This window comes from Triticum dicoccoides, chromosome 3B (assembly GCF_002162155.2).
Source record: "Triticum dicoccoides isolate Atlit2015 ecotype Zavitan chromosome 3B, WEW_v2.0, whole genome shotgun sequence".
NCBI classification, from domain to species: Eukaryota; Viridiplantae; Streptophyta; class Magnoliopsida; order Poales; family Poaceae; genus Triticum; species Triticum dicoccoides.
The window spans coordinates 588,049,325-588,121,005 of NC_041385.1; the positions used below are offsets into that span (position 1 = coordinate 588,049,325).

The 71,681-nt window shown below is 45.8% G+C and overlaps 2 protein-coding genes and 1 pseudogene across 2 annotated transcripts; 2 read left to right on the forward strand and 1 right to left on the reverse strand.

The window, feature by feature from the left end:
- Positions 1-9,334: 9,334 nt before the first annotated feature.
- LOC119277254 (probable serine/threonine-protein kinase PBL23) lies at positions 9,335-11,346 on the forward strand. The gene is made up of 5 exons (XM_037558511.1): positions 9,335-9,634; positions 9,727-9,908; positions 10,004-10,193; positions 10,273-10,664; positions 10,751-11,346. Exons 1-5 carry the CDS (start codon positions 9,370-9,372, stop codon positions 11,054-11,056), a joined length of 1,335 nt encoding a protein of 444 aa, XP_037414408.1. The 5' UTR covers positions 9,335-9,369; the 3' UTR covers positions 11,057-11,346.
- Positions 11,347-31,011: 19,665 nt separating this feature from the next.
- Positions 31,012-34,470, forward strand: LOC119277255 (pentatricopeptide repeat-containing protein At1g61870, mitochondrial-like). Its single transcript, XM_037558512.1, has 2 exons — positions 31,012-32,253; positions 34,186-34,470. Exon 1 carries the CDS (start codon positions 31,066-31,068, stop codon positions 32,236-32,238), a length of 1,173 nt encoding a protein of 390 aa, XP_037414409.1. The 5' UTR covers positions 31,012-31,065; the 3' UTR covers positions 32,239-32,253; positions 34,186-34,470.
- A 2,553-nt stretch (positions 34,471-37,023) lies between these two features.
- LOC119277256 lies at positions 37,024-38,875 on the reverse strand (annotated as a pseudogene).
- Positions 38,876-71,681: the final 32,806 nt, after the last annotated feature.

Consider the following 71,681-nt stretch of genomic DNA (forward strand, 5'->3'; position numbering starts at 1 on the left):
CGAGATATAAAAGGAATTAAGGAGACTCAAAAGCTCAAGATTGGGGATGCACAAGGAACCCCAAGATAATATTCAAGAAGTCTCAAGCATCCAAGCTTGGGGATGCCCCGGTAGGCGTCCCACCTTTCTTCTTCAACAATTATCGGTTAGTATCGGTTGAGCCTAAGTTTTTGCTTCTTCACATGAGTTGTGCTATACTTGCAATGCCATTTTATTTTATTTTGCTTGATGTTTGAATAAAGTACTTAAGATCTGAAATTCTTAAATGAGAGAGAGTATTCACATAGCTACATAATTATTTAACTACTCATTGATCTTCACTTATATCTTTTTGGAGTAGTTTGTCATTTACTCGTGTGCTTCACTTATATCCTATGAGTAAATGGTTGAATGAGTTGAATATCATAAATCTGAAATTATATATGTTTCATATGCTTATCCCATGGGAAGTAATGACTTCACATATAAGAAGTAGAGGTGGTAAATTTATTGAAAGTTAGCAAACATTGTATTGGTCACTTGAACAATTCATGAAAGAATATTGAAGGAAGAGAGATTTCACATATAAATATATTATCTTAGACATCTTCTATGATTATGAGCCCCATTAATTATTTTCAAACCTCAGCAAATTAGTTGAAATTGGACAAGGAAGACAACATAATGAGTTATGCCTGGGTATATTTGTATAGAAGTTATATTGTTATAGATCCTCCAACATGCGGTGCTTGCTATTTAGAATCCTTTGCTAGCCAAAATATCTGTACTAAGCTGGAATACTGCTTGTGCATCCAAAATCCTTGAACCAAGTTTCTGCCATGAGTGTCCACCATATCTACCTGTATGTAGTATTTACCTGTCGTTCCAAGTAAATTTGCTTGTGCCAAACTCTAAACCTTCAAATAATAATCTGTTTTGTATGCCCGAATCGCTCATGTAGCGAATAGGGGATGTCAGCATCTTTCATGCTAGGTGGGTTATTCTCACGATGAGTGGACTCCGCTCATCATTCACGAGAAAATGGCTGGTAACTGGGATGTCCAGTCTTATGATCAAAAGATCAAAAACAAAATCGCAAATAATTTAAACAAAACTCCCCCAGGATTGTTGATAGTTGGACGGCACCCGTTGTTTCGGACAAGCCGTGGAGTGTGATTGTTGGTGGAGGGGGAGTAAAATCTTTACCATTCTGTTTGGGAACCGCCTATAATGTATCTAGTATGGAAGATATGGGGAACTCTTGTTCGTTATGTTCACAATGAAAGCATACCTCCCAAAATTATTTCATCTCTGTTTTAAAGCTTAGAGCTCTGGCACCAATGCAAATCCCTGCTCCCCTCTGCGAAGGGCCTATCTTTTACTTTTATGCAAGAGTCAGTAGTATTCCTTCTCATTCCAACCTACTTTTTAGTTGGCAAGCATCATGTGATGGGGAAAGATCTAAGAATATATGGCCATTCAAATATATTTGATCATGAATTATTATTGTTGACAATTATCTATATGATAAACAAGTTGGGAGGCGAAACATTAAGCCCTTATCTTTCTCTGTGTTCGATGGATGCTACTTGTTCTAAAAATATGCTTTGAGTGGTAGCAATCATGGAAGACTATATGATAGTTGAGTATGTGGGATTTGCTAAATCAAAGCTCTTACATAGACCCTTCCTGAAAATAATATGAATTGCAATTGTTTGATGACTGAGAACATAGTTTGTTAGTTTTCAAGAAAGTTTATGGTCTATGCTTTAACATGTGAATAGCTTGTTACTTGATCGTGAGAAGTTTTATGGGATGAGCTATTGTTATGACATATAATGATGCTAGAAAAGGTGATTGAAATTATCATTGATCAAACTTGTGCACCTGCTAGCATTCACACTTCATAAATTATTTCTTTTATCATTTACCTACTCGAGGACGAGCAGGAATTAAGCATGGGGATGCTGTTACGTCTCCAACGTATCTATACTTTATGAAGTATTCACGCTATTATATTATCCATCTTGGATGTTTAATGGGCTTTATTATACACTTTTATATTATTTTTGTACTAACCTATTAACCGGAGGCCCAGTGCAAATTGTTGTTTTTTTGCCGATTTCAGTGTTCCGCAGAAAAGGAATATCAAACGGAGTCCAAATGGAATGAAACCTTTGGGAGAATTGTTTTTGGAACAAACATGATCCAGAGGACTTGGAGTAGACGTCATGAAAGAAGTGACGAGGACACAAGGCAGGGAGGCGCGCCTGCCCCCCTGGGCGCGCCCCCACCCTCGTTGGCCCCTCGCAGCTCCACCGACCTACTTCTTCCTCCTATATATACCCATATACTCCGAAAACATCCAGGAGCACAATAGATCGGGAGTTCCGCCGCCGCAAGCCTCTGTAGCCACCAAAAACCAATCAGGACCCTGTTCCGGCACCCTGCCGGAGGGGGAATCCCTCACCGGTGGTCGTCTTCATCATCTCGGCGCTCTCCATGACGAGAAGGGAGTAGTTCACCCTCGGGGATGACGGTGTGTACCAGTAGCTATGTGTTTGATCTCTCTCTCTCGTGTTCTTGATTCGGCATGATCTTGATGTATCGCGAGATTTGCTATTGTAGTTGGATCTTATCATGTTTCTCCCCCTCTACTCTCTTGTAATGGATTGAGTTTTCCCTTTGAAGTTATCTTATTGGATTGAGTCTTTAAGGATTTGAGAACACTTGATGTATGTCTTGCATGTGCTTATCTGTGGTGACAATGGGATATTCACGTGATCTACTTGATGTATGTTTTGGTGATCAACTTGCGGGTTCGGTGACCTCGTGAACTTGTGCATAGGGGTTGGCACACGTTTTCGTCTTGACTCTCCGGTAGAAAATTTGGGGAACTCTTTGAAGTACTTTGTGTTGGTTGAATAGATGAATCTGAGATTGTGTGATGCATATCGTATAATCATGCCCACGGATACTTGAGGTGACATTGGAGTATCTAGGTGACATTAGGCTTTTGGTTGATTTGTGTCTTAAGGTGTTATTCTAGTACGAACTCCATGATAGATCGAACGAAAAGAATAGTTTCGTGTTATTTTATTATGAACTCTTGAATAGATCGATCAGAAAGGATAAATTTGAGGTGGTTTCGTACCCTACAATAATCTCTTCGTTTGTTCTCCGCTATTAGTGACTTTGGAGTGACTCTTTGTTGCATGTTGGGGGATTGTTATATGATCTAATTATGTTATTATTGTTGAGAGAACTTGCACTAGTGAAAGTATGAACCCTAGGCCTTGTTTCCTAGCATTGCAATACCGTTTACGCTCACTTTCACCACTTGTTACCTTGCTGTTTTTATATTTTCAGATTACAAAAACCTATATCTACCATCCATATTGTACTTGTATCACCATCTCTTTGCCGAACTAGTGCACCTATACAATTTACCATTGTATTGGGTGTTTTGGAGACACAAGAGACTCTTTGTTATTTGGTTGCAGGGTTGTTTGAGAGAGACCATCTTCATCCTACGCCTCCCACGGATTGATAAACCTTAGTTCATCCACTTGAGGGAAATTTGCTACTGTTCTACAAACCTCTGCACTTGGAGGCCCAACAACGTCTACAAGAAGAAGGTTGCATAGTAGACATCAGGAGGGTTGCCACACCCTTCCCCTGGCACAGTCCTCTCCCTCCCCAACACCTCCTTCATAGTAGTAGTGCTTGGCGAAGCCCTGCCAGAGAACTGCAAGCTCCACCACCACGTTGTCGTGCTGCCGGAGCTCTCCCTCAACTTCTCTCCCCTTGCTCAATCAAGAAGGAGGAGACATCCCTAGGCTGTATGTGTGTTGAACGCGGAGGCGCCGTCCGTTCGGCGTTAGATCGGATCTTCCACGATTTGAATCGCCGCGAGTACGACTCCATCATTCGCATTCTAGTAACGCTTCCGCTTAGCGATCTTCAAAGGTATGAGGATGCACATCCTCTCTCTCTCTCTCTTTGCTAGAATCTCCTAGATTGATCCTGTTGATGCGTAGGAAAATTTTGAATTATTGCTACATTCCCCAACACAATCATAGTCCTTTCGATAAGTAAGAGTGTCGAACCCAACGAGGAGCAGAAGGAAATGACAAGCGGTTTTCAGCAAGGTAATGTCTGCAAGCACTAAAATTATAAGTAACGAGTAGTTTAATAGCAAGATAATTTGTAACGAGCACTAACAATAATGGTAACAAAAGTGCAGCAAGGTAGCCCAACCTTTTGAGGAAAGGCCAAAACGGTCTCTTACGATAAGCAAAATGTTCTTGAGGGCACACGGGAATTCCATCTAGTCACTTTCATCATGTTGGTTTGATTTGTGTTCGCTACTTTGATAATTTGATATGTGGGTGGACCGGTGCTTAGGTGCTGTTCTTACTTGAATAAACCTCTTACTTATGATTAACCCCTTCGCAAGCATCCACAACTACGAGAAAAGTATTAAGAATAAATTCTGACCATAGCATTAAACTTTTGGATCCAAATCAGTCCCTTACAGAATAGCGCATAAACTAGGGTTTAAGCTTCTGTCACTCCCGCAACCCACCATCTAATAACTACTTCACAGTGCATTCCCTTAGGCCCAAATATGGTGAAGTGTCATGTAGTCGACGTTCACATGACACCACTAAGGGAATCACAACCATCAAAATATCGAACACATATAAAGTTCACATGATTACTTGCAACAAGATTTATCCCGTGACCTCAAGAACAAAAGTAACTACTCACAAATGATAATCATGCTCAAGATCAAAGAGGTATTAAATAACATAATGGATCTAAACATATAATTTTCCACCAAATAAACCATATAGTAATCAACTACAAGATGTAGTCAACACTACTAGTCACCCACAAGCACCAATCTATAGTTCTGGTACAAAGATTGAACATAAGAGATGAACTAGGGTTTGAGAGGAGATGGTGTTGTTGAAGATGTTGATGGAGCTTGCCCTCCCCAAGATGGGAAAGTTGTTAGTGATGATGATGACGACGATTTCCCCCTCCGGGAGGGAAGTTCCCCCGGCAGAATCGCTCCACCGGAGGGAAAAAGTGCTCCTGCCCAAGTTCCACCTCAAGACGACGACGCTTCATCCCGAAAGTCATCTCCTTATTTTTTTTCTAGGTCAAAATGACTTAAATACCAGAAGAGGGGCACCGGAGGTGGGCTGGGCTGAGCACAACCCACCAGGGCGCACCTGGGGGGGGGGGGCAGGCGCGCCGTGGTGTCTTGTGCTCACCAGGTGGCCCCCCTCCGGTAGTTATTTGCTCCATTATTTCTTATTTATTCCATAAAAATTCCTCTGAAGTTTCAGCTCATTTGGAGTTGTGCAGAATGGGTGGCCTGACGTAGCTTTTACAGGTCAGATTTCCAGCTGCCGAAATTCTCCCTCTTTGTGTGAACCTTGCATATTATGAGAGAAAAGGCATTAGAATTACTTCAAAAAGCATTATTATGCATAGAAACAATATAAATAACAGTAGGTAAACATGATGCAAAATGAACGTATCAATGACATCCATGCCTTCTTGATCCAGCAAGACAGCGAGGTAGTGGATGAGTTCCGGCAGCACAAGAGCGTGGTGATGGTGATGGTGAAGTTATCTCTGGAGGGATTTTCCTAAGCATGACGAAATTATGACCGGGGTGTAAACGGTGGAGGGAGGAGCTGCATACGGCTATGATAATATTGTTCTTGTGCTAGGCGCCCGCTCCCACGTATATATAGGTGCGGGGTGGAGGGAGCAGCCAGGAGACGCCCCCAAGTGGCAGCCCCCTTCCTTATTTGGAGTGCGGGAGGAAGGAAGGAAGGAAGGAGGTGGAAGGAGGGGCCACCCCTGCCCTTTCCTTCCCCTAGGGCCGGCCAGCCAAGGGAAAAGGCACACCAGCCCCCTTGTGGGCTGGTATGTCCCCCCTTTGGCCCATAAGGCCCATACACTTGTTGGGGAACGTAGCATGCAATTTCAAAATTTTCCTACGCTCACGCAAGATCTATCTAGGAGATGCATAGCAATGAGGGGGAGAGAGTGTGTCTACGTACCCTTGTAGACCGTAAGCGTAAGCGTTTGACAACGTGGTTGATGTAGTCGAACTTATTCTAGCTCCGACCGTTCAAGCGCCAAACGTATGGCACCTCCGAGTTTTGCACACGTTCAGCTCGGTGATGTCCCTCGCCTTCTTGATCTAGCAAGGTGTCGAGGTAGTAGATGAGTTCCATCAGCACGATGGCGTGGTAATGGTGATGGTGAAGTGATCTGCGTAGGGATTCGCCTAAGCACCGCGAGAATATGACCGGGGGTGTAAACCGTGGAGGAGGGCACCACACACGACTAACAATTGATCTTGTGTGTTCTAGGCGCCCCTCTCCCCACATATATATAGGTGGGAGGGGAGGAGTGGCAGTCAGGGGGCGCCCCAAGTAGGACGAATCCTACTTGGTGCCTTCCCCAATTCGGCCTCCCCCTTCCATAATTGCTGGAGAAGAAAAGGGAAGGGGGAAGAGAGAAGGAAGGGGGGCCGAACCCCCTCTTTTCCTTCTCCCACTCGGCCTCCTTCCATAGGGGGGCGTGCCACCCCCTGTGGGCTGGTGTGCTCCCCTCTCATGGCCCATATAGCCCATATCTTCCCTCTGGGGGTTCCGGTAACCCCGCCGGTACTTTGATATGTACCCGGTACCCTCCGGAACACTTCCGGTGTCCGAATACTATCGTCCTACATATCAATATTTACCGCTCAAACATTTCGAGACTCCTCGTCATCTCCGTGATCTTATCCGGGACTCCGAACAACATTCAATCACCAAATCACATAACTCATATAATACAATGTCGTCATCGAACGTTAAGCGTGCGGACCCTACGGGTTCGAGAACTATGTAGACATGACCGAGACACCTCTCTAGTCAATAACCAATAGCGGAACCTGGATGCTCATATTGGCTCCCACATATTCTATGAAGATCTTTATCGGTCGAACCGTTATGACAACATACGTTATTCCCTTTGTCATCGGTATGTTACTTGCCCGAGATTCGATCATCCGTATCTTCATACCTAGTTCAATCTCATTACCGGCAAGTATCTTTACTCATTCTGTAATACATCATCCTGCAACTAACTCATTAGTCACTTTGCTTGCAAGGCTTCTTATGATGTGTATTACCGAGAGGGCCCAGAGATACCTCTCCGATACTCGGAGTGACAAATCCTATTCTCGATCTATGCCAACCCAACAAACACCTTCGGAGATACCTATCGAGCATCTTTATAATCACCCAGTTACGTTGTGACGTTTGATAGCACACAAGGCATTCCTCTGGTATCCGGGAGTTGCATAATCTCATAGTCGAAGGAATATGTATTTAACACGAAGAAAGCAATAGCAATAAAACTGAACTATCATAATGCTAAGCTAACGATTGGGTCTTGTCCATCACATCATTGTGCTAATGATGTGATCCCGTTTATCAAATGACAACACATGTCTATGGTTAGGAAACTTAACCATCTTTGATCAACGAGCTAGTCTAGTTGAGCCTTACTAGGGACACGGTATTTTGTCTATGTATCCACACATGTATCAAGTTTCCGGTTAATACAATTAGCATGAATAATAAACTTTTATAATGACATAAGGAAATATAAAATAACAACTTTATTATTGCCTCTAGGGCATATTTCCTTCAACACTTCTCGGGGGTGCCCGGAACCCCTTCTGATGATCCGATGAGTACGTGGTGCACTCCAAAACTATTTCGGTGTCCGAATACCATCATCCCATATATCAATCTTACCTCTCGGCCATTTTGAGACTCCTCGTCATGTCCGTGATCCCATCCGGGACTCCGAACAACATTTGGTCACCAAATCATATAAGTCATATAACACTATATCGTTAAAGAACGTTAAGCGTGCGGACCCTACGGGTTCGAGAACTATGTAGACATGACCGAGACACCTCTCCGGTCAATAACCAATAGCGGAACCTGGATGCCCATATTGGCTCCTACATATTCTACGAAGATCTTTATTGGTCAAACCGTTATGACAACATACATAATTCCCTTTGTCCATCGGTATGTTACTTGCCTGAGATTCGATCGTGGTGTCTCTATACCTAGTTTAATCTCGTTACCAGCAAGTCTCTTTACTCATTCCGTAATACATCACTTCGTAACTAACTCCTTAGTCATTTGCTTTCAAGCTTATGAAGTGTATTACCGAGAGGGCCCATAGATACCTCTCCGATACTCGGAGTGACAAATCCTAATCTCAATCTATGCCAACTCAACAAACACCTTCAGAGATACCTATAGAGCATCTTTATGATCACCCAGTTACGTTGTGACGTTTGATTGCACACAAGGCATTCCTCCGGTATTCGGGAGTTGCATAACCTCATAGTCGAAGAAATATGTATTTGACATGAAGAAAGCAATAGCAATAAATTGAACGATCATTATGCTAAGCTAACGGATGGATCTTGTCCATCACATCATTCTCCTAATGATGTGATCCGGTTATCAAATGACAACTTATGTCTATAGTTAGGAAACCTTAACCATCTTTTTTGATCAACGAGCTAGTCTAGTAGAGGCTGACTAGGGACACGGTATTCGTTTATGTATCCACACATGTATTTAAGTTTTCGGTCAATACAATTCTAGCATGTATAATAAACCTTTATCATTATTAAAGAAATATAATAATAACCATTTTATTATTGCCTCTAGGGCATATTTCCATCAATAAGAGGCCGGATATTCTTGTGAGGGGATTCAAGAGTATAGTCTCCTAAGAATATAACAAGTGTGGATAAGATCACAAGACAAGGAGTGCCAAATTGTTCAAAAAAAGAATCAACTTCGTGCCCAATTTAATTGGAACACCGGAAGGTTTTCTCACCAAAAAAGTTATACAAATTTCCATGTAATTGCCGGGATTAGGTATTAGGCAAATGGAAATGCAACATGGAGTGAAAAATTATCAAAAGAATGGAGAACATTTGTTGGCCCTAGAATTTCCTTATTTTTTGAGGGGTCCCTAGAATGTCCAGGGTGTCAACTTGGTCGTCCCAGACTGGGCCTCAGCGGCAGGTCACCATGCGTCCGCTCCCTATTCCCGGTGCGAAAGTTGACGCCGTGGCGTGGCAGGAACCGGAACCAAGAGCGCACACTTTACCAAATTTGGGTCCTCGCCTCCCTGAGGACCAAATAAGCTTTAGCATTCCCGTCCACAGATCCTTGTGTGCATGGCTGTTCAAGTATATATCCCTGACGAATTCGTCCAACCGGACCCCGCAGATCGGTACGAGGGTGTCCTCGGCCACTCTCGCGTCGATCTGCGATGGGGCTGTTGTCGTCCGCCGTGAGGAAATGTAACAGCAAGATGCTCCTCGGCGGCGGCTCTTCATCTCCGTGTGGTGTGCGCGGCAAGGAACAACCATTGACGCCCGGCAAGCACAAGCGATCGAGGAAGAAGCGCTTCTGGAGGAAGAAGAAGTCCAGCAAGAAGTTCAGCTGCGTCCCCTGCGTCAGCCTCACCGAGCTCACCAGGCGCGCAGAGTGCGAGGCCATCGCCGACCTCGTCAACAACATCTCGGCCAAGTCAGGTAACCAAAATGACACTAGGATTTTACATGAGGCTGCCGATTGGTTTGATGCCGATATTTGACGAACTGCAACATGCGCGTGCGTGCTGCAGACGTTACCAGTCACGTGTACGCGGCCGAGGAGATCCTGCGGATCACCAACCAGAACATCCCCAGCAGGGTGCTCACCTTCCGTGAGTTGTCCGCGGCGACCAACAACTTCAGCCCCAACAACCTTGTGGGCGAGGGCGGCTTCGGGATGGTGTACAAGGGGCACTTCAAGGACACCAACGAGGTGACTACTGCAACAAGCCGATCAATAATCTGCAGCAGATTGCATGATCATTCCCTTCTCATGTAACGTGGATGAGTCTCATCTTTGTAACGTAGGATATCGCCGTGAAGCGGCTGGACAAGGAAGGGTTCCAGGGGAACCGCGAGTTCCTCGTGGAGGTGCTGATGCTGAGCCTCCTGAGCCACCCCAACCTCGTCAATCTGCTCGGCTACAGCACCGACCTCGACCAGCGGATCCTCGTCTACGAGTACATGCCCAACGGCTCGCTGGAGGATCATCTCCTAGGTAAGCTGTTGCATGCGTTCGAGTTCGATTCCTTCCTTGTCGTCGGCTTGGCTGATCGATGGATCTGTCGTACATGCAGATCTCCCGGAGAACGCCAAGGCGCTCCCCTGGCAGACGCGGATGAGGATCGCGGTGGGCGCGGCCAAGGGCATCGAGTACCTGCACGAGGTGGCCAACCCGCCGGTCATCTACCGGGACCTCAAGGCCTCCAACATCCTCCTGGACAAGGACTTCAACTCCAAGCTCTCCGACTTCGGGCTCGCCAAGCTCGGCCCCCTCGGCGACGAGAGCCACGTCAGCACCAGGGTGATGGGCACCTACGGCTACTGCGCTCCCGAGTACGCCATGACCGGCAAGCTCACCAAGATGTCCGACATCTACAGCTTCGGCGTCGTGCTGCTCGAGCTCATCACCGGCAGGCGGGCCATCGACCCCACCAAGCCCACGGAGGAGCAGGTTCTCATCCAATGGGTAAGCAACTAAGCATATACTCACTCCAATCGAACGTTTAATCCAATGCAAATTACTAACAAGATCGTGACCACTTCTATATGCAGGCGGCACCTCTGATCAGGGACAGGAAAATGTTCGTGAGGCTGGCTGATCCGTTGCTGGGGAAGGACTTCCCGGTGAAGGGGCTGTACCAGGCGCTCGCCATCGCATCCATGTGCATGCAGGAGGATCCCAGCAAGAGGCCCAAGATCGGCGACGTCGTGGACGCGCTCACCTTCCTCGCCGAACAGAAATACTATCCTCAACGAGACCGGGAAGCTGCTCAGGCGAAGGGCGGGGACTGCAGCACTCCTCCCAAAAAGGACATGGTTTCTGAGATCAAAGCCGATGATGACATGAAGCAGAGATGAGCCAGACAACCATAGGATATAATATTATAAGAGATGCATAAGGGAGGAGATGCAGCAGAACTATATCTCTGCCCCCTCACATTTCTTGTGTACCGTACACCACATTGGCAGGATGTAAGAGCAGCAACGAATCATCTTGACTTGATGATGCTGATTTGTTAGTCAAGGCCTCAAATTCCAGCAGCAAAAGCCAAGAGCTGAGCCGTCTATTCCTGAGCTGTTCCAAGGACTGCCACGTTCAATATTAGCTTCTAGATCAACATATATGCAACCGCCATCCTTTTCCATCATTCTGGTCTTCATGTAATCTAAAATCTATGTGAGAAGGATTTGCGGAATTGATAACCCTAGTAGAACACTCAAAAAATAAAAGGTATTTGAAGTTGCAAATAATTATTGGATGTGATGAACCGTGATTGAATAACGGAAAGACTTCCAATTCTAGTCTCTCGGCCGAATAATATAGAGAGCATTGGTCTCATAAAAGTCAAGCTTCACAAACCTTGACTAAGTTTATGGAGAAAATTATCCGATCTACAATACACATTATATATCATACCATATATTTCATTATAAATCTAATAATAGTATTTGATTTAGTAATCTATAGATACAATTTTCTCTAAAACATCCGTCAAAGTTTACATATGTTGACTTAAAAAGTTATGATACACACTATTTTGGGACAGAATAGTAAGTAATGTTCATTTTTGTTGGGTGGGGATAATGTATTGCTAATATTGTCTTTTCTTTCCTATTTTAAAGCGACTGAAATTTACATACTCCCTCACTTCCAAAATAACCGTGAAACTTATTTTTAAAAGGAGGAAGTATTTCATAAGAGCGAGAATTTAGTGCAACTCTGAAGACCACGCCAGCTCATGACAGCTGGCTCATCACTATCAAATTTGCCGCTTGCATCTGACGCGCCTCCGCTAGCTATCATCACCGTCAAGATCACATCAATCACATTAGAACTCGTGGTGCCCACTTCCATTAGTTATATTTACAAGTTCTCAAAATTCAAAAAAAATCATTCATATATTTAAATCCAAGCTCAAGCACAACTTTATAAACATACAAGATAAACCCTTTTGTAGATACATACAGTAGCTAGTCAAATTTGGCCGTGAATTTGGTCAAGTCGTTATTTCTAATTTCTCTTGCTACATTTCAAGTTTGGATTTTTAATTTTGTAACATTGCAAATACATATTAAGTATTTAACCTAATGATTTTTTTTCCAAAATTTATTAACATTGGAGCATCTCCAGTAATAGTCCTCACAACCCCATTAGAACTATATTCTGCGAAATAACCCTCCAAAGAGCTATTTGAGGGCTCCTCTACTTTGACAACCCACAAAATATACCCTCATCTGCAGTAATATCTACATTCTTTAACAACACAGTGAGATGTAGGATCACCAATAGTTTTCCTTTCTTTATTTCTCCATTTATTTCTCTATCTAGTCTGCCAGTGCTTGCGACAAGGCCTCGCCTCTACCTTCTTGCCGCTTCACAGTGGAGCCCATGATAGACAAACCTCGGGATGGACAACAAAAGTCATGGAACACCTCTGGACGGGTGGAGGGGAGTGGAGAAGGGTTATGGATGGAAGGGGGATGGGAAAGGGAGGTTCACAACGAAAAGACATATGATACAACGAGATCATAGTGCGAAGCCACTACGTGAGAGGTGGATGCGTGTAGTGTGATCTAGATGGACCTAAAGGGGTGGATAAGACCCTACAAAATCTAACTTTTTTCTTACCAAATTCAGTCTTTGCGAAATATAATGGTGTGATAGCCTACATGAAGCTTGCAAGGTAATGGTTCAAAGTAATGCACTAAGTGAACGAGCTTTGGTAAGAGATAACCGAAGACACAAAAAGACAAAGATGTATCTAGATATTCACTTCCTTGGAGGAAACCTAATAACCGTTGGAGAGGCGGGAAACCACACAAAGGCTTCCTACACCACAGTGCCTCGCATTATTCTCCTTGAGATATAATCACAAAGGTGATTCTCAACCACTTGTGCCAGACCTTGAGGCGGCCTCCAAATCTTTACACATAACGAGCTAAATCACAACTTGATTCCTTGTCGGTGACTCCTACCTCCTAGGATTCTCCAATCTCCAAGAGTAACAAGATTGAAGGAGGAAAGCTCGAAACTTGCTCAAATCAAGAAATCGGTTGGTCACGAGAGAGATAAAGGTTGAATCTTGGCTAGGGTGCTCCTCTCTCAAATACCTTAAAAATCTCTCAAGGAATCAAACATTTTAGGGTGGGAGAGTGTGGGTAGCGTTCTTCTCAGATCTAGAATGTTTGGAATGGAGTGGTCAACCTACTTCCCAAAGGGTAGGTGACTTATATAGTGGGAGAATAATTAGCATTTTTAGACAAAATTACACAAATGGACAGTCTCGCCTGGAAGTGCCAGAATAATCCAGCTGCAATGCCTGGCCAGGCAATCCGTCCAGTAGGCAGCCACAAAACAAACATCGGGGGCAGACAATTATGCACTATGAATCCATGAGGCTAAGTACACCTGAATAGTCCAACACTTGTCATGATGGGAATACCCCGAGGCCGAGGACACCTGAATAGTCCTACACATGTACGGCTATTAAATCACCCCAAGTGAGGACAAAGATACAAACCAAGGTTGTCCAACCAAAATTGGCATGCAAAGTGGGGTCGACTGAAATTTACCACTTGACTACCTTTGACTTAGGGTTTGTTGTGGCTTTCTGGCTTTAGCCTATTCGGCGAATATGTGTGAATTCAAATGATGGTTGACTTAAGAATGAGAAAGAAAAGCTTCACTTTACTCTTCTTAAAAGCACTTGTCATGAGTCTTTTTCATTTTGGAGGTCGGTTGTCGACACCACTTGCATAAGGGACTAAAACATGTGTATTCACTCGATGAACGTATGCTAATTGTGAGTTGTGTTGGGATTTCCTCGAAGAGAAGAGGGTGATGTAGTATAGGAGAGATAAGTATTTCCCTCGTTTCATGTAACCAAGGTTATCAATCCAGTAGGAGAACCAAGGAACGACTATTAAACCGTACATGCACACAAACAACAAATACTTGTAACCCAACGTGTAGAGGGGTTGTCAATCCCTCAATGGTTATGAGCAAGATAAAACGGTATCGTTTTTGATAGATAGATTGAACAAAAATACAAAATAAAATAAATAAAAGAAAATTGCAGCGAGGTATTTTGGTTTTAATATATGATGAAAGATAGACCCAGCGGTCATAGTTTTCACTAGAGACTTCTCTTAAGAAATAGCGTACGGTGGGTACAAATTTCTGTTGGGCAATTGATAGAAAAACAAACAATTATGACGATATCCAAGGCAATGATCATATATCGGCATCACGTCCGAGACAAGTAGACCAAAAAGATTCTGCATCTACTACTATTACTCCACACATCTACCGCTATCCAGCATGCATCTAGCGTATTAAGTTCATGGAAAAACGGAATAACGCCTTAAGTAAGATGACACATGATGTAGACAATATAAACTCACGTATAAAGTAATCCCATATTTTTACCCTTAATAGCAACGATACATACATGTCATGTCTCTTTCTGTCACTGGGATTGAGCACTGCAAGATCGAACCCATTACAAAGCACTTCTTCTCATGGCAAGATAAATCAATCTAGTTGGCCAAATCAAACCAATAAATCAGAGATGAAAAATCCAACGAATCTGAATATGCCATCCGTTCATCTGTCACATGACCCTAGCATGTCGAACATGGAATCGTCCCCTCTCTTTCGCCAGTCTGGAAAATGCCAAACACAGGGAAAACCCCTCCGGATGTTTTCCCTCTCCTCCTGTAACGTGTAGTGTCGCCTTAGAACACTCCTAGCACTGCATATCGTCATGTCATGCTTAGTATTACACTTGTTTGCTTTATATTCATTGTTTCCTCCCCCTCTTTTTCTCTGGTAGACCCCAAGACCGACACTGACGCCACCGAGTACGACTACACCTCTGATGTCCAGCCACTTGCCGCAGAGCTTCCAAGCAAGCGAACCCCCCTTGATCATTCCGATATCACCCAATCCCTTCTCTCTCATGCTTGCATTAGATTTTTCTATTGTACTTGATTGCTCCTATTTTGATGCATAGCCTGCTTTTGTAACCTGCTCATTGTACTTTACCTACTTATCCTAAACAGCTTAGTATAGGTTGGTTAGTGATCCATCAGTGGCCCCTCACCTTATTCCTGTTGCCCCCGCTGGATTACCAGGTGACATGATCAACGTGATCGACGTCCAGGGACCAACACAGCTCATCACACCCCCGTTCGTTGTACAACTCTGCAGAGCTACTATCGAGTGTCGAGGGTGATACCTCATAACACACTCTTGATGATAACCCTGTAGTGTACTTAATCTGTCGTGCTCATCAAGGGTGATTCCTCCTTCACCATTCCCGATATGAATCTGTCGTGCAACATCGCAAGTGTGAACCTCGAGGGTGATTCCTCCTAAGTTCACCTTGATGATTACATCTAGTGGATTCCATCAAGGGTGATCCCTCAGATTCCCTTTTGGTGTTATGGACACACAATTACTTTGACTTTACCACGGGACCATTATGACATTGGTTCGGCCCCGAGGGGTACCCGCGAGTGATGTGAAGCCGGGTTGACCTGGAGGGTACCCACGAGATAATTACGAGGCACGACCGGGTAGGCAGACCACCCTGGAGTGGGCTGGTCCTGGCCCTTGCCGCAAGTCCTCGAGACGGGGCAACAGGAGTACTGATCGTCACCGCACGCTCCCAAGTCATTAACAAGATTGGGTATTTGATCTGAGTTGGTCGTTGACCTATACGCACTAACCTTCACGCGAGACAAGTTTATGGGAAACCGGCATCGTATGTATCAGCCGAAGCTCTTCAGACGTCAGCGGTTTAGTGGCGTGCGCCCGGGTGGCCTGCATAAGCACCTGCCTTGTTTAAGGAGGTTGCCAGGACTAACACCGGTCGCGTTGGTAATGCACAGGATTGCAAAGGGCGATTGGCCCATGACCCCTTCGCATTTAGGATGTAGACCGATGTGCTGGCCTCTCTTTTGAGCCTAGGTTGGGCTAGGACGTGTTGATCTTCCGAAGTTGGGCATGACCTAGGAAAGTGTGTCCGACTAGAGATGATTGAGCATGTTGGGAAATATGGTGCACCCCTGTAGGCAAGTTAATATATTCGAATAGCCGTGTCCACGGTAAAAGGACGACTTGGAGTTGTATCCCGATCTATACAACTAGAACTGGATACTGAGATGTGAGATGGATATGATGGCTCCGGGATTACTTTCTCGCAGGGAGTCGAGGGAGGATTTCTAGGCGTTAATGCTACAACATGCTTTTTAATTATAAAATGCTATTCTATACTCTTATAAATGCTGCAAGATGCTTAAAGATGCTAGTCTTCGACAAACTAGGCCTTTCCCTCTATTTCTAGCATTCTGCAGTATAGTACACAAGTACAACCCCTTCCCTTTGATACTGATGCATACTAGCATAGATCTGATGTCAGTCTTGCGCGTACTTCAAATGAGTACTCATGGTTGTTTGCTACCTTTCCCCCCTTTTCCATTCTTCCCAGTTGCTGCGACCAGATGACGGAGCCCAGGAGCCAACTGATCCCGCTGACGGCTACTACTACGTACCCCGAGGGTGCCTACTACTACGTGGAGACCGCCGACGGCCAGGAGTAGTTAGGAAGCTCCCAGACATGAGGCCTTGCCTTTTCGATTGTTGTTGTTTGTGATAGCCTTCTTAGGCAACTTGTTTAACTTATGTTTGTACTCAGATATTGTTGCTTCCGCTGACTCGTTTGTATTCGAGCCCTCGAGGGCCCTGGCTTGTAATATGAAGCTTGTACTCCCTCCATTTTTATATATAAGTGAAAGAACATGCGGCGCCCCCATGTTTGGTTTTGGCAATTGATGACAATCTCTATGGACTAATGGTTGCCTTGAGTTATATTTGAAGGGATGTCCATAGGCTTTTCTTGGAGTCCATGTGTTGGTTTCAAGGAGTTTATGATTTGACCAAGGTGCTATTAAGGAATTATCCAAAGATTGGTCATGTGAGTGTTGAGCTTATTGCAAGCATGTCTTGAAGAAGAAGATTATGTGATCATTCATGTTTACCTTCAAGACATCATCCAAATGAAGAGAGTTGGAAAGATTCAAGGTTAATCTAGACTAAGTACAAAGAGTGATTCAAGTTGATCAACACACAAAGCGCACAAGTTGTACCGAGAGGGACCAAGTGTTCCCATGGTATGGTAAGCATTGTCCATTACGCTTTGTGTACTAACCCACGGTCTACGTGAGAGTTCTTTGTGGGGTTAGGTATGATTCCATGGTCTTGCGTCAAGAGGAAGATCCCATACAACCCATGGAGGATGACATCAAGTGGTGATCGTCATCAAGTTTGCTGTGTGCAAGTTCAAGTGGAGCAACACGAAGAGTGGCTCACCCATAATGAAGTATGGGGGAGCAATCAAGTTTGAATCTTTCCATCCATTGTGGTGTCAATGGAATTGTGAAGATGTGCCGAAGAGTCGCTCACCCATAGTGGACTATGGGGGAGCAATCATCTAGTCTTCATCGAGCCAACGCAATCAAGAAAGGTGGTCCAACTTGAGGGAGTCAAGATCGTCTTCATCTAGCTCAAGTGGACCATGTGCAAGGCAAAGGTTTGACCTTGATAGGTTTTCTATTTTACTGGTCTCGTGGTGGTAGTTGGGAGACCGGGTTATAGGATCGTTTGCCGTACTATCAAGGGGGGCTCTCAAGTTGGTAGCTTGATTTTATCATTAGTAGAGAGCTCAAACCATTGCATCCTTGCATCATGTTTCTTTAGAGCTTATGGTCATCTTGATGACAAACTTGAGTTCATCGAAAACGGAGTTCGCATGCGTCTTCTATCATGTTTTCGGTGTTGGAGGTTTTACCGGTCTTATCCAAGGAAGGGTTCTCACCATTTTATTATGGGCCTTTTCTCATTTGCTTCTTATTGATATTTCTATCAAGATTGTGTTAGCCCTTGTTGCTAGCTTTCCAACAAACTTGGTTTCATCGAATAAAGTTGTGGCTGTTTTGATATTGCCTGTTTTACATAGAGAGGTTGTACCGCCCCGTAGAGAGGTTGTACCAGTTGACCGGTACAACTGGTGTTTGGAGCGGTTGTACCGCTCCAGAATTGGTCCGGAGGTTGTACTGGCCATGTACCGCTCTACCACCGGACTAGTTTCTGTTTTGGAGCGGTTCTTGGGCGGTTGTTGACCGGTTTAACCGGTCTAACCGGTACTACCGGTTTCCCAGGCTGTTGTACCGCTTAGAGCTTTTCCCAAGTTGGTTTTTCCTCTGCTTTGGCCGGTTGTACCGGTTCGTGCACCGGTTGTACCGGTCCTACAGGTTTCTGCACATAACGGGCAGATTCGTGGGGACCTATTTAAGGGGGTCTTCTTCCCCAATGGTTCCCCATCTCTTTAGCTCGTTTTTGCCCCCATTGTTGACCTTCTTCGAGCTTGCTAACTCTCAATCCCTCCATGGATTCTTGCTAGTTTTTGAGGGAAAAGAGAGAGGAGATCTAGATCCACATTTCCACCAATCACTTTCTCCTCTATGTGAGGGGAACCCCTTGGATCTAGTTCTTGGAGTTCTTGGTGTTCTCCTTCTTGTTCTTCCTCTCATTTTCCTCCCTAGCATTAGTTGCTTCGGTGGGATTTGAGAGAGAAGGACTTGGGCACTCCGTGTGCCCTTGCCATTGCATTTGGTGCATCGATTTGAGTTCTCCACGGTGATACGTGGAAGTTACAAGTTGAGAAGCTTATTACTCTTGGGTGCTTGGTGCCCTTGAGCTTGTTCCTCTTGGGTGCTTGGGCGTCCTAGACGGTTGGTGGTGTTCGGAGCTCAATCATTGTGGTGTAAAGCTCCGGGCAAGCGTCGGGGTCTCCAATTAGGTTGTGGAGATCGCCCCGAGCAATTTGACGGGTTCCGGTGACCGCCCCCAAGGGTTGCCAAAGTGTACGGGTTCGGTGACCGCCCCCAAGGGTTGCCATTTGTACGGGTTCGGTGACCGCCCTCAAGGGTCCCTTAGTGGAATCACGGCATCTTGCATTGTGCAAGGGCGTGAGGAGATTACGGTGGCCCTAGTGGCTTCTTGGGGAGCATTGTGCCTCCACACCGCTCCAAACGGAGATTAGCATCCGCAAGAGTGTGAACTTCGGGATACATCATCATCTCCGCGTGCCTCGGTTATCTCTTACCCGAGCCCTTTACTTATGCACTTTACTTTGTGATAGCCATATTGTTCTTTGTCATATATCTTTCTATCGCATAGTTACTTATCTTGCTTAGCATAAGTTGTTGGTGCACATAGGTGAGCCTAGTTGTTTTAGGTTTTGTGCTTGACAAATTAACCGCTAGGTTTATTCCGCATTTGTTCAAGCCTAAACCGTAATTATTTAGAGCGCCTATTCACCCCCCCCCTCTAGGCGACATCCACGATCTTTCAATTGGTATCAGAGCATCGTCTCTCTTTATTAGGCTTTACTACCTAGAGAGTAAAGATGTCGACTAGGGGATTAGGATTCTCTGACACTCTTAGTTTTGATGGCACAAATTTTGATGTTTGGGTAATTCGCATGCTTAATCTCTTTAGGGTCATGGACCCAAATTTAGAGCGAATTGTAGATATGGGTTTTTCTCCTCCAAAGGATCCCCAAAGATTATCTTTATAGGATGAGAAAAACTCTTATCTCAATGCTCAAGCTTCTAATGTGCTTTTCGATGCTTTGAGCAATGTAGTTATATTTCAACTCATGCCGTTCCGAGATGCTCATGAGTTGTGGACGAAGCTTCAAGATAAATATGGTGTGTCCAAGATTTGTGGGAATGATTTTTCTCCCTCCACCTCCGGTCGTATAGTCTTCTCAACTTCTTCTACTTCACCTACATGTGGTTTGCCACAAGGTAATGACATGGTGAGTAGTGTTGGTCATTGCAATGATGATAGTATGCTTATTGTGGATGATCCTTCATCACTATATTATTGCAATGCTCCTTCTTTGGGCTTTAACACTTCGAGCACTCCAAATGTTTCACATGCTTGTGTTGATAGTCCTTGCATATCATGTAGAAATTGCTTGACTAAATCTCATGATGATATGCTTGCTATGTCTTGTTGCCATGATAAAAATGCATCTATTTCCTCGAATTGTTGTGCTAACAATGTAGTGGAAACCGAACACTCCATGGAACAAGATGTGGTGTTTAATGGTGACTCAAGGGATCCTACATCATCATCTATTGCTTTTTGCCTTATGGCTAAGGCGTCAAAGGTATCTCCTACTTTGTACCCCAATATGTCTCTTGATGATGATGTTGATGCTAATGATGATGAGGATAATGATGAAGAGAATGATAATGTTGCCTCCTTAAAAACTAAGGGGGAAATGATTTTTAAAGCTCTTCATAAAAATAAAATTGCTCGTTCCAACTTCATGGAAATAATGTCCATTGCCATTGATGGCAAGAAATACATTGAGGAGTTGGAATCTCATCTAGAGGAGCATGAGGCCACCATTGATAAAATGGAAGGTCATGGGTGTGATTACGCTAATGAGATTGCGGACCTCTCTCAAGCTCTTGAACTTGAACAAACCACCAAGGAATCTCTTGAGGAGACTTTTGCTCTAGAATTGTCTAGAGTGAAGGAATCTACTGATAGAGCTCTTAAGGTGGCCAATGTTTTTGAAACTAAAAATGCTAAGCTTGAAGTTTCTCATGCTAGACTCCTTGAGGATTTTGAGCACCTCGAAAATGGCTCAAGGGTCATCAAGGGTGAGCTCATCAAACTCACCGAGTCTCATGCTCAACTTGAAGCTTCTTATTTGAAAGATCTTGCCAAGTTGCCTTCTCCTCTTGTTGTTAATGATGATGCTTGTGCTACTAATTCTATTACTTGTGAAGCATCCATTTTGAAGGAGAATGTTGAGCTACGGGCTCAACTTGAGGTGCTATCTTGCAACTATGGGAAATTGGAAGAAAGTCATGAAAAGCGCTCAAGCTCTCATGATGATCTTCTAGTATCCCATAGTGTGCTAAAGATAGCTCATGAGGCCATGATTGCTAAGGTAACATCTAGTGAGCCTCATGTGGATACTATCACTACTTCTAGTCAAAATAGTATATTGCCATGTGCTAATCCTTGTAATTCATCTACTCACAATGTTGGTACATCTTGTGATGAATTGCTTTCCTTGCCTTGTTGCTCTAACGATGAAGCTTATACTTCCTATAGTACTTGTGTTGAGACTAACCATGTAGAGGAAATCAAAGAGCTCAAGGCCCAAGTCACTTCTTTGAAGAAAGACTTGGAAAAGTGTCATGAAGGGAAATCCACACTCAACAATATCTTGAGTGTGCAAAAATCCCCCAATGACAAAGGTGGACTTGGATTCAACTCCAATAAGAAGAAGAAGTCCAAGTTTAACAAAAAGAAGGGCCAAAACAAGTCAAGAATTCAGCCAAGATTGTTTGCTTCAAGTGCAAAATAGAAGGGCATCATGTTAGATCTTTCCCATTGAAGAAGAAGGCCATTAGTGTCAAGCAACAAGGGAAGAGGGCACGAGTTCAATCTCATGCTCAACATCAAGTTGAAGAAAGGCCTCTTCCCAAGAAGACTCAAGTTAATGCTTCTCAAATTGAGAAATCAAGTGAGAAGAAAGTGAAGAGTAGACGTTGCTACTTATGTCGTGAGAAAGGTCACGTCGCTTCTTCATGCACTAGTGGTAACTTATCCAACCCAATTATTATTGATGATATCTATTCTCTTGGTAAGGATAAGGTTGGCAATGTGTTTGCCAAGTTTGTTGGTACTCAAAGTGGTGTCAAGCAAAGAACCATTTGGGTAGCCAAACCTATTGTGACTAACCTCTTAGGACCCAACTTGGTTGGGGATCAACAAGCTCAAACTTGATCAATAGGTGTTGTTGGAGGGCATTGGAGACTTGGCTACATTATGAAGAATTAAGGGGACTTCATCACTCTTATTGTCTCAAGCCAAGTCAATTGAATCATCAAGTTTATATCTTATATCCAATGTGCCTCCTTGCGGTAACTTGTACTTAAAATTGCTTACATTGAAAGTTACTTGCCCCACTTACATGTTTTGGTTTTGTTCCTTGCATGTGTTTGTATATGTTGTGCTTCCAACTTGATTATCTTGAGCAATCAAGTATGTGTGTGTTGGTTTGCACATCATGTACTTGTGTGTCGTTCGTTGAGCCTTAGTGCATCTTGGTTGTATCCTAGTTGGCTCGTGTGAGAGATCAATGGAACATCCCACTTTGGGGGAGTGATGTGCTTTGTGCACCTCACAATCCTATAAATGTGTGTACATGAGGAATACCATCTAGTATTGATATTACAAGATTATCTAGTCGCTAGGTGGTATATCTCTCATGAGAAATTCAAATTCTAAAAATTCCATTGATTATCTCGTGTTGGATCCTCTTATTGCCTCTTGTTTAGTTCTTATTGGTATCACATTATGGGGGAGTAATATGCTAAGTGCATATTACAAGCCTAGAAAATGTGTACATTTGAGATATTGTCACCTAGAATTGATATTGTAAATTATCTTGTTCCTAGGTGGCATGTTAGCTCTACAAGTTGCAATTTGCGTGTGTTTGGTGTGAAGATGATGTTGGATATCATTGCTATCTACAACGGGAATTATTTCCAAATACTTCTTGTCTTTTGACAATTGGTAATCACTTATGTGTGGTAGAAATTATTGATCATCTTCACGTTGGCGTTTGCTTTTTATTTGCCTTATCTCTTGCCAAGTTTGTGTCAACTCCCATTGTCTTCCCTACCACTTGTGGATCTTGTTTATTTCTTGTTCTTGTCTAGTGTTTTCTAGATTTAGTGAAAGTGATGATCCCACCTTGTGCATTTTGTATTCAAGTGCAAATCCTATGTAAAGCACAACTTGTGGGGGAGCTATTCTATTTTCTCTAAAACGCTCTTCTTGTGATCCTTATCAAGTGTGTTTTGGTGGAAGGCAAGCCATTTATTTTTGGTACTTTGTGACATCATGAAACTGTGTTGAGAGCTTGGTTTGTTTGGAACCATCCTCTCTTTGGGAGTTTGACATCTTTAGTTTAGTGTGTATCAATGGATATCTCATTCCTTGATGTATCTTTAATGATATCTTCCAAGTGATGATTTCTCCATTTGGTATCCTTTTCACTTGGAATTTCTTTCTCTTTAGGTTTCGGATTTTGAAAGTCTTGAGCATGCATGTTTACTTCATGTATTTCATTTGGCATGCTTTCTTTCTGTACCTCAATATATAAGGGGAACTCCACCTAGTCTCAATTTGGATGAGATGTGGATGAAATTCATATGCACATATTTATGTGGAGTTTGTCCTATGTAGTGGTGTTTCTAACTATTTGGTCCCGGTGAGTTTGGGTACCGTTTAGTTTGTGTTGTTCTTCTAGGAACATTTGGAGATGCATTGGATGCTCGGCTCACTCACAAGGAAGGTGTTGTCACCATGTGCATATTGGAGTCAAGCAAGGATGATCAATGAACTACTATCTACCTTCAATTGGTATCTACTACATCCTTCCAATGATATCTCGGTAACAAGTATCTATTCATGCTTTCTCCTCTTGCATTCAACCTTGTGTAGGTTGCATCTTGGCATGATATTCATTTCATATCTTGTGATACTTGTTTCCTTTCTCAAAGCATCCCAACGATGATCTCTCGTTGCTAGTTGTGATGCCTTTGATGGATGTGTGTTTGGACTTCATTTATATACAATAAGACCTTATCTAGCCAAGTGATATGCTTTCAAGCAAATATCTTATTGGTATATTTATGACTTCCTTGTGGATATCTTGTTCCTTCGTGTTGTAACTATTTCGGGTGTACATCCTTCTTTGTAGATATATATATCATCATGATTTAGTCTACATAGAACCTTATACACTTGAGAGAAATTACATCTCTAGTTGATATCTTTTCTTTCACGTCCACCTTGTCTTTCTTATGTTATTTCTTTGGTGGCTCCGTGAAAGCTTTTGCCTTGAGTGCGTGTCCTCTATCGTTGCATCTTGTTGCGCTCTTGTGTGGTGAAGATTATTTTCCTCTTGCTTATCTTTACGAGGTTTTTGCCATCTTAATTGGTATCCCTCGTCTTGATGAGCCTCCCCTCGTCTATCTTCACCACGGGTTGTCACAAGCATAGGTTCTCTTTTGCTTATTAGTAAGCTAGTGAACCCATTTGACAGTTGTGTGTGGGAATGATGGGCCTTGCACCATGTGCCTCATTCTTTCAAGACTATGTTGATGCTTAATGCTCATCCTAATTTTAGTCTTCTCAAGTGCTTCGCCATGACTCACACACATCATTTTGGTTGAGCCCTTTCTTAAGTTGCCTCTTTTACTTGTTGCTCAACCATGTGTTTGTTGCAAGTACTAGGCTTAGTTTCCTATATGCTCAGTTGCACTTGTTGTAAGTTTCTATGAATTTTGGGGGAGATATGATCCTATTTTGTGCACTTTGTATCCAAATACAAAAATTCTTGATGTGCACAAATCATGGGGAGCTTCTCTAGTTTCTTTAGAACACTGCTCCGCTCTTATCATAATATCCTTCATTCATGTGGCTCATAGGATCTTTGGTCTAGTTGGTTCAATTGATATCCTTTGAATGCTTGCTTCAATTGGTATCTTTTGATTGCTTGATTGCTTGTTTCTATCTTTGTTATGTCTTTGTGGCATATCATTCTTTTGCAATCTTTGGGCCTCAATATAGTTTGTGTTCCTCCAAGTATTAACCGTTGGATATGTGTATTGCATTCCACTCTCTTGTTGAGAAATACACAATTTATGGAGGACCACAATTTATATTGGTCTTCTTAGCTTTTCGCCCATTTTGGCAATCGATGCCAATGGGGGAGAAGTTTCAGAGAGTTTTGTGGAGAAGTTTAGAGAGTTATCTCCTCTTGCTTTGGTTTTGTTCCTTAGCATTTGCATCTCATTCGCATGCACTATTGGTTGTTGCATTGCATGGTGATGCATAATACCTTGTATAAACTCTCTTGAAAGTGATTGTCATCAATTACCAAAATGGGGGAGATTGAAAGAACATGCGGTGCCCCCATGTTTGGTTTTGGCAATTGATGAGAATCTCTATGGACTAATGGTTGCCTTGAGTTATATTTGAAGGGATGTCCATAGGCTTTTCTTGGAGTCCATGTGTTGGTTTCAAGGAGTTTATGATTTGACCAAGGTGCTATTAAGGAATTATCCAAAGATTGGTCATGTGAGTGTTGAGCTTATTGCAAGCATGTCTTGAAGAAGAAGATTATGTGATCATTCATGTTTACCTTCAAGACATCATCCAAATGAAGAGAGTTGGAAAGATTCAAGGTTAATCTAGACTAAGTACAGAGAGTGATTCAAGTTGATCAACACACAAAGCGCACAAGTTGTACCGAGAGGGACCAAGTGTTCCCATGGTATGGTAAGCATTGTCCATTATGCTTTGTGTACTAACCCATGGTCTACGTGAGAGTTCTTTGTGGGGTTAGGTATGATTCCATGGTCTTGCGACAAGAGGAAGATCCCATACAACCCATGGAGGATGACATCAAGCGGTGATCGTCATCAAGTTTGCTGTGTGCAAGTTCAAGTGGAGCAACACGAAGAGTGGCTCACCCATAATGGAGTATGGGGGAGCAATCAAGTTTGAATCTTGCCATCCATTGTGGTGTCAATGGAATTGTGAAGATGTGCCGAAGAGTCACTCACCCATAGTGGACTATGGGGGAGCAATCATCTAGTCTTCATCGAGCCAACGCAATCAAGAAAGGTGGTCCAACTTGAGGGAGTCAAGATCGTCTTCATCTAGCTCAAGTGGACCATGTGCAAGGCAAAGGTTTGCCCTTGATAGGATTTCTATTTTACCGGTCTCGTGGTGGTAGTTGGGAGACCGGGTTATAGGATCGTTTGCCGTACTATCAAGGGGGGCTCTCAAGTTGGTAGCTTGATCGTATCGTTAGTAGAGAGCTCAAACCATTGCATCCTTGCATCATGTTTCTTTGTTCTTGTTTGGTTCTCTTTGTGAGTCTTAGAGCTTATGGTCATTTTGATGACAAGCTTGAGTTCATCGAAAACGGAGTTCGCATGCGTCTTCTATGATGTTTTCGGTGTTGGAGGTTTTACCGGTCTTATCCAAGGAAGGGTTCTCACCATTTTATTATGGGCATTTTCTCATTTGCTTCTTATTGATTTTTCTATCAAGATTGTGTTAGCCCTTGTTGCTAGCCTTCCAACAAACTTGGTTTCATCGAATTCGGAGCTCGTATGCGAAAGTTGTGGCTGTTTTGATATTGCCTGTTTTACATAGAGAGGTTGTACCGCCGTAGAGAGGTTGTACCGGTTGACCGGTACAACTGGTATTTGGAGCGGTTGTACCACTCTAGAATTGGTCTGGAGGTTGTACCGGCCATGTACCGCTCTACCACCGGACTAGTTTCTGTTTTGGAGCGGTTCTTGGGCGGTTGTTGACCGGTTCAACCGGTCTAACCGGTACTACCGGTTCCCCAGGCTGTTGTACCGCTTAGAGCTTTTCCCAGGTTGGTTTTTCCTCTGCTTTGGCCGGTTGTACCGGTTCGTGCACCGGTTGTACCGGTCCTACAGGTTTCTGCACATAACGGGCAGATTCGTGGGGACCTATTTAAGGGGGTCTTCTTCCCCAATGGTTCCCCATCTCTTTAGCTCGTTTTTGCCCCCATTGTTGACCTTCTTCGAGCTTGCTAACTCTCAATCCCTCCATGGATTCTTGCTAGTTTTTGAGGGAAAAGAGAGAGGAGATCTAGATTCACATTTCCACCAATCACTTTCTCCTCTATGTGAGGGGAACCCCTTGGATCTAGTTCTTGGAGTTCTTGGTGTTCTCCTTCTTGTTCTTCCTCACATTTTCCTCCCTAGCATTAGTTGCTTCGGTGGGATTTGAGAGAGAAGGACTTGGGCACTCCGTGTGCCCTTGCCATTGCATTTGGTGCATTGGTTTGAGTTCTCCACGGTGATACGTGGAAGTTACAAGTTGAGAAGCTTATTACTCTTGGGTGCCTGGTGCCCTTGAGCTTGTTCCTCTTGGGTGCTTGGGCGCCCTAGACGGTTGGTGGTGTTCGGAGCTCAATCATTGTGGTGTAAAGCTCTGGGCAAGCGTCGGGGTCTCCAATTAGGTTGTGGAGATCGCCCCGAGCAATTTGACGGGTTCCGGTGACCGCCCCCAAGGGTTGCCAAAGTGTACGAGTTCGGTGACCGCCCCCAAGGGTTGCCATTTGTACGGATTCGGTGACCACCCTCAAGGGTCCCTTAGTGGAATCACGGCATCTTGCATTGTGCAAGGGCGTGAGGAGATTACGGTGGCCCTAGTGGCTTCTTGGGGAGCATTGTGCCTCCACACCGCTCCAAACGGAGATTAGCATCCGCAAGGGTGTGAACTTCGGGATACATCATCATCTCCGCGTGCCTCGGTTATCTCTTACCCGAACCCTTTACTTATGCACTTTACTTTGTGATAGCCATATTGTTCTTTGTCATATATCTTGCTATCGCATAGTTACTTATCTTGCTTAGCATAAGTTGTTGGTGCACATAGGTGAGCCTAGTTGTTTTAGGTTTTGTGCTTGACAAATTAACCGCTAGGTTTATTCCGCATTTGTTCAAGCCTAAACCGTAATTATTTTAAAGCGCCTATTCACCCCCCCTCTAGGCGACATCCACGATCTTTCAATAAGGCCACTATGAAATATAGGTTTTGCATCTATACAAGGCCACCAACAGTAATCGGGGCAAAATTAAGGATATTTTCTTGTACTAGCAACCTGTTTAATAGTTGCATGCATGCAGTCATAATGACAGTTAGCTACTTCCTCCACTCAGTTTTCTTGCATGCATGTGGGGTATTAATGATCCCTGTAAACGAAAAGAAAAACCGACTTTCAAAGCAGACATTAAATTTTACATTGGTACCTGTAATTTGAGTTTGTGGCCTTGTATATAAAAATGGAGGGAGTATTATTTTTATTTGTGTCTAGAGTTGTGTTGTGATTTCTTCCCGTGAGTCTCTGATCTTGATCGTAAACATTTGCATGTATGATTAGTGTACAATTGAATCGGGGGCGTCACACCAAACCAATAATCAAAGAAGAAATAGGACGCTATAGTAATCATGCATAAAAGAGTTTAGAGAAAACTCAAATAATACTCATGGATAGATCTGATCATAAACTCACAATTCATCAGATCCCAACAAACACACCGTAAAAAGTCATTATATCAAATAGATCTCCAAGAACATCGATGAGAACATTGTATTGAAGATCAAAAAGAGAGAAGAAGCCATCTAGCTACTAACTACGGACCCGTAGGTCTGTGGTAAACTACTCACGCATCATCAGAGGGCAGCAAGGATGATGAAGAGCCCCCTCCGTGATCGAATCCTCCTCCGATAGAGTGCTAGAAAAGGCCTCCAGATGGTATCTCATGGTTCTGGAACTTGCGGCGGCGGAAAGAGTATTTCATGGACTCCTATGTTGGTTTCACGATTTTAGATAATTTATAGAGGCGGAGTTAGGTCAAACGGAGCCACATGGGCCCCACAAGCTATCAGGGCGCGCCCTGGTGCCTTGTGGGCCACTGCTCCATCTTCTCGTCCCCTCCAGAAGCTTCCAGAGTCTCTTATTGCTAGAAAAAAATCTCCAAAAAGTTTTGTGGCATTTGGTCTTCGTTTGGTACTGATATTCCGCGAAACCAAAAACAAGCAAAAACAGTAACTGGTACTAGGCACTAAGTTAATAGGTTAGTCCTAAAACATGATATATAATTGCTTGTAGGTTTTTATAAAACATCCAAGATTGATAATATAACAACATGGAACAATAAAAAAATTTATAGATACGTTGGAGACGTATCAACGTATTGTTCACACAGGAACGCGTCACCGTATACCCTCGACGCCGGGGGTGATGCACCACGGCTCACGTCGAAGGAGACTCGCGTGAAGCGTAGTACGCAAGACAATCCGGCGGACGCTTTTCTAGACCTAAAAGCCCACACGCCTGGGAGGGACCCTGTCAAGGCGCACGGTGGCTATGGGCTGCCCTAGGTCAACCTGATGGCCCCTAGGCCCTCGAGGTTCACCGCCCTGCAACAAGAAGAATGAACAAAAAAATGAGGAGGAAGAAGAACAAGGTAGAAAGATAAAGGTAAAGGTAAAAAATGGTAGATTGATTATTTGATTGTGTATTGTTTAATCGGCTGCCACCCCTTACATATATATGAGGCGGCTGGACTTCTTATACAATAAAAGGACTCAAATCATGTCCAAATCATCAAAAGTTACCCTAACTCGGACTACAAGGGCCGGAACTTCCGGTCCGGCCTGGAACTTCCGGGCTCAAATTATATCAAGTAGCCCTCTTGCACTAAATCTGCAGGTCGCATATGACTTCGGATCGTGATGGTCCAAAAAGTAAAGTTGTAGATCTTGAAACGGAGAAAAAAAATCATCTTTTAACTACTTTTTCACCGGAGGTCATCTTGATGTGGAATTCGGCCTGCAAATCTGCAAATAATGTTGAATTTCAATTTTCGGGGTGCAGCGCGTGCAAACTTTCCGTTTAGCCTGGAACCTCCCTGGAACTTTCGGGGCTGATTTTTGTAGCACACTGTTTTGGCTCTAACTATTATATACGAATTCAGATTGAGATAATTTTTATATCAAAATCAATTGTTTCGATGAGATGAAGACAATTCGTGTAGAAAGTTTTCTCATATGAGGCTGTACTGGGGCGTAATTGTCCGAACAATGCTCTACACACAAATCCTAGTACGTCGAGCACCACTTCGAACCTCGAGATGAGACCGGACGGGGATGGGCCAAACTTCAAAGTTGTTCATGTCGACACCACGAAACTTTTTCATGTAGATCACTTCTCCATTTGAGGTCATCTTAATTGAGTTTTTTTTCATTCCTCAATCCATACAATTGTATGTCATCAATACCAAACACAAACATTAAAGACCTATATGCATTAGTGAGTGAATGTGAATATTTGTAGGGATCTAGTAGTGGCCTTGAACTGGCAGCGCCGATGTTGAGGTCCTAGAGTTCTCCAGTGCTGCAACCAGCGAAGGGTCATGCAGTGAGCTCGCCCATGGTGTTTGCTACGAGAGTGGAGCCGATGGCTTTTTTGCAGGAACCATGACCACGATGAGCTACAACAATGGTCACGGCGAGCTGAACCGCACCCCTCGGATTCTGTAACGGCGACCACGACGAGTTGGAACCGGAAGAACCACGGGGGAGTTGTCGGGAAGCCGCATGGCGAGTCGGTCGACATTGCAGGAAATGCGAGCGACGGAGACTTACTAGAATGGCGGACGACTACATCAAAGGACGTCGGGTGCTACAACGGCCTGGTGCCCAATCTACAAACAACATTTGCGAGCTGCAACCAACGATGGCAGGCGAGAGGGCGCCTACAACGTTGGTGCCGCTGAGGGCGTAACACTGACGAACGCGGCCACCATGCCTTGCGAGGTGTGCGCGTTGGAGGAGAAGCGTGCAGGGCGCGGTGGCGACTAGCTGATATGAGGTGATTTTTTCAGCACGTGTTGGTGAGAAGGAAGATGAATCGAGAGGGAATCCAACGGCTACGGGAACCCATATCAAACGGCTTGTGAGGCCCCCGTTGTGGATCCTGGCCGGTTGGCCGGCGCCTATGTCGCGAGAAATGGGGTAATTTCTAATTTGCTACCAGGGGCTGACATATCGGGGCCACTTACAAGCGAACTGAAAGAAAGCTTTCTCGTTTTCAGCCAGTGTCGATCATTCCCACTCCTGAACCCTAAACCCAGCCGTCGCCATGGCCGCCGCCGTCCGCCTCTTCCTGCGCCGCCGCCTCGCCACGGCCACCGCCACGCCTCCGACCCCGGCCTCCATCCTCAACCCATCCTCCCCGACCACCCCGCTCACCTCGCAGCAGAAGACCCGCCTCGCCATCTCCCTCCTCAAGTCCTCCCCGCCGCCGCCCCCCGACCAGATCCTCTCCATCTGCCGCGCCGCCGCACTCTCCCCAAAGACCCACCTCGACCGTGTTGCTCTCTCCCTCGCCACCTCGAGGCTCTCCACCGCGCCGGATTCCCTCCGAGACCTCACATCCTCTCTTCTCATCCCCCACCACGCCCCCCACGCCATCGTGCTCTTTGGCCAGGCCGGCCTCCTCCCCGACGCCATCTCCACCTTCCAGTCATCTCCCTCCACCCGCTCCCTCAACGCCCTCCTCTTCGCCTGCATCGTCGCCGGCAACCATGCCGAGGCCGCTCGCATCTTCCAGACCTTCCCCGACGCCCACCGCGTCAAGCCCAACGCCGAGACATTCAACTCCATTATAAAATCCTTCTCCGAGTCCGGCACCACAAGGTCCTTCTACTCGGTGTTCGATGAAATGTGCAAGGAGGGCGTGAAGCCCACCGCCACCACATTTACTGCCGCGATTGCTGGGTTTTACAAGGAGGAGCGCTTTGATGATGTAGAGAAGGTGATTAAGCTCATGAAGAAGCACGGCTGTGGCGAGTCACTGCAAGTGTACAATGCAAGGGTTCAGGGGCTGTGCAAGCTTGGCCGGAATGGTGATGCCAGGGCATTACTGAGTGAGATGGCCAAGAAAGGGACGAAACCAAACTGGGTTACTTATAACCATTTGATTTATGGATTCTGTAAGGAAGGGGATTTGGAGGAAGCGAAGCGGCTGTACAAGGAGATGGGAAAGAAGGGGCTTGTTGGGGATAGTGGCTTCTATTTTACTGTCATTTTTCACCTTTGTAAGGCTGGCGATTTTGATACTGCCCTTGGTGTATACAATGAGATAATACCTAGGAATTGGGTACCGTGCTTCTCGACCATGAAGATGCTTGTGAATGGGCTTGCTGGGAGCTCGAGAATCGATGAGGCAAAAGGGATCATTGAGAAGATGAAGGAGAAATTCCCGGACAGAGATGAAGGGTGGAAAGAGGTAGAGGAGGCATTACCTCAATAGAATAACCACTCGCAGGTATTGTTTTCCTACTTCATGTTCTTAGAAACAAATACACAACTTCAATTTGAGAATACTGATGTCTGAGTATGTTGTCTGGCTTATTAAATTTGCCATTTCACATTCCATAAACCTGCAATATTACAATATGCATTATACAAACTGTTCTATATCCGGAAGATGTTGCAGTTCAATGGTAAAGTAATGTCCTTCTGTAGGACCTTAATCTACACCATGAGGCTCTGCAACTTAGATGTTTTTCCGTTTCACTTCAGTATTTGTTCCTCTTGGTTCGAGTCCAGAATGAACTGCATCTTAGAGCTGCGTTTTCTGCGTTCCAGTGTTTCGGTCCTCTATAGGATATAATATGTTACTTTTCAGTAACATAGATTGCTTCCAAAAGGTCATAGTAATATAGGATTTACAAAATTGTTGTCAGTTAGCATATCCATGTCTATAATAATATATATGACTTGCACAATAGTCGTGTATATTAGCAAGAGCCTTGTATTCATTAGTTTGATGTATGTTACTCCCTCCATCCCATAATATAAGATCTTATTACATACAATATGAAAGATCTTAAATTTTGGGTCGGAGGGGGTAGTATAGGATCTGAAAGGAATCGGGGTTCTCATTTATCCGGACAGCTGATCAGGATTTTCAAATTTGTAAGGAAAAGGATGCATTCTGTAGTAGATCAACATTGCTTTTAATGAGAAATTGGAACGGTTTAAGTAGTACTTGTAATAACTGTGGAAAATTAATTAGATTATAGAGCGTGAGCCGTGAGGTAGATTTTATTCCCCTCGGAGGTATCAAATCATACTCCCTCCGTTCCAAAATAAGTGTCACTGGTTTAGTACAAATTTAGTACAAAGTTGTACTAAATCAGCGACATTTATTTCGGGGCGGAGGGAGTACATAACTAATAGGAAGTTGGAGGCGCACCAGCAGACGATTTAGATTTAGAGTTTCATATTTTCTTTCATGACTGGTAGCATATGTAAGTGTTGCAGAAATGTCGAGACTTTGCAGAGAAACTCCTGATAATTAATATTGAATGCACATCTTGAGCAGTGGGTACTTGACCTGAGTCAAACTACTACTAGTTACTACTAGTTATTTGAGAACCCACATAGTTTTACAAGTGGAGATTTGAGAGCAGATTAATGGGTCATTACTTTGGTGATGGTTGCAGCCATTGAATGGAATTGTTTGTAAAGTGACCGAGTAGTACAATTTGCAATATTTATATATGTCATCTCGTAATCTTTTTGTGCTAAATTAAACATATCAATGCTGTCATCCCATTTGAACTAGTTTTCTAAAAAGGGCAGCCCGGTGCATATAGCTCCCGCTTGCGCAGGGTCCGGGGAAGGGTCCGACCACTTTGGATCTATTGTACGCTGCCTTTCCCTACATTTTTGAACTAGTTTTCTAGTCCAGAAGAATTGTTGTGAACCACTGTCTCACCTTATAAAAGGTCAGTGTGTAAAAGTTTCTAGTAATGTATTCCGAATAGGCAAACAGCACAAGATTTATTTTTCTTGAGAATACCTATTATTATTTCTGATGGCCGGTAGCTGAGAGAGTTTAGCCAGATTAATTAGGTTAGGTTAATTGAGGAGTCTTACTTCAGGGACTTTGAAAATGTTCTAAATGAACTTTAAGAGCAAAGGTGTGTGAATCCGAGCGTGTAAAATTCTGGTTGCAAGCATCTTGATTTTATACTAACATTTATAACAGTACGAGAATATGACCTGATAATTATACTAACTTTCAGTAAACATCAACTCTATAAAAGTATGCTTCATTTCAAGCCCCTGTTCCAGTTGAAAAACTTGATCACCATGCATCACTAGCATAAAATTCATTACATTCATTTTATGTGGCTTCATATAGAGATGGGATATTAATGCACATTGCATAATTTTTTTTGCTTTCCAGATGAAAGACTGCACTGGTCAGTGATTCAAATTGAAGTTTGTCGCTGACCATCCCTTCTTAAAATGTTTGTTCTTGCGTGCTGAAAACGTGGTTAGCAGTTGGGAACTGCAACAACATTTGTTGGACTGTTCTAAGCACATGGAGCTTTGTTTAAGATGTAATTTTGCTATTAGAATATGCTAGTCCCAGTTGCTGTTATAAATTATCTCCTGTCAAAGAATTATTGAGGCGGTTGTCAAAACCATGATCTTTGAGGTAAGGCACCTGTTTGATATTTTTTGGATACTCTGTTCTTTGGTATGCTCATGCAATTTATAGCTTGATTTATTTATAAGGGGTAGGAGATAATAATAACTCTACCTTAAGTCGGTATCCCACAATGGATACAATGTGATCTGCATAGCTTGTCTATACATGGTCCAGAACTAACACGAAAGTGAAGAGTGCAAGCAGTCTGCAAGAATCTGTGATTTCTGCTGATGCATGTCAGTAGGTTACTAATGCAGCAGGGCCACATGCATGTCGTGTAGTACTACTTTCTTCGATTGAAGGCGGAATACCCCTGTATAACTGTGTTTAGCAGGGCGCTCTGCTGCTGGCTCCTGGAAAAGCAAAAGAAAGCTAGAACGTAAACATTGTACACCTCAAAGAATATTCTTACAAACAACTTAGATTATTCAATCTAGGACCTATATAAGTTTATTTCATGTGTGCTAGAATTAGATAAGTAGATTTGATACTTAGGTAGGTTCTAATCCATGAGATCATGCATTTCTTATCATGAAAATGTTCTTAACGGATATATGTCTTTGAACTCTAGTGAAGAATTGAGGTTTGTTGGTAGTATTTGTCACAGCTTTAGCTCATTATCCAGAATTTGTGACAGTTGATTTTTTGTGGATGCTAGCAATGTGCCAGATAGGACTTGTTTTCACCATGGTACCTCTAATATCTTTGACTGGTAGCTCAATTTTTTTCCTCTAGAAGTTTTAGGTTTGTGTTTAGGCGGTATGGACAAACCAATATTAAGAGTTGCAAGGATCAACTAGTCAACCAAACCCTGTGACATTGTGCAACATACTATTTTATTTTTGCATCCTAATTGCTTATCTTATCAGATTCAGATTGTGTCTTAAAGTTTTCCGTACCTCATTTCTTTTCATTTGTCATTTTTGGAACCATACATCTAAGTAGGTAGCGCCCTCGCTGGATGCATCTAAGTAGGTAGCGCCCTCACTGGATATAACGGGATCCACATAGCTTGTCTCCCTACATGGTCCAGAATTTTACAGAAAAGTTCACACAAAAGTGAAGACGGGGATCAGACATCAGCATCCAAGAATCCTTATGATGTCTTCCAAGCTAAAAGCAACAATTACTGTCAGTGCACAAACTGTTTCAGAAAATACAAATAGCCGAAAATGCTTAGGTTACCTATACCCAGAAATCTAAAACCATTTGCCTGTGTGGACAGAAATTCACAGGTCTTCAGTTGCAAATAAATGTCATTCCTATTTTTTCATTCCAGTTATGCCCACAATGATCATATATATACAAGAGGATCACGGCGACGTGATTGCATTAACTCATGCACTTTCCCGACCTCACCATAAATTCCTTCCCGAAAAGGAATCATACTCTGGCTAATTTAGTTCAGAAATCTGTTTTAAATCTATTTTGGAGGATCCCTGCTTCGATTGAAAGGAACTTCATAGAAATTTTGGAGAATTTGTATCCTTATGAATTCTCCCTATACAGGCTGTTTGACTCGTAGGATTGAAATCGGTTAGGAATTTTGAACTCTATTTTGGAAGAAAACTTACATCCACTCAAACCTCTTTGCACATTTCATTCGTCTTTTTCTGTGGCGTCAAGCACTCACTGCTCAAAGTTCCTGTGGTTTACTAACACGTAAGGTTCAACATGACATTCCACTCCAATCCTATGTTCTTTCTGTTCCTACATTTTGAAAATCCTGCAAATCAAAGAGGCCATAGTTGAGAAATGAAAAGTTTACAAGGTTAGGATGGTTGTGAAAAGAGGTAAGTCCCGCGCCACGAGGAAGGAAAATGCTTGACCGTGACCGTATACCGCTTGTGTATCCAGCGGCAAGCAGTGCGCGGCTAGGCTGCTTGGTTGTCGACTCATCATTCCTCTGTTCGCAAATCGACCAGCATGAAGCATACGTGTGGTCATCACAACCACACATACTACCAAACCTGAGAGACAATCCAGTCCAAGTGGAGTTCTGTTGGCAAGTCGAGATTCCTGCCCGTCCCAACATGAAGTGGGGAACATGAAGTGGGTCACTCGTAATTCATATGGCCGTTAATACAAGTTGAGATTTGGACCTTCTTTTGCCCTTCTTTGCAGGATCTTTTGCCTCTGCTGTCACACATTTAAAGCTGGATGAACCTGTCGGTGTGAACCACAAACACCCAACGAAAGCTACTCCTACGATGTCGCCATCTTACGTTTTCTCTCTCACCTTTTTCAGACATGAAGTTTCCAACACTCGAGCTCAAATGCATCCCCGTGAACAGTAAAAATAAAAAAAAAGTTACAGAATTCAAAAAATTCTTAAACTGTTTGGCAACAAACATTGCTGAATTTTTGACATATGTGCAAATTTTCATTACATCGAACGAACCGTGTATGCATGGTAGAAAAATTACTCTCCTAGTGAGAGGAGCGGCAACTGATTATATCCAAGAAACCCCCCCGGAAAATCTACACTGGTGTATGCATTTTGTTCCTAGTGTAATCTCACTCAATCATGTTCTCAAAACAAAAAACTCACACCTTCAAAACCAAATAAATCTCACTCCCATCAAGTTCTCAAAAACATTCTTATATTATGGGACAGAGGGAGTATTTCGCACCTTCAAAAATAAATAAATCTCACTCCATCATGTACACAATTTTCAGGCCTGCGATGTTAACCTTCCCATGTCTAGGCACCAATGTCACCGTCACACTCTCGTCTCCATCGGCACCCAAATCTTCCAGGAGCTCGTTCAACGCCACCCTCATGCTCGTTTCTGTCCTCATTCCCTTCCCTGTGCCATCCATACTAGGATGACTCAAGCACAGGTAGCTCCCGGCCAGCTCCCGCCCGCTTGGCTCGACCTTCTCGTAGTCCATGGCGTTCACGTAGACATCGAACTTGACCATTTCAGTGCCGTCGCTCTCGATGCCCTCGACAACCAGCACCTCCTCCCGGACCTCCTTCTCTCGCCGGCTTCGAAGCACCCGCGGCCGTCTTACCTCGACGGTCACAGCCGCGTCAAGGGACAGTGGGAACCTGAAGGACTTCAACGACGACGAGCCTTTATTTCTGTTCACGTTTGGAGTGGGAGGCGGGCGTGCGTCGACCCACGGCATGCCAACGCCGTCGAACCTGTACCGGAGCTTGTCGATGTCGAGCACGTCGCGGACGGTGATTCGCACCAGGCGGGCCTCCTCGTCGTAGAAGAGGAAGGAGGAGTCGAGCCAGTCGGAGTCCGTGAAGTCGACGTGGCCGCGATAACCGTGGGCGGCGCCGACGTCTCGCCACGCCTCCCACAGGCGGTCGATGTTGCTGTGGTGCGGGTAGAAGAGCGGGTCTCGGCCGGCGGAGTAGTAGGTGCCCATGTCCTCCACGTTGTGGAAGGTCAGATCGCCGGTCCAAGTGTGCATGGTGTTGTGTGGGGTCAGCTCCACGGTCCCAGGGCCCGGCCTGTCAGACTGCCCGGCACGGAATGGCTGGCCGTAGAAGAGGGACGGCAGAGCCGCATTACCGATCATCTGCTTGTACATGATCCTGAGGTTCTGCTGGACCTGCTGCTCGTCGGTGAGGTTGTTCTCGACGTGCGCGAAGTCCAGGTCCACGAGTGTGGGCGGCGCGTGCGCCGGGTTCCGCACGGGGTCGTAGAGCGGCGACGACGAGTTGGAGAACTCGGCCGGCATCCGCATCCCCTCCGGCACGTCCCAGCCCCAGAAGGGCAGCGCGAAGCCGGGCTCCCCGAGCAGCCTCGCCGCGATGCGCTCGAAGAAGTAGAGGTAGCGCGGTGGAACGGGAAGAAGAACCACGAGAAGTGGATCTGCACGTTGAGCTCCGGGTCCCCCGTCTGGCGGTAGGAGCCGGTGCAGTAGGCGCAGTGGACGTTGGCCAGCTGGTAGAGGCTGCGCGGGTCGGAGTGCGGCAGCGCCCTCATCAGCGCTATCGCGCGCTCGTACCTGGCCATGTGCTCCGCCCCCACGGCGTGCATCGGCCGCCGGACCCTCAGCGGCTCCGCCGGGTCTGGGAGCGTGAAGTTGATCGGCTCGGACGCCGGCGCCGGCGGGCAGCAGTAGAAGGGCGGGAGCGGGTTTGGCGGGAGCGTTGCCTTGACGCACGTGCGTAGGCTGGTCATGAGAGGACCGCCGATCTTCTTCTTGCCGCCGCTGCCGTCGGAGAGTGGGGCGGTGTCGACTTCGCCTGCGCATGAGACGATGTAGGGGTCGAGGCCGGAGACGGCGATGAGCGCTCTCGGCAGAGAGTAAGTGCATGGGTTTAGGGAGACCGGGAAGGCAGTGTAGACGACGATGACCGTGGCTGCGGCAGAGGCGCAGATGAGAAAGACGCAGGCTGCGAGTGGAGCATGATGTCCATTGGCCATGGCTTCAGGTGCTAGCAGCTTGTTGCTTCGCAGAGGCGTATTTTGTTTGGCTAAGCTGCCCACAGCTACTTTGTCTCGGAGCAGAGTTATATAGGGACGGACATGTGAAGCAGGAGAGTAGTGCAAGCTAGGGACGTGGTTGTTGGGTACAATATGTGTGGTCACCATGCCTGGATGTTTTCCTGGTGTAAAAATATACCGCGTGTACGTCCAACCTTTCGCAAATGTATTTTCTTTTTCGGAAAACCCCTTTCCATGCACAGCGTACGGGTGGAGCACGACTGTCAAGGGGTGGTTCATATGTTGAATCATTCATCAAGAGAGCTGTCGGCTGCTGGTCCATGGATGCAGACAATAAAGACTTTGTTGAGTTCGTTTGCAGAGTTCAAGGTGTAGTGGGTTAGGCGTTCCGTGAATGTTGCCATGCATAAGTTTGCAAAAATAAATGTAAGAGATGAACTTTTGTAAGATTTGGTTGAAGGCTCGCCCAGACTTCGTCCTTCATATAATTTCAGATGAGATTCCGAGTTTTGAAGTTTAAATAAAGCGGCAGCATTATCCCTTAATTCTTTTTACGTGTGCGTGAGAGAGAATCACACGCCACACATTCTACATTTTATGACATACAATCTGGGCACGTACGCAACGGCGGATATTTGGAGCTCTCTTGGGTAGCAAAACATAGCCACCGCCACCAGGAGAGCCGCTACTTCTCGCGCCGTCTTCCAGTGGCTTTCCTCCGTCGGCGACCTTTTGGTCGTTGGTGGTGAGGGGGTCGCCGGATCCTGCGTGTGTGGATCGTTTTAGGTTTAGGTTTTAGGGTCTATGAGTTTTGGATCGTTCGACGTCTTGGCTTCGGCGGCGACGATGACGATGCCGAATAAAGAAGCTTCAGATTCTTTTTGGGCGAGGCGGTCGTCTCTATGGTTGGTGAAGGATCTGCGGATCAGTCTGTTCAAGCGGGGATGTCGTGGCTGCGGCGGCATCCTTGTGGTGGACATGTGTTCTCGGGCTCCGCCGTTGCAACGACGTCTGCTCCAACGTCGGCGCGGAGCTTGGAAGGTAGTCAAGGAGCAGATGCAGATTGTGGTCTGCATCGACGACATCTGAAAGATTGAACATGTGCTCGGCTCATGGTTCGTGGATGGCGGCTATTGTTTCCTCCTCCGACGTCTTAGTCATGTGGGGGTGCTAGATCTAGCTTTTGATGGCGTGTCCAGGGTGTTGCCCCGGTCTGATTCATTCAATGGTAATGGTTTCGCCTTAGGCAAGCCACCTTGGAAGGTCCGCAAAGCTACATATCAGCGATGCACCCGCGTCGAGCTCGGATGAGAAGGTGATCCGTCATTTTTTTCTTTCGGTGGCTGCTGTGGTGGTGCCGGAGGCAGGTGACGGGCGTCGGTGTCAAGCTCAGAGACGTTCTTCTGTCTTTTCATTTTTGTCATGTCGATCTTTACGTGACTTGTACTTTAATCCTTATGATATGAATGAGACACATATTGCTATGAAAAAAAAACAGATCTAGCATGTGGGTCTATTCTATTTACCCATGAATGGCCCTTATATTTTTTGAACGCGGTTCAATCACAGACTCTCACATACGCATACTCTAATCCTATGAACACGCACTCACACCCATATTTCTATGAGCATCTCCGAGATACCGAGTCAGCACAATATTTTAAGATTGACGAAGTCATCATAGACTCCTCGTAGTCGATAAAAACATCTCCTCCCACAGAACACACATCATCAAAAACATAAAACAAATCAAAAAATAATAATACAAGTACCAGTTCTAAAGTATAAGACTTGAACCTTGACGGATTGGTTCCACCACAAGAAACCATCAGGACGACTGTGTCCCCACCTGTGATGTCTCCTCCCCCGTTGAATTTAATGGTGTGGCCCGGTTGATTCCCAATTGACTTGCTCCACATGACCATGTAGATTGCAATCCGTACAACTTGTTTGTAACTCTAGTAAAGTACTCTTTCTGTACGTAGCGTTAAAAAACGTTTTACATTATGGGACGAAGGGAGTATGCACTAAGGTCTTTGCCACATGAACGGAAATCACACTTCGTATCAGCGCCCGCCCAGGAAGAAAAAACGATTCGCAGGAAGAAAACTCCCCCGGTTCCTTGACATACGATGCAACACAAAGATCATGGAGTTTAGCGTCGGAGCGTGACGACTCAATGCTTCACAGTTTTGCATAGGAAAAACACTGTGCGGAGCTGACTGTTGGGCATTTAAAGCTGAAGATCTTTCGTAATTCGTACTGTGTATAAACTAAAACAGGCTAACACCGCACCTAATCATCGCGGGGGGTGCGCCACTGTCAAATGTAAGCCGCATGCAATGACGTCACCAACAGTGTGAGAGAAGGACCATACGGATTCGCGTGTTCCACGCTTTCATAAACGTCGGGTGTACGTATTCCATAGTAAAGTTACAGCATCTATAGCTGCACTTGACAAATCCGGCCCTATAAATGTAAGTGGACGCGCTCGGTCGCAACTGATATAATATCTGACGGTCCCTCAAAAGTCATGTCGGACGGCCACACTCCTCGTATCAAAACCCTCAAATCCATGCATGTCGATCATATACCACAAATTCAACACAATTTCCACAAATGCAACAAAACAAAATAAATCATGATTCAACAATTCAGATGCCAAAATGAAATTCAATGTTCGGGCCAAGGCCGCCCAATGCGGTGAATCACTCGCCGGCCGCCATCCGTCTCGCATCCGCTCCTCTTGCCTCCTCGTATTCCATGCGCAAGTTGAACTCCTTCCACTCAAGCGACTGTATGCCTTCCGTATCTAGTAGGCCTGCGTCCGCCAACATTATTCTCGAATCCTAAGTGTCTCGAAAAGTTACGACATGTGCTTCTCAAGCTCTATTATTCCAAAAGTCTGGGCATTCTCGACCTCTTTTTTGGCACACGTCTCTTGCTTCTCCGAGTCTATTTTCTCCTCTCAATTTGTTACTTGTTGTTCACTCTCTCTTGGTCTCAATCCATCCTCTCTTTTTGCGCATCCAACATGAGGTCATGCTTCTCCTCTTTCTTCTCCTCCTTTGTGGAAAAAAAATGCTCGTTCGCGAGGCAGCCATTTTACTCGCCACGGCTTCATGGATGCCCTCCCCTTCACCCACGTGTTTCCCATCACTTGTCTGTTCTTCATTGGCATGGTGGCTCGTTCATTCTCCCCTACAACTTCTTCCTCTTTGTCATCCAATTGAATGGATTGTTGGGAGCTTGGGCCATCATTTTTCTTCAACCTTTTGTTGTTCTTGAGGTCATCCACAAGATGTTGCCACTTTGGTTTGCCCTTCAATTTCATCCAACAATAGGTAGAATCGAATGGCTTCTTCTCGGGTTGTTGGTACAAAGTGGCCGCCAACACCATCTATCAAACAATAAGTAATCATGAGAATGCGACAAACAAAACTAGCAATGCAAATGATGGCAAAACGAGCAATTCAACTTAATTACCTGACTTGCGATTCCGGTCCCACTTTGATTCTGGCCAAGCACGAAAGCATAGTGGCCGACAAACGTGTTTACGTTGTCTTGGATGATTGACCATCTATGTTGGAGAGAGGCCATATTGCGGGTGGTATGGATAGGCTTCGACTCCACATATTTCTCGTGTTCATGATAGTGCTTGTGGATCTTTTCTCAATACTTGTTGCCCTTTTACTCCGTACCACATATAGGATCATGCTTGTGTCCCACCAAGATTCAACCAACAAAAAAAATCCTCAAATGTTGTGAGTGTCGGACCTCTTGTCTTGGGTATCTTTGACCTTTTTGTTGGTAGTGTGCGATGTTCCTCTCCAAAATCATATGTAGGACAATTGGTATCCCCCAAGTCATATTCCATAGGCTCTGTAGGCTCTTGACCCTCATTGATCATGTCTAACATGAAATTGTCCTAAATGATCATGATTCCAAATAAACTAACGACATATGCAACAAATTGATTCAATGGCATATGCAACCAATTGATCCAATGGCATAGCGAATAACGAAAGAAGCGATACAAAATGGAGCGAAAAATGTATCGCGTCCTACTACGACATTTCGTCGAGGAGGACCTAGGTAGACCGGGCCCCGACACTGCTCGTGCTTGTCTGCACTTGTTCGAGTTGCAGTGAGTCACACACCATCTCTGGCGCCTCCGGTTGCGTCCAGCCATCCGAAATCGCCCACTCAGACGTTGGATCATTGTCAGTCGCGGGCGGGGCTGATGGCGACTTCCTTGATGGTAGCAGGGCGAACGCGAGCGGGGCAGCGGGGCACAATGGAGGGGACACATCCACGTCGATGTCCATAAACTCCTTAGAAAAACTCCATCCGCCTCTGCTTCCAGCTCGCGGTTGCAGGTGCACCGCTCCCTCCTGGCGGCGTTCTCCACCTTGTAGCTCACCCTCACGGACGATGTTGATGCACCATGTGTGACGGCGGTGGGGGATGGGGTACCCGACGATGACATGTAGGGTGGCATCATAGATGGGAGGATAAAGGATGGAGGAGGACGATGGCTCAAATGCGGGAAATGGATACGAACGCGAGAGAAGGGCGGTGGATTTGGTGGGCTTGATCAATTTGATGGAAGTTTAGGTGGGTCTGGCCCGGCTGGCTGATGTGGCAGACTCGTCCGGGCGTGTTCGGAACTCCCCATATACTCCCCAAATATGGGTTGGATATGAGGGGTGATGGTTAGTCCGGACGAATAGGGCTGGTTTGGTGGGGCCGACTCGGTCTGAGTTTTGTGACCGATCACTAACCAGGCCGAGGGGATGTTTGAGGAGTCTGGCTATAGTTGCTCTTACATTTGTTCACTTGTGCAAGGGGTGTTCACCAGTGCCGGTGCCAGCACAAAAATGCAGGTGGTGGGGGGTCAAGTGCACTAAGCTTTCTAAATTACCATTAATTTTCTATACAATTATGTATACAACTAAGAGCATCTACAACCGAACCTCTCAAACCAACCTCATACGCCCGGGCGGGCCACCCAGTCATTGTCCAGTCTTGATTTTTTGACCCAGACGGGCCGCTCAAACGACCCTCAAACGCCCGGGCTGACCGACACCCCCCCATATCCAGCCAAAATATGGGGCGGATATGTGGGCGCCCGGGCATGCCCGCCACATCGGACCCGACAACCTGACCCCACCCCAAATTGCACCAAATCCACCTCGAAGACCAGCCAGATCCATTTGCTATCTCCTCTCTCTTTCCTTCTCCATGCCGTCCGTCTCGCGCTCCGTCGCCGCGCCTGCTCTGTAGCCGTTCCTAGGCTCGCCGTCACCAACTCCGAAAGAGCCCTCTCATCCTTGCTGCGGGGGACGTCATCGCTGGCCCGGACGCCACCGTGGTACGTCTGACAACTCTCCGGCTCTGCCTTGCGCTTGATGTGTTCGAGACATTGTCCGACTGGATTTTTTGTGATCTTGTTAGGTAAATGATGGATTCTGATGCTTCGTCGGACGAGGAGTATGGACCGACGAAGCTTGACCAAACGATTCAAGATGAGTTCTTTGATTCGTCGGATTCGAACGAAGAAGTGGACATGATCATGCTTATGAGCATGCAAGAGTAAATGGACTGGCAAGTGGAGCATATTCTCAACTTCAAAGGCTCAATCAAAGGGAGAAGAGTGGTCAACCGGGACAGGGTGTCCGGAGCAAAGGTACTGCACACTGACTACTTTGCTCCCAAACCTGCTTTACCGGATAATCCATGGTTTCATCGCCGTTTTCACTTGCGGAAACCATTGTTTTTGCGCATTGTGGAGGGGGTGGAGGCACACAATGACTACTTCAAGCTCAGAAGAAATTGCTGCGGCCAACTCTCTTTCTCGGCCAAGCAGAAGTGCACGGCTGCTCTGAGGATGCTTGTACTTGGTACTGCTGTTGGGGAACGCGGTAATTTAAAAAATTTCCCTATGATCAAGCAAGATCTATCTAGGTGATGCATAACAACGAGAGGGGAGAGTGTTGTCTATGTACCCTCGTAGATCGAAAGCGGAAGCGTTATGACAACGCAGTTGATGTAGTCGTACGCCTTCACGATCCGACCGATCCTAGCACCGAAGGTACGGCACCTCCACGATCTGCACATGTTCAGCTCGATGACGTCCCACGAACTCTAGATCCAGCTGAGGTCGAGGGAGAGTTTCGTCAGCACAGCGGTGTGGTGATGGTGATGATGAAGTTACCGGCGCAGGGCTTCGCCTAAGCACTACGACAATATGACCGAGGTGTGTAACTGTGGAGGGGGGCACCACACACGGCTAAAACAATTGCCTGTTGTACCTTTGGGGTGCCCCTGCCCCCGTATATAAAGGAGGGGAGGAGGAGGCCGGCCAACAAGGGGCGCACCAGGGAGAGGGGAGTCCTACTAGGACTCCAGTCCTAGTAGGATTCGACCCCACCTGTTTTTTTCCTTCTACCGGAGGGGGGAAAGGGGAAGGAGACGGAGTAGGAGAAGTGTAAGGGCATATTTATCCCCAAGATGTTTTGGTGATTGATGACAATGCTTGTGCGGACTAATCGTGTGCGTTAAGTTCTTTCAGAGATTCATCCTTTGGCACGAGACGATTATCTCCCCTCGGTGTTTTATTCAAGACGGTGTAGCTCCTTCGTTTCGTTGTTGGTGGACTAGTTTCGTAGGAGTCACCGAACTATCAAGAGGGGATCCGCTTTGGTAAGGCTAGGGTGGAATCAACACGTACACATCCATATCACACCCGTCGTTTTCCTTCCGCTTCATTAGAGCTGCCCTTTTCCCCCAAGTATGCTTTGTCCTGCCCCAGCGGTAGTACCGCGGTCCATAGCGGTAGTACCGCCGAAGCACCCCAGCGGTAGTACCGCTCCCTACCGCTTGTGGTCTTCGGCCGTAGTACCGCAGTGCTTCCGGGCTACTGCCGCCTCGATTCGAGAACAAAGTTTTTCATGTCGGGTTTTGCGGTACTAAGGGCGGTAGTAGTGGCGGTAGTACCGCTCCAAGCGGTAGTACCGCGCCTACCCCCACGGTAGTACCGCCCTGGGGTCAGGACCCTGTCAGCGCGGCAGTACCGCTGGGTAAGAGCGGTAGTACCGCCCCAAGCGGTAGTACCGCCCTGCCCAAGCGGTAGTACCGCTCTGTGCGGGGCTTCTCAGTGGAATAACGGTTGGATTGGTTCCCCCTCTATATAAAGGGGTCTTCTTCCCCAAAGTTGACCCACCTCTTTCCCCCAAAGCTCCATTGTTGCTCCAAGCTCCATTTTCGCCCGATCTCTCTCCCTAGCCAATCAAACTTGTTGATTTGGTCGGGATTGGTTGAGAAGGCCCAGATCTACACTTCCACCAAGAGAAATTTGATTCCCCCCACTTATCCCTAGCGGATCTTGTTACTCTTGGGTGTTGAGCACCCTAGACGGTTGAGGTCACCTCTAAGCCATACTCCATTGTGGTGAAGCTTTGTGGTGTTGTTGGGAGCCTCCAAGTGTTGTGGAGATAGCCCAAATCTTGTTTGTAAAGGTTCGGTCGCCGCCTTCAAGGGCACCAATAGTGGAATCACAGCATCTCGCATTGTGTTAGGGCGTGAGGAGATTACGGTGGCCCTAGTGGCTTCTTGGGGAGCATTGTGCCTCCACACCGCTCTAACGGAGATGTACTTCCCCTTAAAAGGAAGGAACTTCGGTAACACATCCTCGTCTCCACCGGCTCCACTCTTGGTTATCTTGTGCCTTTACTTTTGCAAGCTTACTTGTGTTGTATCTATTGCTTGCTAGTGTGCTTGTTGTCTTTGCATCATATAGGTTGTTCACGTAGTTGCACATCTAGACAACCTATTTTGTTGCAAGGTTTATTTTGTTAAAGAAAAGTCTAAAAATTGTTAGTTGCCTATTGACCCCCCTCTAGTCAACCATATCGATCCTTTTAATTGGTATTAGAGTCTCATCTCTTTATTAAGGACTTTGCTGTTCGAAGAGTATGCTTGACACCCACGGCGGTGCGGAGGAGCACTCCGGTGTGAATCCCATCTCGTCTTCGGCCGAAGGGGGAACCTCGGTCTCACGTGAGGAATTCAATGTGGCTTTAGACACATTGAAAACCTCCATGACGGCCGAGGTTAAAAGCATGTTTTCTGAATTCCTAGACGGACTTAAACTATCTACCTCACCGATGAAAGTGGGTGATCCCACTAACAAGGTGATGGATGCTACCTCCGACAAGGGGGAAGCTAACAGTGAAAAGAGTCCTTCTACTAGTGGTAGAAATGGCACTGGCATCTTTGCCAATGTGGAATCTCCAGTGTATAGAGGACCGATCCCCTCTACTCACTTGAATCATGCCGGTCCTCCTCCTAAATATGTGAAAAATGAAGATTTTGATTCTTGGGTTTATCGCTTCAAGCGTCATTTAAAACATGTGAATACTAACATTTGGAGAATCATTGAAGAAGGTTTCTATCCTCATGACCCAAGCAACTTCACCCCTCGAGAAGAAGTGGACAATCAATTCAATGAGAGTGCTCTCTTCATCATACAAGATGCAATCCTCCCCGAAGATCTCCCTCATCTTCGACCTCATGTCATGGCTAAAGAAGCATGGAAATGTGTTGAGTCTCTCTATCGAGGAAGTGCTAGCATTCAACGCTCCAACTATGAAGTGGTGCAAGATGAAGCCAATGAGTTTGCAATGAAAGAGGATGAAGAACCTCGTGAGCTCTTTCGAAGAGTGACCAAACTCGTGGTCGCACTCCGAGATCATGGGAGCAAGGACACGGATGACAATTGGATCAAACGCAAGTTCCTCAAGGCCATGATGCCCTACAACAAGGCCATGTCCTCCGTCATTCGTCAAAGACCAGACTTCCACTCCATGACCTCAAGTGAAGTGTTGGATGAGTTTGTTGCAATGAGCATCTTGGACAAGACAGCCGACAATGCGGTGCTCCGTTCTCAAAGGGCAAAGAAGCCCAATCTTGCCTTGAAGGCCAAGGTTAGTGTGGAAGAAGAAGAAGAAGAAGATGAGGAGAGCAACCCCGAAGACACGAAGTATGATTATCATGAGCACATGGCTCTTGCCTCAAGACAATTTTGGAGTAAGAAGAATACAAGACCCAACTTCAACAATAACAACTCAAGTGGCCTCAAGGGCAAGCAACGAGTTAGAACTTGTTTCAACTGTGGCAATGTGAGCCATTTCGTTGCGGATTGTCCTTACGAGAAGCGGGAAGACAATGGTGGCAAGTTCATCCGAAAAGACAAAGCCAAGTCCTTCCCCAACAAGAACAACTTCACCAAGAAGACTCCTACTCGCGGGTTGGTGGTTCAAGAAGAATACCGTGAGGATGACGATGATGATGAAGATAGTGAAACAATGGCCATGGCATCCGTTGCCATTGTCACAACTCCCCGGGTGTCTCTCTTTGATTCACCTAACGAGAACATCACCTCCAAGTGCCTCATGGCTAAGGACACCAACAAGGTAACCCCCAACATCAAAACCACCATTATTCCTAACCCTCCTTCAACGGATGACTTTGATAATGGTAAGGGGTCTAATGAGGAGGTTAATGAATTTGAGTCCTTCATGAGTAAGCTCAAGGGCAAATCCAAGAAGCACTTCGTTGCTCTCTTGGAACAACTTGGTGAAGCCAATGACATGATAGAGGCTCATGAAGAAACCATCTCTAAGATGGAAGGTCATAGTCGCGACTATGCCGATGAGATATCGGATCTATCCAATGATCTTGAGAAAGAGCGTGGGCACCGTTTGGCTCTTGAGGAGTCACACAACGATGACCATACCAAATTAAAGAAAGATCTTGATCATGCTCTTGTTGTGTCTTGTGTTCTAACTTCCGAGAAGGCTAAACTTGGGGTTGATCATGCTAGACTCAAGGAGGAGTTTGATGTACTTGACAAGGCCCATAAGGTCTTGAAAGGTGCTCATGCAAACCTCAAGGAGTCTCATGCTCAACTCCAAGTTAAGCTTACCAAGGAAAAGGCCACATTTCCTCACATGGTCTTAATTGATAATGCAAATGCTACTAACCCATGTTGTGAGCATGTGCATCTTGTGGAGGAGAATGCAAAGTTGAAGGAACAACTCGAGAAAGGTCGTGTGTCATGCATACAAGGCGAGAAGAACCTAAATGACCTTTTGAGCAATCAAAAGGAAGTTGTGGGCAAGGAGGGAGTTGGGTTCACACCCAAGTCCAAGAACAAGAAGAAGAACAAGGAGAAGAATAACAAGACCAATCGACCTCCCCCGCTCAAGCAAACATTTGTGAAGGAGGGAGAGGGTGCTCCTAAGAAGAAGAATAACAATGCGAAGAGTGGTGATGCCAAAGAGCGCAAAGCCATCTCTCCCAACAAAGCCGGCGACTTTAACCCCTCTTATGTGTTGTGCCGTGCTAGTGATGGGCATGTTTATGCTAAATTTGTTGGTTCTTCTTATGAGTACATTGAATGGTCTATTTGGGTTCCTAAGACCCTTGTTACTAACATCAAAGGACCCATTACTCAATGGGTACCTAAAACCAAGCATTGATATCTTGTAGGTGTTTGCTTCCGGTGGGGGATCATGGTTGCTCGATAGTGGAGCAACAAATCATATGACCGGGAGCAAGGACTTGGTGGTGGACGTGCACAAGATCCATCTATGCCCACCAATGTCGAATGGGGTGATGCCTCACATTCTAAGGTATTGGGTCTTGGCAAGGTTGTCATTTCTCATGATCTAACGATCGAGAAAGTCATGCTTGTTGAGTCCCTTGCGTTCAATTTACTTTCCGTTCGTCAACTCGCACTCATGGGCTTTGCCACCTTCTTTGATATTGATACCGTGGCCCTCTTGTGGAGCAAGACTCTTAAAGTAGCCTTTGTTGGGCATGTCGAGAAAATGGTCTCTATGTGATTAACTTTTTGGAGCAACCCACTAAGACCGTGACATGCCTAATGGCTAAAGTTGATGTGGGATGGCTTTGGCATCGCCGTTTAGCCCATGTCAATATAAGATCTTTGTAAAGTCTTCTCAAGGGGGACCATGTTCATGGACTAACGCATGTTAGTTTTGCCAAAGATCGTGTTTGCAGTGCTTGTATCGAAGAAAGCTTCATGAGATGGCTCACCCTCCCACGACTATCATCTACTCGAAGAGACCCTTGGAGCTCCTGCACATGGACCTCTTTGGGCCTCCATCCTTTGATAGTCTTGGGGGTAGAAAGTATTGCTTGGTGATTGTGGATGATTATCCAAGATACACTTGGGTATACTTCTTCAAGAGGAAGAGTGAGACTCAACAAACCGTCATCGACTTTGCAAATGAAGCTCAACGTCAACATAATGCAAAGATCTTGACAATAAGAAGTGACAACGGCACCGAATTCAAGAACTACACCTTGGATGAGTTTCTTAGTGATGAGGGGATCAAGCACCAATACTCTGCTCCATACACCCCTCAACAAAATGGTGTTGCGGAGAGGAAGAACTGGACATTGATGGATGCGGCAAGGACCATGATGTCGGAGTTCAAGTCTCCATACAACTTTTGGGCCGATGCCATCAACACTGCATGTCATGCATCCAATCGGCTCTATCTCCGCAAAGGCTTGAACAAGACTCCATATGAGATACTCACCGGGAACAAGCCCAATCTCAAGTACTTCCGGGTGTTCGGGTGTAAGTGTTTCATTCTCAAGAAAGGTGTTCGTTTGTCTAAATTTGAGGCTAGAGCTCATGAGGGCATATTTGTTGGCTATGCTACAAACTCTCATGCTTACCGTGTTCTCAACAAGTCCAATGGACTCATTGAGGAGACGTGTAACATGGAGTTTGACGAAAATAATGGCTCCCAAGTGGAGCAAAGTGGTACTTGTGATGTAGGTGATGAAATTCCTCCCCAAGCCATAAGAAGAATGGGTATTGGTCATATTCTACCCATTGAGGAACCCCTTGTGGCCGAAGGAGAAGGACAATGCTCCACTCCAGTGGAGCCTTCACCTACTCAAGACCCACACGCTTCCGAAGAACAAAGTGTAGGCCCTCAACCTTAGGAACAAGACCAAGGGCAAGATCAATCTCAAGATGGTGGTGAACCTCCACATGATGCCCAAGGTCAAGTTATCCCCTTCGAGCAAGTTCAAGATCATGAGCAAGCTCAAGATCAAGAACAAGCTCATGACGACGCTCAAGATGATCAAGTGAACCCTCCTCCTTCCACATTCGAGGAGGAATTAGAGCGTCGTGCCTGCTTCCGAACTCACCACCAAAGGTCATCTCATGGAGAATGTGGTTGGAAGCCTAAGAAAGGGGGTAAGCACTCGTAGACAATTAGCAAACTATTGTGAACATCATGCATTTGTTTCTTGTGTTGAACCCCATAAGGTCTATGAGGCGCTCGAAGACTCGGATTGGCTTAATGCCATGCATGAAGAACTCAACAACTTCGAGTATAACAAGGTGTGGAGATTGGTGCCAAGGCCTTAGGGGAACCATAACATCATTGGAACCAAGTGGATCTTCAAGAACAAGCAAGATGCTCATGGGAACATCATTCGCAACAAGGCAAGATTGGTAGCACAAGGCTACTCCCAAGTCGAGGGTATCGACTACGGTGAAACCTTTGCTCCCGTTGCTCGCCTTGAATCCATTCGTTTGTTGATTGCTTATGCTTCTCATCACAACTTTAAGTTGCAACAAATGGATGTGAAAAGTTCTTTTCTTAATGGTCCCATTAATGAGTTGGTTTATGTCAAGCAACCCCCCGGGTTCGAGGATCCTTACTTCCCGGATCATGTGTATCAACTCGATAAGGCACTCTATGGCCTTAAACAAGCCCCACGTGCGTGGTATGACCACCTTACCGAGTTGTTACAAGATCGTGGATTTGAAGTTGGGCTAATCGATCCCACTCTTTTTACTAAGAAGGTCAAAGGGGAGTTGTTTGTGTGCCAACTATATGTTGATGACATTATCTTTGGTTCTCCTAACAAAGCTTTCAATGAAGAATTTGCCGCTCTAATGACCTCTAAGTTCAAGATGTCTTCGATGGGAGAGTTGAAGTTCTTCCTTGGTTTTGACATCAAACAAAGAAGAGAAGGAACCTTCATCAACCAAGGCAAATACACTCAAGACATGCTAAAAAGATTCAAGCTAAGTGATGTCAAGCCAGCTTCTACTCCAATGCCCACCAAGTGCCAACTTGACATTGATCCCAATGGTAAAGCGGTGGATCAAAAGGTATATCGCTCCATGATTGGTTCCTTGCTTTACCTTTGTGCATCTAGACCGGATATCATGTTGAGTGTGGGGATGTGTGCACGGTTTCAAGCCGCACCGAAGGAAAGTCACTATGTGGCGGTCAAGCGAATCTTTCGATATTTGGCTCATACCCCAAACTTTGGCTTATGGTACCCAAGAGGGGCAATCTTCAAGCTTGAAGTTACGGATTCCGATTGGGCGGGAGACAAAGTGGATAGGAAGTCCACTTCCGGAGGGTGCCAGTTTCTTGGGTGCTCTTTGGTGAGTTGGTCTTCCAAAAAGCAAAGTTGTGTATCTCTCTCGTCCACAGAAGCGGAATATGTGGCAGCCGGTAGTTGTTGTGCACAACTTTTATGGACGAGGCAAACTTTAACGGAATACGGTGTCATTTGTGACAAAGTGCCTCTTTGGTGTGACAACGAAAGTGCCATCAAGATTTCTCTCAACCCAGCGCAACACTTCAAGACGAAGCATATTGAGATTCGGTATCATTTCATCCGGGATCACATTAGGCGAGGGGAGATCGAGCTCAAGTATGTCAACACTCATGATAACCTTGCAGATATTTTCATGAAGCCCTTGGATGAAGCAAGATTTCGCGAGTTAAGGCATGAGCTAAATATCATTGATTCGAGCAATGTGACTTGAACCCTTGCACACCCCACCTCACTCAACTTGTTGTCTAGCTTAGATGTAGGCATGGACATAGGGGGAGTGTTGTTCTCTCAATGAACTCTCCCTCCCCCCATTATGCATAAATCGATCATCTCTTTCACATTAGCCATTTTTTATGGTACTTGTGCTTCAAAGATGTGTTTTGGTCATGGGCCCAAGGATAATTCTTCGCGGTGCCATACCAATTGACTCAAACATAGGTGGCTCCGGCCACCGCCCTCTCTTGAGAGAGGACAGAGCTCGCTCTGTTTCGTGTGGTTGTTTTTGTTTGAGTTGTTTCTGGTCCGTTGCTTGTGTGTGTGTTGCCTTGTTGGTCTTCTCTTTCTCTTGGCCTTCCTTTCCGTCTTTTTGGAGCTTTAGCCATTGGTCTAGAAGCCGTGCGGTTGCTGAAGCGATACTACCGCTGGTGGCAAGCGGTACTACCGCTCCTAGCGGTACTACCGCCCTCCAGCGTGGTACTACCACTGTGAGGCGCGGGCAGGGGGTTATATCGGGGGCAGGGGGAGTTTCTTCTCCCCCATACCCATTCGCTCGCCCCCTCGCTCTGTTCCTCTCTCTCTTCAGCAACCGGCGCCGCGGGAGGGCTCCGGCGGATCTCCCTCTCCTGGGCGCTCCTCTCCATTTCCTTCGGTGGAGTCGATCCCCACCTTGTCCTCTTGCCATGGATGCCGGTATTGCCCCCGTTCCCTGTTTCCTTTTGTCTAGATTTCCAATCTAGCGTCTTAGGGGCAATAGCAGTTGCATCTCTAGATGTTTGGCCAGATCTAGGCTTGAGTAGGATGGAGAATGCTTCTAGACAGTGTGGATTAGTGTTTGGTTGGAGTATTTTTGAATTTGGTAGGACGGTAGTACCGGATCTGACCACGGCAGTAGGAAACTGCTGTTTCCCCGCCTCGAGCTATACTACCGCTCTCTCCAGAGCGGTACTACCGCTTGGAGCGGTACTACCGCTCTCTCCAGAGCGGTACTACCGCTTGGAGCGGTACTACCGCTCTCTCCAGAGCGGTACTACTGATTGGAGCGGTACTACCGCTCGCGGGTCGCGGTACTACCGCCCTCTACCAGTTTCCACCATATTCCTACCTCTCAGTGATCCTTTTTGCTCGTGTTTTGTGGCTTATGCTCGTTCTTTCTGGTTGTTTGCGTGTTCTTGTGTGAGGTTCCAGGTGAGAGGTTCCTGAGCATCAGGCTCGTCGTGTCAACCCTGGTCGTGCCACGTCCAAGCGCTACCGCACCATCGAGCCTGCCGGAGGTTCTTCAAGTGCTCCACCTCCACCTCAACTCCAGAAGAAGCCTGGGGTCAAGCCAAAGCCAGGCAAAACCATGCCAGAAATGCCGCCCAAGGAGTTCTGGGCAAGGCGCCGCCGCAACCCGTATGAGGAATACCAAGATCCCACTTTGGTCAACCGTCCATTCTGGAATAGGTTCCAGTTTGCCATCTTCTTTGATGTTCTCAAAGCCAAGAAGAATCTCTATGTCAACGTGCACTCCATCGACACCGACCATATGGAGAAAGATCCTGAATACTTTGGTGAAGCTCTTCAGATGTGCACTCAACTGAACATTCTTGGGATCATGCATTTCAACAAGGACTATGATGCTGATATTGTGGCCCAATTCTATGCCATGGTTCACCTTGGGACTGATGAGGACAGGACACTGACTTGGATGACCAATGGCAAGTTGCTTTCAGTCAAGTGGAAAGCTTTCATGGAGTTGATTGGGGTGCAAGATCTAGGTCTTGAGTCTTCTGTCGGCTTTCGCCCCCACCGCCGCACCAATGCCACTCACAAGCAAGCTCTATGGCCCTACTGCACTTTGAGGATCAACCCTGAGACGAAGAAGGAAACCTATGAGCTGCCTGCCTATCTAGATATCCTTCACTGTATCTTCAGAGAGACTCTTTTCCCTCGAATCGGGAATCTGGACCAGGTTCACTCCTATCTCGTGGACATGCTTCTCTTCTGCCAGCATGAGAAGGGATAGAACACCGGAGAGTCCTTGGATATCTCTCATGTTATGTGGTCTGAGCTGCTATCTGCTATCTCCGAGCGCAAGTGCCCGATTTATGGTCCGTTCATCATGCTGCTCATTGAGAAGGCTTGGGATCGTGTCTATCCCCATGTGTTACTGGAGACTGGAGAGTTGGTCTCTCACGATGTCAAGCGTCTGAGGAAGAAGGATAATTGGGGCACTCAGGCCCCTAGGACTGGAGTTCCTTCGTCTGCTACTGCCATGGAGACCGAGGAGGAGACTGGGGCTGAGGATGATGATGATGACTACGTGCCTTCTGAGGCAGAGCCCTCTTGGGCAAAGAAGCTCAAGCTCAAGATGAAGAAGTTGTTCTTCATGGAGTCTCACGGTCAGTTCATGACTCATGTGACTGAGAAGAAGGCCTGAGGTCACCACAAGGAGCTCATGTGTCAGTTGGGTGCTACAGTTATCAGTGGGTCTGAGGACCAGCTTACCGAGGAGGAGGAGTGGATTCAGCAGCACTGCCCGTGGACCGATTCTGATGCCGAGCACTTCCAGACTGACGACAGTGGCGCCAATGATCCCGCTGAGCTCTGATGTGTGTGTCCCTCGTTTGCTCTCACCTGGAGCCGTAGCAACACTCCCTCTCCTTTTTGTTGTCTCGATGCCAAAGGGGGAGAGAGTTTAGGGATTTGTGCTTTGTGTCTTCCGTCTCTTGTGTTCGTGTTTTCCTCGCATTTGCTTTTTGGTTTGTCAGTGAGACCTAAGTTCGAGTTGTCAGTGAGACCCTGTTCGAGTCATATGGTGTGAGACATATGCTACCTTATCTTTGTAGTATCATTATCTATGTCTATATCTAGCTTATGAGTTGCATGCTTATCCTGTTAAGTTAGCTTATGAGTTGCATGCTTATCCTGTTAAGTTATCTTTGCTACTCTCTTTTACCCCACTTAGGTGGTTGGTCTCTAAAATGTAGGGGGAGCGTTGATCCTAGTATGTGTGCCGTGCAGTCCAAAGCACTTATCCTAGATAGCACACATCTAGGGGGAGCTCATCTACATTTTAGGACGATGGGTTTTTTGCCCTTGTTCTATATCTCTCATATTGTGCAAATCCCGTATTGTCATCAATCCACCAAAAAGGGGGAGATTGTAAGGGCATATTTATCCCCAAGATGTTTTGGTGATTGATGACAATGCTTGTGCGGACTAATCGTGTGCATTAAGTTCTTTCAGAGATTCATCCTTTGGCACGAGACGATTATCTCCCCTCGGTGTTTTATTCAAGACGGTGTAGCTCCTTCGTTTCATTGTTGGTGGACTAGTTTCGTAGGAGTCACCGTACTATCAAGAGGGGATCCGCTTTGGTAAGGCTAGGGTGGAATCAACACGTACACATCCATATCACACCCATCGTTTCCCTTCCGCTTCATTGGAGCTGCCCTTTTTCCCCAAGTATGCTTTGTCCTGCCCCAGCGGTAGTACCGCGGTCCACAGCAGTAGTACCGCCGAAGCACCCCAGCGGTAGTACCGCTCCCAGGGCGGTAGTACCGCTCCCAAGCAGTAGTACCGCTCTCCGAGCGGTAGTACCGCTCCCAGGGCGGTAGTACCGCTCCCAAGCAGTAGTACCGCTCTCCGAGCGGTAGTACCGCTTGTGGTCTTCGACCGTAGTACCACAGTGCTTCCGGGCTACTGCCGCCTCGATTCGAGAACGAAGTTTTTTGTGTCGGGTTTTGCGGTACTAAGGGCAGTAGTAGTGGCGGTAGTACCGCTCCAAGCGGTAGTACCGCGCCTACCCCCACGGTAGTACCGCCCTGGGGTCAGGACCCTGTCAGCGCGGTAGTACCGCTGGGTAAGAGAGGTAGTACCGCCCCAAGCGGTAGTACCGCCCTGCCCAAGTGGTAGTACCGCTCTGTGCGGGGCTGCTCAGTGGAATAACGGTTGGATTGGTTCCCCCTCTATATAAAGGGGTCTTCTTCCCCAAAGTTGACCCACCTCTTTCCCCCAAAGCTCCATTGTTGCTCCAAGCTCCATTTTCGCCCGATCTCTCTCCCTAGCCAATCAAACTTGTTGATTTGCTCGGGATTGGTTGAGAAGGCCCAGATCTACACTTCCACCAAGAGAAATTTGATTCCCCCCACTTATCCCTAGCGGATCTTGTTACTCTTGGGTGATGAGCACCCTAGACGGTTGAGGTCACCTCAAAGCCATACTCCATTGTGGTGAAGCTTCGTGGTGTTGTTGGGAGCCTCCAAGTGTTGTGGAGATAGCCCCAATCTTGTTTGTAAAGGTTCGGTCACCGCCTTCAAGGGCACCAATAGTGGAATCACGGCATCTCGCATTGTGTGAGGGCGTGAGGAGATTACGGTGGCCCTAGTGGCTTCTTGGGGAGCATTGTGCCTCCACACCGCTCTAACGGAGATGTACTTCCCCTTAAAAGGAAGGAACTTTGGTAACACATCCTCGTCTTCACCGGCTCCACTCTTGGTTATCTTGTGCCTTTACTTTTGCAAGCTTACTTGTATTGTATCTATTGCTTGCTAGTGTGCACATCTAGACAACTTAATTCGTTGCAAGGTTTAATTTGTTAAAGAAAAGTCTAAAAATTGTTAGTTGCCTATTCACCCCCCCCCTCTACTCAACCATATCGATCCTTTCAAGAAGGAAAGGGGGGTGGCGCCCCCTTACCAAGTCCAATTCGGCCTCCTGCCCAAAGGGGGGCGCACCGGCCCCTTGGGGGCTGGTGTGCTTCCCTCTTATGGCCCATAACTTCTCCCGGGGGGTTCCGGTAACCTCCCGGTACTCCGGGAAAATGCCCGAACCACTCGGAACCATTCCGATGTCCAAATGCAACCTTCCAATATATGAATCTTTATGTCTCCACCATTTCGAGACTCCTCGTCACATTCGTGATCTCATCTGGGACTCCGAACAAACTTCGGTACATCATATCACATAAACTCATAATACCAGTCGTCATCGAACGTTAAGAGTGCGGACCCTATGGGTTCGAGAACTATGTAGACATGACCGAGACACGTCTCCGGTCAATAACCAATAGCGGAAACTGGATGCTCATATTGGTTCCTACATATTCTACGAAGATCTTTATCAATCAAACCGCATAACAACATACGTTGTTCCCTTTGTCATCGGTATGTTACTTGCCCGAGATTTGATCGTTGGTATCATTATACCTAGTTCAATCTCGTTACCGGCAAGTCTCTTTACTCGTTCCGTAATACTTCATCCCACAACTAACTCATTAATTACAATGCTTGCAAGGCTTATAGTGATGAGTATTACCGAGCGGGCCGAGAGATACTTCTCTGAAATACGAAAGGACAAATCCTAATCTTGATCTATGCCAACCCAACAAACACCTTCGAAGACACCTTTAGAGCATATTTATAATCACCCTTTTACATTGCGATGTTTGATAGCACACAAGGTGTTCCTTTGGTATTCGGGAGTTGTATAATCTCATAGTCCGAGGAACATGTATAAGTCATGAAGAAAGTAGTAGCAATGAAACCGTAACGATCATAATGCTAAGCTAACAGATGGGTCTTTGTTGGAAATATGCCCTAGAGGAAATAATAAAATGGTTATTATTGTATTTCCTTATTCATGATAATTGTCTATTGTTCATGCTATAATTGTATTAACTGGAAACCGTAATACATGTGTGAATACATAGACCACAGCATGTCCCTAGTGAGCCTCTACTTGACTAGCTCGTAGATCAATAGATGGTTATGGTTTCCTGACCATGGACATTGGATGTCATTTGATAACGGGATCACATCATTAGGAGAACGATGTGATGGACAAGACCCAATCCTAAGCATAGCACAAGATCGTGTAGTTCGTTTGCTAAAGCTTTTCTAATGTCAAGTATCATTTCCTTAGACCATGAGATTGTGTAACTCCCGGATACCGTAGGAGTGCTTTGGGTGTACCAAACGTCACAACGTAACCGGGTGGCTATAAAGGTGCACTACATATATATATATATCCAAAAGTGTCTGTTGGGTTAGCATGAATTAAGACTGGGATTTGTCACTCCGTATGACGGAGAGGTATCTCTAGGCCCACTCGGTAATGCATCATCATAATGAGATCAATGTGACTAAGTAGTTAGTCAGGGGATCATGCATTATGCAACGAGTAAAGTGACTTGCCGGAAACGAGATTGAACGAGGTATTGGGATACCGACGATCGAATTTCGGGCAAGTAACGTACCGATTGACAAAGGGAATTGTATATAGGATTGAATGAATCCCCGACATCGTGGTTCATTCGATGAGATCATCATGGAACATGTGGGAGCCAACATGGGTATCCATATCCCGCTGTTGGTTATTGGCCAGAGAACGTCTCGGTCATGTCTGCATGATTCCCGAACCCATAGGGTCTACACACTTAAGGTTCGATGACGCTAAGGTTATAAGGGAAGTTTGTATGTGGTTACCGAATGCTGTTCAGAGTCCCGGATGAGATCCCGGACATCCCGAGGAGTTCCGAAATGGTCCGGAGGTAAAGAATAGTATATAGGAAGTGAGGTTTTGGCCACCGGAAGTATTTCGGGGGTCACCGGTAATGTATCGGTACCACCGGAAGTGTTGCGGGGGTCCACCGGGAGGGGCCACCAACCTCGGAGGCTTGCATGGGCCTAGAGTGGGAAGGGAACAGCCCCAGAGTGGACTGGTGCACCTCCCACCAAGGCCCAAGGCGCAGCTAGGAGGGGAGAGGGGAAACCCTAGGCACAGATGGGCCTAAAGGCCCACCCTAGGGCGCACCCCCTCTCTCCCCCTCTTGGCCGCCCCCTCCGTCCCATCTAGGGCTGCCGCCCCCTAGGGGTGGGAATCCTAGAGGGGGCGCACCCTCCTCCCCTCCTCCTATATATAGTGGGGTTTTTGGGGCTGCCAAGGACATGAGTCTCTCTCTCTCTCTCGGCGCAGCCCTACCTCTTCACATCCTCGTTCCTCGTAGTGCTTGGCGAAGCCCTGCTGGAAACCACAATTCTCCACCACCACTACGCTGTCGTGCTGCTGCTGGAGTTCTCTTCCTCAACCTCTCCCTCCTCCTTGCTGGATCAAGGCACGGGAGACGTCACCGGGCTGCACGTGTGTTGAACGCGGAGGCGCTGTTGTTCGGTGCTTAGACCGGAATCGACCATGATCTGAATCGCTGCGTGTATGACTCCTCCAACCGCGTTCTTGTAATGCTTCCGCTTAGCGATCTTCAAAGGTATGAAGATGCTCATCCTCTCCCTCTCTTGTTGCTAGAATCTCGATAGATTGATCTTGGTGATGCATAGAAAATTTTGAATTTCTTCTACGTTCCCCAACAGTGGCATCATGAGCTAGGTCTATGCGTAGATTCTATGCACGAGTAGAACACAAGTAGTTGTGGGCATTGGTTTGTTCAATTAGCTTACCGTTACTAGTCCTATCTTGTTTCATCGGTATTGTGGGATGAAGCGGCCCGGACCGACCTTACACGTACGCTTACGTGAGACAGGTTCCACCGACTGACATGCACTTGTTGCATAAGGTGGCTAGCGGGTGCCAGTCTCTCCCACTTTAGTCGGATTGGATTCGATGAAAGGGTCCTTATGAAGGGTAAATAGCAATTGGCATATCACATTGTGATTTTGGCATAGGTAAGAAACGTTCTTGCTACAAACCTATAGCAGCCACGTAAAAACTTGCAACAACAATTAGAGGACGTCTAACTTGTTTTTGCACCATATGCCATGTGATGTGATATGGCCAAGAAGGATGTGATGAATGAAATATATGTGATGTATGAGATTGATCATATTCTTGTAATTGGAATCACGACTTGCATGTCGATGAGTATGACAACCGGCAGGAGCCATTGGAGTTGTCTTAATTTATTGTATGACCTGCGTGTCATTGAATAACGCCATGTAATTACTTTACTTCATTGCTAAACCGTTATCCATAGTAGTAGATGTAATAGTTGGCGAGACAACTTCATGGAGATCATGATGATGGACATCATGGTGTCATGCCGGTGATGATGATGATCATGGCGCCCCGAAGATGGAGATCAAAAAGGAGCAAAATGATATTGGCCATATCATGTCACTATTTGATTGCATGTGATGTTTATCATGTTTTTGCATCTTATTTTCTTAGAACGACGGTAGCATAAATAAGATGATCCCTCATAAAATTTCAAGAAAGTGTTCCCCCTAACTGTGCACCGTTGCGAAGGTTCGTTGTTTCGAAGCACCACGTGATGATCGGGTGTGATAGATTCTAACGTTCGCACACAACGGGTGTAAGCCAGATTTACACATGAAAAACACTTAGGTTGACTTGACGAGCCTAGCATGTACAGACATGGCCTCGGAACACAAGAGACCGAAAGGTCGAGCATGAGTCGTCTAGTAGATACGATCAACATGAAGATGTTCACCGATGAAGACTAGTCCGTCTCACGTGATGATAGGACACGACCTAGTTGACTCGGATCATGTATCACTTAGATGACTAGAGGGATGTCTATCTGAGTGGGAGTTCATTAGATGAACTTAATTATCCTAAACATAGTCAAAAGGTCTTTGCAAATTATGTCGTAGCTTGCGTTTCAGTTCTATTGTTTTAGATATGTTCCTAGAGAAAATTTAGTTGAAAGTTGATAGTAGCAATTATGCGGACTGGGTCCGTAAACTGAGGATTGTCCTCATTGCTGCGCAAAAGGCTTATGTCCTTAATGCACCGCTTGGTGTGCTGAACCTCGAACATCGTCTATGGATGTTGCGGACATCTGACATACACGTTTTGATGACTACATGATAGTTCAGTAATGTTAAACGCTCTAGAATTGAGGCGCCGAAGACGATTTTGAAACGTCGCGGAACATGTGAGATGTTCCAAGGGCTGAAATTGGGATTTCAAGATCATGCCCACGTCAAGAGGTATGAGACCTCCGACGAGTTTTCTAGCCTACAAACTAAGGGAGAAGATCTCAATCGTTGAGCATGTGCTCAGATTGTCTAAGTACTACAATCACTTGAATCGAGTGGGAGATAATCTTCCAGATGAGATAGTGATGTTTCACCAAAGTCACTGCCACCAAGCTACTAGAGCTTTGTGATGAACTATAACATATCAAGGATAGATATGATGATCCTTGAGCTATTCGCGATTTTGAGACCGCGAAAGTAGAAATCAAGAAGGAGCATCAATTGTTGATGGTTAGTGAAACCACTAGTTTCAAGAAGGGAAAGGGAAAGAAGGGATACTTCTTGAAACGGAAAATCAGTTGTTGCTCTAGTGAAGAAACCCAAGGTTGTACCCAAACCCGAGACTAAGTGCTTCTGTAATGAGGGGAACGGTCACTGAAGCAGAACTACCCTAGATACTTGGTAGATGAGAAGACTGGCAAGGTCGATAGAAGTATATTGGATATACATTATATTAATGTGTACTTTACTAGTACTCCTAGTAGCACCAGGGTATTAGATACCGATTCAGTTGCTTAGTGTTAGTAACTCGAAATAAAAGCTGTGCAATAAATGGAGACTAGCTAAAGGTGAGATCACGATATGTTTTGGAAGTGTTTCCAAGCTTGATGTGATCAAGCATCGCATACTCCCTCTACCATCGAGATTGATGTTAAACCTAAATAATTGTTATTTCGTGTTTGCGCTGAGCATAGACATGATTGGATTATGTCTACGCAATACGCTTATTCATTTAAGGAGAATAATGGTTACTCTGTTTATTTAAATAATACCTTCAATGGTCTTGCACCTAAAACGAATGGTTTATTGAATCTCGATCGTAGTGATGCACATGTTCATGCCAAAAGATATAAGATAGTAATGATAGTAGCACCTACTTGTGGCACTGCCATGTAAGTCATATTGGTATAAAACGCATGAAGAAGCTCCATGTTGATGGATCTTTGGACTCACTCGTTTTTGAAAAGTTTGAGACATGCGAACCATGTCTATTGGTATGTATGCATGAAGAAACTCCATACAGATGGATCATTTGGACTCACTTGATTTTGAATCACTTGAGACATGCAAATCATACCACATGGGCAAGATGACTGAAAGGCCTCGTTTTCAGTGAGATGGAACAAGAAAGCAACTTGTTGGAAGTAATACATTTTGATGTGTGCAGTCCAATGAGTGCTGAGGCATGCAGTGGATATCGTTATGTTCTTACTTCACAGATGATTTGAGTAGATGCTGAGTATATTTACTTGATGAAACACAAGTTTGGATTATAGAAAGGTTCAAGTAATTTCAGAGTGAAGTTGAAGATCGTCGTGACAAGAGGATAAAATGTCTATGATATGATCATAGAGATGAATATCTAAGTTACGAGCTTGGTACAAAATTAAGACTTTGTGGAAATTGTTTCACAACTAATACCGCCTGGAACACCATAGTGTGATTTTGTGTCCGATCATCATAGCTGCACCCTATTGGATATGGTGCATACCATGATGTCTCTTATCGAATTACCGCTATCGTTTATGGGTTAGGCATTAGAGACAACCACATTCACTTTAAATAGGGCACCACGTAATTCCGTTGAGATGACACCGTATGAACTATGGTTTAGAGAAACCTAAGTTGTCGTTTCTTAAAAAAAATTGGGGCTGCGACGCTTATGTGAAAAAGTTTCAGGCTGATAAGCTCGAACCCAAAGCGGATAAATGCATCTTCATAGGAAACCCAAAAATAGTTGGGTATACCTCCTGTCTCAGTTCCGGAAGCAAAAGGGATTATTTCTAGAATTGGGTCCTTTCTCGAGGAAAAGTTTCTCTCAAAAAATTGAGTGGGAGGATGGTGGAGACTTGACGAGGTTATTGAACCGTCACTTCAACTAGTGTGTAGCAGGGCACAGGAAGTTGTTCCTGTGGCACCTACACCAATTGAAGTGGAAGCTGATGATATTGATCATGAAACTTCAGATCAAGTCACTACCAAAACTTGTAGGTCGACAAGGATACATACTACTTCAGAGTGGTACATGATCCTGTCTTGGAGGTCATGTTGCTAGACAACAATGAACCTACGAGCTATGGAGAAGCGATGGTGGGCCTGAATTCCGACGAATGGCTCGAGGCCATAAAATCCGAGAGAGGATCCATGTATGAAAACAAAGTATGGACTTTGGAGGAACCACTAGATGGTCGTAAGGCTGTTGGGTGCAGATGGAATTTAAAAGGAAGACAGACAATGATGGTAAGTATCACCATTAAGAAAGCTCAACTTGTCGTTAAGATATTTTCCGACAAGTTCAAGGAGTTGACTATGATGAGACTTTTCTCACTCATAGCGATGCTAAGAGTCTGTTGGAATTATATTAGCAATTACTGCATTATTTATGAAATGTTGCAGATAGGATGACAAAACATTGTTTCCTTGACGATTTTCTTGAGGAAAGGTTGTATGTGATACAACCAGAAGGTTTTGACAATCCTGAAAGATGCTAACAAGTATGTAAAGCTCCAGCAATCCTTCTAAGGACTGGAGTAAGCATCTCGGAGTTGGAATATACGCTTTGATGAGATGATCAAAGATTTTGGATTCATACAAGGTTTATGAGAAACTTGTATTTCCAAAGTAGTGAGTGGGAGCACTATAGAATTTCTGAGGAGTATATGTTGTTGACATATTGTTCATCAGAAATGATGTAGAATTTCTGGAAAGCATATAGGGTTATTTGAAAAGTGTTTTTCAATGGAAAACCTGGATTAAGCTACTTGAACATTGAGCATCAAGATCTATAAGGATAGATCAAAATCGCTTAATAGTACTTTCAAACGAACACATACCGTGACAAGTTTTTGAAGGAGTTCAAAATAGATCGGCAAAGAAGGAGTTCTTGGCTGTGTTAGAAGGTGTGAGTGTTGAGTAAGACTCAAGACTTGACCATGGCAGAATAGAGAGAAAGGACGAAGGTCGTCCCCTATGGTTTAGACGTAGGCTCTACAATATGCTATGTTGTGTACCGCACCTGAAGTGTGCCTTGCCATGAGTCAGTCAAGGGGTACAAGTGTGATCCAGGAATGGATCACAGGACAACGGTCAAGGTTATCCTTAGTAACTAGTGGACTAAGGAATTTTCTCGATTATGGAGGTGGTAAAAGGGTTCGTCGTAAAGGGTTATGCCAATGCAAACTTTGACACTAATCTGGATGATTCTGAGTAGTAAACCGGATTCATATAGTAGAATAGTTATTTCGAATAGCTCCAAATAGAGCGTGGTAGCTGCATCTACAAGATGACATAGAGATTTGTAAAGCACACACGGATCTGAAAGGTTCAGACCCATTGACTAATAACCTCTCTCACAAGCGAGATATGATCAAACCCCATGGGTGTTGAATTCATTACAATCACATAGTGATGTGAAATAGATTATTGACTCTAGTGCAAGTGGGAGACTGTTGGAAATATGCCCTAGAGGAAATAATAAAATGGTTATTATTGTATTTCCTTATTCATGATAATTGTCTATTGTTCATGCTATAATTGTATTAACTGGAAACTGTAATACATGTGTGAATACATAGACCACAACATGTCCCTAGTGAGCCTCTAGTTGACTAGCTCGTTGATCAATAGATGGTTATCGTTTTCTGACCATGGACATTGGATGTCATTTGATAACGGGATCACATCATTAGGAGAATGATGTGATGGACAAGACCCAATCCTAAGCATAGCACAAGATCATGTAGTTTGTTTGCTAAAGCTTTTCTAATGTCAACTATCATTTCCTTAGACCATGAGATTGTGTAACTCCCGGATATCGTAGGAGTGCTTTGGGTGTACCAAACGTCACAACTGAAAGGATCGATATAGTTGACTAGAGGGGGGGGGTGAATAGGCAACTAACACTTTTTAAACTTCTCTTTACCAATTTAAACTTAGCATCAAAGTAGGTTGTCTAGATATGCAACTAAGTGAGCAACCTATATGATGCAATAACAACTAGAAAAAAAGAAAGCAAGGGATACAACACAAATAAGCTTGCACAAGTAAAGGCACGAGATAACCAAGAGTGGAGCCGGTGGAGACGAGGATGTGTTACCGAAGTTCCTTCCTTTTGAGGGGAAGTATGTCTCCGTTAGAGCGGTGTGGAGGCACAATGCTCCCCAAGAAGCCACTAGGGCCACCGTAATCTCCTCACACCCGCACACAATGCGAGATGTCGTGATTCCACTATTGGTGCCCTTGAAGGCGGCGACCGAGCCTTTACAAACAAGGTTGGGGCAATCTCCACAACTTAATTGGAGGCTCCCAACAACACCACGAAGCTTCACCACAATGGACTATGGCTCCGAGGTAACCTCAACCGTCTAGGGTGCTCAAACACACAAGAGTAACAAGATTCGCTAGGGATTAGTGGGGGGAATCAAATTTCTCTTGGTGGAAGTGTAGATCGGGGCCTCCTCAACCAATCCCGAGCAAATCAACAAGTTTGATTGGCTAGGGAGAAAGATCAGGCAAAAATAGAGCTTGGAGCAACAATGGAGCTTAGGGATGGAAGAGGTGGTCAACTAGAGGTAGGAGACACCCCTTTTATAGTTGTGGACAAAATCCAACCGTTATCCACTAATCCAGCCTGCAACATGCGGTACTACCGCTCCAGAAACGCGGTACTACCGCAAGGCCACACGGTACTACCGTGAGGGACCATGGTACTACCGCGGCAGCTGCAGAGACTAGAACATGCCTGACTGAGAGCAGTACTACCGCGAGCGCGGTACTACTGCTCCCTCTAGCGGTACTACCGCGAGGCAGGAAAGTCCTAGCCTGGGAAGGGCGCGGATGAATAAAAATACATCCGTGCCTACTTATGCTGGAAAACAAACGATGCAAACATCCGTCATGGTACTACCGTGCTCGAAGTGCGGTACTACCGTGGGGGCGCGGATGTAAAAAATTACATCCACCCCTACTACCGAAGCAGCGGCACTTGGCCTGGGAGCCATGGTACTACGGCTCCAGAGGAGCGGTACTACTGTGGGCTCCCGCAGTACTACCGCGCACGACGTGCGGTACTACCATGCAGGCGCGGATGTAAAAAATTACATCCGCCCCTACTACCGCGAAGTAGCGGTACTTGGCCAGGGAGCCATGGTACTACGACTCTAGAGGAGCGGTACTACCATGGGCTCCCGCGGTACTACCGCGCGGTGGCATGGTACTACCGCAGGTGCCTGTGGTACTACCGCTCCAGGGAGCAGTACTACCGCAAGCTCAGCAACAGCAGTCAGGACAATCGCATAGAGGATAAACGGGGGAAGCTCCAAAGTGCAAGGGAAAGGTGGAGACAAGGAAGGAAACATGTACGTGATGATTCCACCCGAACCTTTCCGACGCGGACCCCCTCTTAATAGTATGGCTCTCCTATGACTCAAATCCACCAAAAAGAAACGTAGAAAAACACCGTCTTCAATAGTCTTCGAGGGGCACCGAACCGTCTTGTGCCTAGCGATGAAACGTTTGAGAAACTCAAGGCACACGATTAGTCCGCAAAAGCATTGTCATCAATCACCAAAACACTTAGGGATAAATATGCCCTTACAATCTCCCCCTTTTTGGTGGATTGATGACAATACGGGATTTGCACAAGGGAAAATAATAATGAGCAGAGGCAAACCCCTCCTCTCTAAAATATAGACGGGCTCCCCCTAGATGTGTGCAATCTAGATGGATGCTTTGGACTGCACAACACACAAGCTAGGATCAACACTCCCCCTATATTTTAGAGACAAGGCATGATCTTGCAAGGGTAAGACTAACATCTAAGCAAGTGGATAAACATAGGTAGCACAATATATCACAAGCTCACTAAGATAGGTAGAGTGCATATGTCTTACACCATATGAAGGTCAAACCAAACCAAAGCAACTGAAACAACCGAAACGAGGTTCAAACGAGACACGCAAACACACCGAACACGACACACGGCTCGCAAATCCCTACACTCTCTCCCCCTTTGGCATCGAGACGCCAAAAAGGCAGAGAGGACACCTACACACAAGGGGTGGCTCAAGCAGAGAAATCATCCCAACGCTCCTCGTCAGACCCGGCGGCAGGAATGGTCTCCTCGATGTCCTCCTCAAAATCAGTCCACTGATAGCCTTGTTTCACCATCCACTCAGCCTCTGAAGTGATGTGATCCTCAGAACCGCCAGACACGTCCTCTCCATACATTCAAGATCTTCTTGTCCCGGCAGCGACTCTTCTTAGATGCCACGTGAGTCCTGTACTACCCCTTAGCTTGCATGCAGAAAAGAGTCTTCATATTGTCCTTCAGCTTCTTGGCCCACGAGGGCTCAGAGGAACTATGGGAAGACCTAGCAGCACGGTCCTCAGCAACATCCTCTGCTCTAGCCTCATCCTCATCAACAGCCCTCCTAGCAGTAGACGCCTCAGCACGAGTAGTAGTGTTGGCCCAGTTGGGCTTGACACGAAGACTGATGGGATCATGACGAATCCAGTCTGGAGCAAGGAACTCATCACCAGGGTACTGCTTCGCCCAAGTCTTGGAGATCAACAGAAACAGGTAGGGTCCATAGATAGGCACCTTGCAGTTGAACACCGCAAACCGAAGCTCACACCACATGATGTGTGAGACATCAAGTGGCTGAGTCTTAGACACACGTGCATGCTCGCACAGGAGCATCATATCCACCATATAGGCATGAACCTTGTCCTTGCCACCAATGCGAGGGAACAGAGAGTTGTGGAAGATGCGATACATGATATCCAGAAAGGAGTTGAGTACCCACGCCGACTTGCCACTGGGAAGCATCTTCTCAACATAGAACGGATGAATCTTGTCCTTGTTAGCAGACTCAGGATTGGCATGGGGGCGAACACCCACGGGTGTGTTGAGCCCGTCATCAGGAACCTGGAGCAGATCTATGAACTCCTTCCAGGTAGTAGTCAACCGGCGCCCATTGGTCATCCAGGTCATCCTCCGCTCCTCCCCAGGGTGAAAGAATACTAAGGCAAAGAACTGACAGATAAGAGGGTCATAGTCAAGATGGAAAGAGATCACATGTTCAATACCAAACTACTCCACCAAATCCAAAGCTTCTCCAAAGTACTCACGAAACTTGTCCTTCCTCAGGTGATGCATGTCTATCCACTTGACATCCACATAGGTATTTTTCTTGTTCTTGATGACATTCAGATAAGTGAGAGTCTGCTGCTTGGTCCAAAACAATTCACAGCCTCTGACAGTAGCACGAGGATTCACATACGGGTTGATCGGCCTGAGATGGATGAACTCAGAAGGGGGAATCTTGTCCATGCCCTTAGCGGGTTCCTTGTGCTTGCTAGCGGTGGCCGTGACATGGCGCTTGGGGGCATTGGAGCCCTCTGGTGCTTCACCTTGATTGCACAGACGCTTGGAGCTAGTGTAATGACTGGGATTGGAAGGGCGAGAGCCACCACCTGAGACACAAAGCACAAAACACCCACGACAAGCAAGAAGGATCAATGCAAAGACCACGACAAAGCAAAAGAAACACGAAGAAAGCATACGTGGTAATTGCCATGAGATAGAATGGGCCCAACAGTAGTACTGCCTGGTGCTGCGGTACTAAAATTTTAGTACCGCTCCTAGTCACGGTAGTATCTTGTGATGTCACAGTAGTACCGGGGCTGGGAGCGGTAGTAAGATCCTAGTGCCATAGCTTGTGTGGTAGTACCGCACCGGACGGGCGGTAGTACTGGTTGAGCGGTAGTATCGCACATGTGGCGCGGTAGTACTGCACTGCGTCAGATCCGATCCAAACTTTGAATCTGAGAAGAACCGTGAAACCACGGCGGTACTACGGTTGATCAACTCTATCACAGGACAACATATCAAGTATAATTCCTATGCAATACTACTCTCCTACATCCTACTCTTGCAAATATTTAGCCTAAAATCTCAAGAACAAAAGCATCTCCCCAAAAACCTAGAGGCAGAGAAAAACAACCAAAAGAGAGAGGGATTTGGGGAAGGACCTTGTTCCATGGCAAGAGCACGTGGTGGGGAACGATCCCACCGAACGGAATCGCAGGAGAGCAGCCGGAAGCGGAGATCCGGCGAGGGACTCCAGCCCCATTCTTGAGCGAGAGAGAGAGAGAGAGACGAAGTGGGGAAACAGACGAATGGGTATGGGGGAGTTAGAACTTCCTCTGCCCGTCCTTATCCCTACGCGTCTGCGACAGCGCGGTAGTACCGCACATCATCGCGGTAGTACCGCTTGGGCTGAAGTACCGCACCAAAGCGGTAGTACCGCTCTCCCAGGCGGCAGTAAAAAATTACTGCCGTGCTGGGGCGGTAGTACCGTGCTTTCCACACGCGGTAGTACCGTAGCAGGCTGCGGTAGTACCGTGAGCTCAAGAAAAACAGGTTTCAAACACACGTAAAGGAGGTCTTTGCAAGGAAACTTCGGGCACAAGAGACACCACAAGAACACGCTCAACACAGAAGCAGAAAGGCAAACAACAACAAGAAACAACCACGCGACACCACCTCTCAAAAGAGAGGGCGGTGGCCGGAGCCACCTATGTTTAAGTCAATTGGTATGGCACCGCGAAGAATTATCCTTGGGCCCATGACCAACACTCGTCTTTGAAGCACAAGCACCATCAAAAATGGCTAATGTGAAAGAGTTGATCGATTTATGCATAATGGGGGGAGGGAGAGCTCATTGAGAGAACAACACTCCCCCTATGTCCATGCCTACACCTAAACTAGACAACAAGTTGAGTGAGGTGGGGTGTGCACGGGCTCAAGTCACATTGCTCAATCAATGATATTTAGCTCATGCCTTAACTCGCAAAATCTTGCTTCATCCAAGGGCTTCGTGAAAATATCTGCAAGGTTATCATGAGTGTTAACATACTTGAGCTCGATCTCCCCTCGCCTAATATGTTCCCAGATGAAGTGATACCGAATCTCAATGTGCTTCGTCTTGAAGTGTTGCACCGGGTTGAGAGAAATCTTGATAGCACTTTCATTATCACACCAAAGAGGCACTTTGTCACAAATGACACCGTATTCCTTTAAAGTTTGCCTCATCCATAGGAGTTGTGCACAACAACTACCGGCCGCCACATATTCCGCTTCGGTGGACGAGAGAGACACGCAACTTTGCTTCTTGGAAGACCAACTCACCAAAGAGCAACCAAGAAATTGGCACCCTCCAGAAGTGGACTTCCTATCCACTTTGTCTCCCACCCAATCGGAATCCGTAAATCCTTCAAGCTTGAAGTTTGCTCCTCTCGGGTACCATAAGCCAAAGTTTGGGGTATGAGCCAAATATCGAAAGATTCGCTTGACCGCCACATAGTGGCTTTCCTTCGGTGCGGCTTGAAACCGTGCACAAATTCCCACACTCAACATGATATCTGGTCTAGATGCCCAAAGGTAAAGCAAGGATCCAATCATGGAGCGATATACCTTTTGATCCACCGCTTTACCATTGGGATCAATGTCAAGTTGGCACTTGGTAGGCATTGGAGTAGAGGCCGGCTTGACATCACTTAGCTTGAATCTTTTTAGAATGTCTTGAGTGTATCTGGCTTGGTTGATGAAGGTACCTTCTCTTCTTTGTTTGATATCGAAACCAAGGAAGAACTTCAACTCTCCCATCAAAGACATCTTGAACTTAGAGGTCATGAGAGCAGCAAATTCCTCATTGAAAGCTTTTTTAGGGGAACCAAAGATAATATCGTCAACATATAGTTGGCATACAAACAACTCCCCTTTGACCTTCTTACTAAAAAGTGTGGGATCGATTTTCCCAACTTCAAATCCGCGATCTCGTAACAACTCGGTAAGGTGGTCATACCACGCACGTGGGGCTTGTTTAAGGCCATAGAGTGCCTTATAGAGTTGATACACATGATC

Bases quoted from the DNA above. Each gene is read 5' to 3' on its own strand.
- LOC119277254 (XM_037558511.1), top strand. From the start codon at position 9,370: ATGGGGCTGTTGTCGTCCGCCGTGAGGAAATGTAACAGCAAGATGCTC. The intron at 9,635-9,726 runs GTAACCAAAATG...TGCGTGCTGCAG, and splicing joins CAACATCTCGGCCAAGTCAG to ACGTTACCAGTCACGTGTAC. The intron at 9,909-10,003 runs GTGACTACTGCA...TTTGTAACGTAG, and splicing joins ACTTCAAGGACACCAACGAG to GATATCGCCGTGAAGCGGCT.
- LOC119277255 (XM_037558512.1), top strand. From the start codon at position 31,066: ATGGCCGCCGCCGTCCGCCTCTTCCTGCGCCGCCGCCTCGCCACGGCC.